The following is a 72,089-nucleotide window of genomic DNA, read 5'->3' on the forward strand; positions in this document are numbered from 1 at the left end:
CCCACACAGAGGTCGTCGGTAGCTAAAGCACGGTTTCTCTTCAGTGTTGTTTCTCCGAGTTAGAACGCTTGCTATTAATGTCCACAATAGCCAAACTGTGGAAAGAGCCAAGATGTCCACCAACAGATGAATGGATAAAGAAGAAAGCGTATATATATATACAGTGGAATATTATGCAGCCATCAAAAGGAAGGAGATCTTGCCATCTGCAACGACGTGGATGGAACTGGAGGGTATCATGCTGAGCGAAATAAGTCAAACAGAGAAAGACATGTATCATATGACCTCACTGATATGAGGAATTCTTAATCTCAGGAAACAAACTGAGGGTTGCTGGAGTGGGGGCTGGGGTGGGAGGGATGGGGTCACTGGGTGTTGGACACCGGGGTGGGTATGTGTTCTGGTAAGCGCTGTGAATTGTGCAAGACTGTTGAATCTCGGATCTGTACCTCTGAAACCAATAATGCAATATATGTTAAGAAAGAAAAAAAGAAGAAGAATGTAGCAAGAGGGGAAGAATGAAGGGGGGAAAATCGGAGGGGGAGAAGAACCATGAGAGACGATGGACTCTGAAAAACAAACTGAGGGTTCTAGAGGGGAGGGGGGTGGGAGGATGGGTTAGCCTGGTGATGGGTATTGAGCAGGGCACGATCTGCATGGAGCACTGGGTGTTATGCACAAACAAGGAATCATGGAACGCTATATCTCAAACTAATGATGTAATGTATGGGGATTAACATAACAATAAAAACATTTCCTAAGAATAATAAAAAAGAACGCTTGCTATTAGACTTCCATGCAAAAGTGGGGCCGCCGTGCTAGCTTCATGAAACAAGTGGGGAGTCGTGTTCTGTCTTCTGCCGGGGCCTGAGTCCCACACGGAAAATGGGTCTGGACTCCCTTGCAGTGCTCTCACGCACGCACACAACAAAATGCTGCCACCCTCAGGAGCAGCTGTTTTACCTGCAGCACAGGCTCTCAACCGAGTTTTTCCTTCGAGTTAGGTGGCTTCGTTTAAGCCTGCACACACACCCTGGGCAACGGTACTAGCCCCATAACCATGATGTGGGTTGAGAGCTGCCTTCTGTACCGGCCTGTCTCTCCCCCGATATTACGATATTGAAACCGTCCCCAGGCTCTCAGCCACAGTACACCCTAAACTGCTTCGCCCACAGAGAGGTCGACGGTAGCTAAAGCACGGTTTCTCTACAGTGTTGTTTCTTCGAGTTAGAAAGCTAGCTATTAGACTTCCATTCAAAAGTGGGGCCGCAGTACTAGTTTCATGGAGCCAGTGGGGAGTCGTGTTCTGGCTTCTTGCGGGGCCTGGGTCTCACAAGGAAAATGGTTTTGGACTCACTTGCTGTGCACTCACGCATGCACACCACACAATGCGTCCACCCTGAGGCATGGCTCTTTTAGCCGAAGCAGGAATTCCCTACAGAGTTGTTCCTTTGAGTGAGGTGGTTGGCTTATGGCCTGCAGGCACACCCGGGGCAAGGGTACTAGCCTCATAAACAAGAGGTGAGTTGAGAGCTGCCTTCCGCACCGGCCTGTTTCTCACTCCATTTCACGTCTGGGACCCTTTCCCCGGTCTCTCATACACGAGCACTATACAACTCCTGCGGCTTCAGGAACGGCAATGTTAGCTCAAGCGCAGTAACGCCACAGCATTGATTCTTGGTGTTAGTAGCCTGGTAGGCGAAGGAGCTGCATCTGGGATTCTTTACAGGCTTCTTTCTTCCCAGTCAGTGTCGAGCACATAGCATTCCAAGCACACATGGAGCAGTAGTGTTAGCTTCAGGTAGCAAGAGCTGAGTCCAGAGGTGCCTTCTGCCCGGACCTATTTCTCCCTTGGTTTCACGTATGGAACCCGTTCCCCAGGCTCTCAGCCACGGTACTCCGTGTAATACTTCCTCCATCTAGAGGTCGACGGTAGCTAAAGCAGGGTTTCTCTACAGTGTTGTTTCTTCGAGTGAGAACACTAGCTGTTAGACTTCCATGCAAAAGTGGGGCTGCCGTGCTAGCGTGAGGAAACACATGGGGAGTCGTGTTCTGCCTTCTGCTGGGGCCTGAGGCTCACTCACAAAAAGCTTTGGACTCCCTTGCAGGGCTCTCATGGACGCACACAACATAATGCTTCCACCTTCAAGAGCGGCTCTTTTAGCTGAAGCATGGATTCTCCAGCGAGGTTTTCCTTCGAGTTAGGCGGTTTTCATGAAGCCTGCACACACACCCGGGGCAACAGTACCAGCCCCATAACCATGGTGTGAGTTGAGAGCTGCCTTCTGTCCGGCCTGTCTCTCCCTCGATTTTAGGAAACGGAACCCGTCCCCAGGCTCTCACCCACCGTACACCCTAAACTGCTTCCTCCCACACAGAGGTCGTCGGTAGCTAAAGCACGGTTTCTCTTCAGTGTTGTTTCTCCGAGTTAGAACGCTTGCTATTAATGTCCACAATAGCCAAACTGTGGAAAGAGCCAAGATGTCCACCAACAGATGAATGGATAAAGAAGAAAGCGTATATATATATATACAGTGGAATATTATGCAGCCATCAAAAGGAAGGAGATCTTGCCATCTGCAACGACGTGGATGGAACTGGAGGGTATCATGCTGAGCGAAATAAGTCAAACAGAGAAAGACATGTATCATATGACCTCACTGATATGAGGAATTCTTAATCTCAGGAAACAAACTGAGGGTTGCTGGAGTGGGGGCTGGGGTGGGAGGGATGGGGTCACTGGGTGTTGGACACTGGGGAGGGTATGTGTTCTGGTAAGCGCTGTGAATTGTGCAAGACTGTTGAATCTCAGATCTGTACCTCTGAAACAAATAATGCAATATATGTTAAGAAAGAAAAAAAGAAGAAGAAGAATGTAGCAGGAGGGGAAGAATGAAGGGGGGAAAATCGGAGGGGGAGAAGAACCATGAGAGACGATGGACTCTGTAAAACAAACTGAGGGTTCTAGAGGGGAGGGGGGTGGGAGGATGGGTTAGCCTGGTGATGGGTATTGAGCAGGGCACGATCTGCATGGAGCACTGGGTGTTATGCACAAACAAGGAATCATGGAACGCTATATCTCAAACTAATGATGTAATGTATGGGGATTAACATAACAATAAAAACATTTCATAATAATAATAAAAAAGAACGCTTGCTATTCGACTTCCATGCAAAAGTGGGGCCGCAGTGCTAGCTTCATGAAACAAGTGGGGAGTCGTGTTCTGTCTTCTGCCGGGGCCTGAGTCCCACACGGAAAATGGGTCTGGACTCCCTTGCAGTGCTCTCACGCACGCACACAACAAAATGCTGCCACCCTCAGGAGCAGCTGTTTTACCTGCAGCACAGGCTCTCAACCGAGTTTTTCCTTCGAGTTAGGTGGCTGTGTTTAAGCCTGCACACACACCCTGGGCAACGGTACTAGCCCCATAACCATGATGTGGGTTGAGAGCTGCCTTCTGTACCGGCCTGTCTCTCCCCCGATATTACGATATTGAAACCGTCCCCAGGCTCTCAGCCACAGTACACCCTAAACTGCTTCGCCCACAGAGAGGTCGACGGTAGCTAAAGCACGGTTTCTCTACAGTGTTGTTTCTTCGAGTTAGAAAGCTAGCTATTAGACTTCCATTCAAAAGTGGGGCCGCAGTACTAGTTTCATGGAGCCAGTGGGGAGTCGTGTTCTGGCTTCTTGCGGGGCCTGGGTCTCACAAGGAAAATGGTTTTGGACTCACTTGCTGTGCACTCACGCTTGCACACCACACAATGCGTCCACCCTGAGGCATGGCTCTTTTAGCCGAAGCAGGAATTCCCTACAGAGTTGTTCCTTTGAGTGAGGTGGTTGGCTTATGGCCTGCAGGCACACCCGGGGCAAGGGTACTAGCCTCATAAACAAGAGGTGAGTTGAGAGCTGCCTTCCGCACCGGCCTGTTTCTCACTCCATTTCACGTCTGGGACCCTTTGCCCGGTCTCTCGTACACGAGCAGTGTCAAATTCCTCCTGCTTCAGGAACGGCAATGTTAACTCAAGCGCAGTCACTCTATAGGATTGATTCTTGGTGTTAGGAGCCTGGTAACTAGGCATCCAGGCACACAGGGTACAGCAGTGCTAATCTCCTCAAACAAGAGGTGAGTCGACAGCAGCCTTCCTTCCAGGCCTGCTTCGCACTCCGAGTTACCTTTAGGTTCCCTTTCTCATGCTTTCACAAAAACACACAATAGATGAAGTCCACGCTCAGGAAGGGCGATCTTTGCTGAGGCACGGGTTCTCTACAGTTTTGTTCCTTTGCGTTGCGTGGATGGCACTGAGGACTCCACGCACACACGGGAGAGCCGATCTAGTTTCCCGAAACAAGAGTTGAGTCGATAGGTGCCTTCTGCCCATGCTTATTTCTCCCTCCGAATTCTGCTGGGACCCCTTCCCCAGGTTTGCACTCAAGCGGACTTGAAAATGCTGCCACCCTGTGGAGTGGAGAATGAGCTGAAGCTGGGGTTCTTGACCGGCTTCTTTCTGCCAAATCAGTGTGGAGCCCTTAGCATTCCTATGCACACATGGAGCCGAAGTGTTCGCTTCAGGTAACAAGAGCTGAGTCGAGAGGAGCCTTCTGGCCCGGACTCCTTCTCCCTCGGTTTCCCGTAAGGAACCCGTTCCTCAGGCTCTCCCCCACGGTAGCCTGGAAAGTGCTTCCTCCCTCAGAGAGGTGGATGGTAGCTAAAGCACGGTTTCTCTACCGTGTTGTTTCTTCCAGGGAGAACGCTAGCGATTAGACTTCCATGCAAAAGTAGGGCCGCAGTGCTAGCTAAATGAAACACACGGGGAGTCGTGTTCTGCCTTTTGCTGGGGCCTGAGTCTCACTCGCAGAAACTTTGGACTCCCTTGCAGTGCTCTCACGCATGCACACAACCAAATGCTTCCACCCTCAGGAGCGGCTGTTTTAGCTGAAGCACGGATCCTCTACCGTGTTTTTCCTTCGAGTTAGGTAGCTGTCTTTAAGCCTGCACACACACCCAGGGCAACGGTACTAGCCCCATAACCATGATGTGAGTTGAGAGCTGCCTTCTGTACCGGCCTGTCTCTCCCCCGATTTTACAAAATGGAAAATGTCCCCAGGCTCTCAGCCACAGTACACCCTAAACTGCTTCGCCCACAGAGAGGACGATGGTAGCTAAAGCACGGTTTCTCTACTGTGTAGTTTCTTCGAGTTAGAATGCTAGCTATTAGACTTCCATGCAAATGTGGGGCTGCCGTGCTAGCTTGGTCAAACACATGGGGAGTCGTGTTCTGCCTTTCGCTGGGGCCTGAGTCTCACTCGCAAAAAGCTTTGGACTCCCTTGCATTGCTCTCACGCACGCACACAACAAAATGCTGCCACCCTCAGGAGCAGCTGTTTTACCTGCAGCACAGGCTCTCAACCGAGTTTTTCCTTCGAGTTAGGTGGCTGTGTTTAAGCCTGCACACACACCCTGGGCAACGGTACTAGCCCCATAACCATGATGTGGGTTGAGAGCTGCCTTCTGTACCGGCCTGTCTCTCCCCCGATATTACGATATTGAAACCGTCCCCAGGCTCTCAGCCACAGTACACCCTAAACTGCTTCGCCCACAGAGAGGTCGACGGTAGCTAAAGCACGGTTTCTCTACAGTGTTGTTTCTTCGAGTTAGAAAGCTAGCTATTAGACTTCCATTCAAAAGTGGGGCCGCAGTACTAGTTTCATGGAGCCCGTGGGGAGTCGTGTTCTGGCTTCTTGCGGGGCCTGGGTCTCACAAGGAAAATGGTTTTGGACTCACTTGCTGTGCACTCACGCATGCACACCACACAATGCGTCCACCCTGAGGCATGGCTCTTTTAGCCGAAGCAGGAATTCCCTACAGAGTTGTTCCTTTGAGTTAGGTGGTTGGCTTATGGCCTGCAGGCACACCCGGGGCAAGGGTACTAGGCTCATAAACAAGAGGTGAGTTGAGAGCTGCCTTCCGCACCGGCCTGTTTCTCACTCCATTTCACGTCTGGGACCCTTTCCCCGGTCTCTCATACACGAGCACTATACAACTCCTGCGGCTTCAGGAACGGCAATGTTAGCTCAAGCGCAGTAACGCCACAGCATTGATTCTTGGTGTTAGTAGCCTGGTAGGCGAATGAGCTGCAGCTGGGATTCTTTACAGGCTTGTTTCTTCCCAGTCAGTGTGGAGCACATAGCATTCCAAGCACACATGGAGCAGTAGTGTTAGCTTCAGGTAGCAAGAGCTGAGTCCAGAGGTGCCTTCTGACCGGACCTATTTCTCCGTTGGTTTCACGTATGGAACCCGTTCCCCAGTCTCTCAGCCACGGTAGTGCGTGTAATACTTCCTCCATCTAGAGGTCGACGGTAGCTAAAGCAGGGTTTCTCTACAGTGTTGTTTCTTGGAGTGAGAACACTAGCTGTTAGACTTCCATGCAAAAGTGGGGCTGCCGTGCTAGCGTGATGAAACACATGGGGAGTCGTGTTCTGCCTTCTGCTGGGGCCTGAGGCTCACTCACAAAAAGCTTTGGACTCCCTTGCAGGGCTCTCATGGACGCACACAACATAATGCTTCCACCTTCAAGAGCGGCTCTTTTAGCTGAAGCATGGATTCTCCAGCGAGTTTTTCCTTCAAGTTAGGCGGTTTTCGTGAAGCCTGCACACACACCCGGGGCAACGGTACTAGCCCCATAACCATGGTGTGAGTTGAGAGCTGCCTTCTCTCCGGCCTGTCTCTCCCTCGATTTTAGGAAACGGAACCCGTCCCCAGGCTCTCACCCACCGTACACCCTAAACTGCTTCCTCCCACACAGAGGTCGTCGGTAGCTAAAGCACGGTTTCTCTTCAGTGTTGTTTCTCCGAGTTAGAACGCTTGCTATTAATGTCCACAATAGCCAAACTGTGGAAAGAGCCAAGATGTCCACCAACAGATGAATGGATAAAGAAGAGGGGGTATATATATATATATACAATGGAATATTATGCAGCCATCAAAAGGAATGAGATCTTGCCATCTGCAACGACGTGGATGGAACTGGAGGGTATCATGCTGGGCGAAATAAGTCAAACAGAGAAAGATATGCATCATATGACCTCACTGATATGAGGAATTCTTAATCTCAGGAAACAAACTGAGGGTTGCTGGAGTGGGGGCTGGGGTGGGAGGGATGGGGTCACTGGGTGTTGGACACCGGGGTGGGTATGTGTTCTGGTAAGCGCTGTGAATTGTGCAAGACTGTTGAATCTCAGATCTGTACCTCTGAAACAAATAATGCAATATATGTTAAGAAAGAAAAAAAGAAGAAGAAGAATGTAGCAGGAGGGGAAGAATGAAGGGGGGAAAATCGGAGGGGGAGAAGAACCATGAGAGACAATGGACTCTGAAAAACAAACTGAGGGTTCTAGAGGGGAGGGGGGTGGGAGGATGTGTTAGCCTGGTGATGGGTATTGAGCAGGGCACGATCTGCATGGAGCACTGGGTGTTATGCACAAACAAGGAATCATGGAACGCTATATCTAAAACTAATGATGTAATGTATGGGGATTAACATAACAATAAAAACATTTCATAATAATAATAAGAAAGAACGCTTTCTATTAGACTTCCATGCAAAAGTGGGGCCGCAGTGCTAGCTTCATGAAACAAGTGGGGAGTCGTGTTCTGTCTTCTGCCGGGGCCTGAGAACCACACGGAAAATGGGTCTGGACTCCCTTGCAGTGCTCTCACGCACGCACACAACAAAATGCTGCCACCCTCAGGAGCAGCTGTTTTACCTGCAGCACAGGCTCTCACCCGAGTTTTTCCTTCGAGTTAGGTGGCTGTGTTTAAGCCTGCACACACACCCTGGGCAACGGTCCTAGCCCCATAACCATGATGTGGGTTGAGAGCTGCCTTCTGTACCGGCCTGTCTCTCCCCCGATATTACGATATTGAAACCGTCCCCAGGCTCTCAGCCACAGTACACCCTAAACTGCTTCGCCCACAGAGAGGTCGACGGTAGCTAAAGCACGGTTTCTCTACAGTGTTGTTTCTTCGAGTTAGAAAGCTAGCTATTAGACTTCCATTCCAAAGTGGGGCCGCAGTACTAGTTTCATGGAGCCAGTGGGGAGTCGTGTTCTGGCTTCTTGCGGGGCCTGGGTCTCACAAGGAAAATGGTTTTGGACTCACTTGCTGTGCACTCACGCATGCACACCACACAATGCGTCCACCCTGAGGCATGGCTCTTTTAGCCGAAGCAGGAATTCCCTACAGAGTTGTTCCTTTGAGTTAGGTGGTTGGCTTATGGCCTGCAGGCACACCCGGGGCAAGGGTACTAGGCTCATAAACAAGAGGTGAGGTGAGAGCTGCCTTCCGCACCGGCCTGTTTCTCACTCCATTTCACGTCTGGGACCCTTTCCCCGGTCTCTCATACACGAGCACTATACAACTCCTGTGGCTTCAGGAACGGCAATGTTAGCTCAAGCGCATTAACGCCACAGCATTGATTCTTGGTGTTAGTAGCCTGGTAGGCGAATGAGCTGCAGCTGGGATTCTTTACAGGCTTGTTTCTTCCCAGTCAGTGTGGAGCACATAGCATTCCAAGCACACATGGAGCAGTAGTGTTAGCTTCAGGTAGCAAGAGCTGAGTCCAGAGGTGCCTTCTGCCCGGACCTATTTCTCCCTTGGTTTCACGTATGGAACCCGTTCCCCAGGCTCTCAGCCACGGTAGTGCGTGTAATACTTCCTCCATCTAGAGGTCGACGGTAGCTAAAGCAGGGTTTCTCTACAGTGTTGTTTCTTCGAGTGAGAACACTAGCTGTTAGACTTCCATGCAAAAGTGGGGCTGCCGTGCTAGCGTGATGAAACACATGGGGAGTCGTGTTCTGCCTTCTGCTGGGGCCTGAGGCTCACTCACAAAAAGCTTTGGACTCCCTTGCAGGGCTCTCATGGACGCACACAACATAATGCTTCCACCTTCAAGAGCGGCTCTTTTAGCTGAAGCATGGATTCTCCAGCGAGTTTTTCCTTCGAGTTAGGCGGTTTTCGTGAAGCCTGCACACACACCCGGGGCAACCGTACCAGCCCCATAACCATGGTGTGAGTTGAGAGCTGCCTTCTCTCCGGCCTGTCTCTCCCTCGATTTTAGGAAACGGAACCCGTCCCCAGGCTCTCACCCACCGTACACCCTAAACTGCTTCCTCCCACACAGAGGTCGTCGGTAGCTAAAGCACGGTTTCTCTTCAGTGTTGTTTCTCCGAGTTAGAACGCTTGCTATTAATGTCCACAATAGCCAAACTGTGGAAAGAGCCAAGATGTCCACCAACAGATGAATGGATAAAGAAGAGGGGGTATATATATATATATACAATGGAATATTATGCAGCCATCAAAAGGAATGAGATCTTGCCATCTGCAACGACGTGGATGGAACTGGAGGGTATCATGCTGGGCGAAATAAGTCAAACAGAGAAAGACATGCATCATATGACCTCACTGATATGAGGAATTCTTAATCTCAGGAAACAAACTGAGGGTTGCTGGAGTGGGGGCTGGGGTGGGAGGGATGGGGTCACTGGGTGTTGGACACCGGGGAGGGTATGTGTTCTGGTAAGCGCTGTGAATTGTGCAAGACTGTTGATTCTCAGATCTGTACCTCTGAAACAAATAATGCAATATATGTTAAGAAAGAAAAAAAGAAGAAGAAGAATGTAGCAGGAGGGGAAGAATGAAGGGGGGAAAATCGGATGGGGAGAAGAACCATGAGAGACGATGGACTCTGAAAAACAAACTGAGGGTTCTAGAGGGGAGGGGGGTGGGAGGATGTGTTAGCCTGGTGATGGGTATTGAGCAGGGCACGATCTGCATGGAGCACTGGGTGTTATGCACAAACAAGTAATCATGGAACGCTATATCTAAAACTAATGATGTAATGTATGGGGATTAACATAACAATAAAAACATTTCATAATAATAATAAAAAAGAACGCTTGCTCTTAGACTTCCATGCAAAAGTGGGGCCGCAGTGCTAGCTTCATGAAACAAGTGGGGAGTCGTGTTCTGTCTTCTGCCGGGGCCTGAGTCCCACACGGAAAATGGGTCTGGACTCCCTTGCAGTGCTCTCACGCACGCACACAACAAAATGCTGCCACCCTCAGGAGCAGCTGTTTTACCTGCAGCACAGGCTCTCAACCGAGTTTTTCCTTCGAGTTAGGTGGCTGTGTTTAAGCCTGCACACACACCCTGGGCAACGGTACTAGCCCCATAACCATGATGTGGGTTGAGAGCTGCCTTCTGTACCGGCCTGTCTCTCCCCCGATATTACGATATTGAAACCGTCCCCAGGCTCTCAGCCACAGTACACCCTAAACTGCTTCGCCCACAGAGAGGTCGACGGTAGCTAAAGCACGGTTTCTCTACAGTGTTGTTTCTTCGAGTTAGAAAGCTAGCTATTAGACTTCCATTCAAAAGTGGGGCCGCAGTACTAGTTTCATGGAGCCCGTGGGGAGTCGTGTTCTGGCTTCTTGCGGGGCCTGGGTCTCACAAGGAAAATGGTTTTGGACTCACTTGCTGTGCACTCACGCATGCACACCACACAATGCGTCCACCCTGAGGCATGGCTCTTTTAGCCGAAGCAGGAATTCCCTACAGAGTTGTTCCTTTGAGTTAGGTGGTTGGCTTATGGCCTGCAGGCACACCCGGGGCAAGGGTACTAGGCTCATAAACAAGAGGTGAGTTGAGAGCTGCCTTCCGCACCGGCCTGTTTCTCACTCCATTTCACGTCTGGGACCCTTTCCCCGGTCTCTCATACACGAGCACTATACAACTCCTGCGGCTTCAGGAACGGCAATGTTAGCTCAAGCGCAGTAACGCCACAGCATTGATTCTTGGTGTTAGTAGCCTGGTAGGCGAATGAGCTGCAGCTGGGATTCTTTACAGGCTTGTTTCTTCCCAGTCAGTGTGGAGCACATAGCATTCCAAGCACACATGGAGCAGTAGTGTTAGCTTCAGGTAGCAAGAGCTGAGTCCAGAGGTGCCTTCTGACCGGACCTATTTCTCCGTTGGTTTCACGTATGGAACCCGTTCCCCAGTCTCTCAGCCACGGTAGTGCGTGTAATACTTCCTCCATCTAGAGGTCGACGGTAGCTAAAGCAGGGTTTCTCTACAGTGTTGTTTCTTGGAGTGAGAACACTAGCTGTTAGACTTCCATGCAAAAGTGGGGCTGCCGTGCTAGCGTGATGAAACACATGGGGAGTCGTGTTCTGCCTTCTGCTGGGGCCTGAGGCTCACTCACAAAAAGCTTTGGACTCCCTTGCAGGGCTCTCATGGACGCACACAACATAATGCTTCCACCTTCAAGAGCTGCTCTTTTAGCTGAAGCATGGATTCTCCAGCGAGTTTTTCCTTCAAGTTAGGCGGTTTTCGTGAAGCCTGCACACACACCCGGGGCAACGGTACTAGCCCCATAACCATGGTGTGAGTTGAGAGCTGCCTTCTCTCCGGCCTGTCTCTCCCTCGATTTTAGGAAACGGAACCCGTCCCCAGGCTCTCACCCACCGTACACCCTAAACTGCTTCCTCCCACACAGAGGTCGTCGGTAGCTAAAGCACGGTTTCTCTTCAGTGTTGTTTCTCCGAGTTAGAACGCTTGCTATTAATGTCCACAATAGCCAAACTGTGGAAAGAGCCAAGATGTCCACCAACAGATGAATGGATAAAGAAGAGGGGGTATATATATATATATACAATGGAATATTATGCAGCCATCAAAAGGAATGAGATCTTGCCATCTGCAACGACGTGGATGGAACTGGAGGGTATCATGCTGGGCGAAATAAGTCAAACAGAGAAAGACATGCATCATATGACCTCACTGATATGAGGAATTCTTAATCTCAGGAAACAAACTGAGGGTTGCTGGAGTGGGGGCTGGGGTGGGAGGGATGGGGTCACTGGGTGTTGGACACCGGGGTGGGTATGTGTTCTGGTAAGCGCTGTGAATTGTGCAAGACTGTTGAATCTCAGATCTGTACCTCTGAAACAAATAATGCAATATATGTTAAGAAAGAAAAAAAGAAGAAGAAGAATGTAGCAGGAGGGGAAGAATGAAGGGGGGAAAATCGGAGGGGGAGAAGAACCATGAGAGACAATGGACTCTGAAAAACAAACTGAGGGTTCTAGAGGGGAGGGGGGTGGGAGGATGTGTTAGCCTGGTGATGGGTATTGAGCAGGGCACGATCTGCATGGAGCACTGGGTGTTATGCACAAACAAGGAATCATGGAACGCTATATCTAAAACTAATGATGTAATGTATGGGGATTAACATAACAATAAAAACATTTCATAATAATAATAAGAAAGAACGCTTTCTATTAGACTTCCATGCAAAAGTGGGGCCGCAGTGCTAGCTTCATGAAACAAGTGGGGAGTCGTGTTCTGTCTTCTGCCGGGGCCTGAGAACCACACGGAAAATGGGTCTGGACTCCCTTGCAGTGCTCTCACGCACGCACACAACAAAATGCTGCCACCCTCAGGAGCAGCTGTTTTACCTGCAGCACAGGCTCTCACCCGAGTTTTTCCTTCGAGTTAGGTGGCTGTGTTTAAGCCTGCACACACACCCTGGGCAACGGTCCTAGCCCCATAACCATGATGTGGGTTGAGAGCTGCCTTCTGTACCGGCCTGTCTCTCCCCCGATATTACGATATTGAAACCGTCCCCAGGCTCTCAGCCACAGTACACCCTAAACTGCTTCGCCCACAGAGAGGTCGACGGTAGCTAAAGCACGGTTTCTCTACAGTGTTGTTTCTTCGAGTTAGAAAGCTAGCTATTAGACTTCCATTCAAAAGTGGGGCCGCAGTACTAGTTTCATGGAGCCAGTGGGGAGTCGTGTTCTGGCTTCTTGCGGGGCCTGGGTCTCACAAGGAAAATGGTTTTGGACTCACTTGCTGTGCACTCACGCATGCACACCACACAATGCGTCCACCCTGAGGCATGGCTCTTTTAGCCGAAGCAGGAATTCCCTACAGAGTTGTTCCTTTGAGTTAGGTGGTTGGCTTATGGCCTGCAGGCACACCCGGGGCAAGGGTACTAGGCTCATAAACAAGAGGTGAGGTGAGAGCTGCCTTCCGCACCGGCCTGTTTCTCACTCCATTTCACGTCTGGGACCCTTTCCCCGGTCTCTCATACACGAGCACTATACAACTCCTGTGGCTTCAGGAACGGCAATGTTAGCTCAAGCGCATTAACGCCACAGCATTGATTCTTGGTGTTAGTAGCCTGGTAGGCGAATGAGCTGCAGCTGGGATTCTTTACAGGCTTGTTTCTTCCCAGTCAGTGTGGAGCACATAGCATTCCAAGCACACATGGAGCAGTAGTGTTAGCTTCAGGTAGCAAGAGCTGAGTCCAGAGGTGCCTTCTGCCCGGACCTATTTCTCCCTTGGTTTCACGTATGGAACCCGTTCCCCAGGCTCTCAGCCACGGTAGTGCGTGTAATACTTCCTCCATCTAGAGGTCGACGGTAGCTAAAGCAGGGTTTCTCTACAGTGTTGTTTCTTCGAGTGAGAACACTAGCTGTTAGACTTCCATGCAAAAGTGGGGCTGCCGTGCTAGCGTGAGGAAACACATGGGGAGTCGTGTTCTGCCTTCTGCTGGGGCCTGAGGCTCACTCACAAAAAGCTTTGGACTCCCTTGCAGGGCTCTCATGCACGCACACAACATAATGCTTCCACCTTCAAGAGCGGCTCTTTTAGCTGAAGCATGGATTCTCCAGCGAGTTTTTCCTTCGAGTTAGGCGGTTTTCGTGAAGCCTGCACACACACCCGGGACAACCGTACCAGCCCCATAACCATGGTGTGAGTTGAGAGCTGCCTTCTCTCCGGCCTGTCTCTCCCTCGATTTTAGGAAACGGAACCCGTCCCCAGGCTCTCACCCACCGTACACCCTAAACTGCTTCCTCCCACACAGAGGTCGTCGGTAGCTAAAGCACGGTTTCTCTTCAGTGTTGTTTCTCCGAGTTAGAACGCTTGCTATTAATGTCCACAATAGCCAAACTGTGGAAAGAGCCAAGATGTCCACCAACAGATGAATGGATAAAGAAGAGGGGGTATATATATATATATACAATGGAATATTATGCAGCCATCAAAAGGAATGAGATCTTGCCATCTGCAACGACGTGGATGGAACTGGAGGGTATCATGCTGAGCGAAATAAGTCAAACAGAGAAAGACATGCATCATATGACCTCACTGATATGAGGAATTCTTAATCTCAGGAAACAAACTGAGGGTTGCTGGAGTGGGGGCTGGGGTGGGAGGGATGGGGTCACTGGGTGTTGGACACCGGGGAGGGTATGTGTTCTGGTAAGCGCTGTGAATTGTGCAAGACTGTTGAATCTCAGATCTGTACCTCTGAAACCAATAATGCAATATATGTTAAGAAAGAAAAAAAGAAGAAGAAGAATGTAGCAGGAGGGGAAGAATGAAGGGGGGAAAATCGGAGGGGGAGAAGAACCATGAGAGACGATGGACTCTGAAAAACAAACTGAGGGTTCTAGAGGGGAGGGGGGTGGGAGGATGGGTTAGCCTGGTGATGGGTATTGAGCAGGGCACGATCTGCATGGAGCACTGGGTGTTATGCACAAACAAGGAATCATGGAACACTATATCTAAAACTAATGATGTAATGTATGGGGATTAACATAACAATAAAAACATTTCATAATAATAATAAAAAAGAACGCTTGCTATTAGACTTCCATGCAAAAGTGGGGCCGCAGTGCTAGCTTCATGAAACAAGTGGGGAGTCGTGTTCTGTCTTCTGCCGGGGCCTGAGTCCCACACGGAAAATGGGTCTGGACTCCCTTGCAGTGCTCTCACGCACGCACCCAACAAAATGCTGCCACCCTCAGGAGCAGCTGTTTTACCTGCAGCACAGGCTCTCAACCGAGTTTTTCCTTCGAGTTAGGTGGCTGTGTTTAAGCCTGCACACACACCCTGGGCAACGGTACTAGCCCCATAACCATGATGTGGGTTGAGAGCTGCCTTCTGTACCGGCCTGTCTCTCCCCCGATATTACGATATTGAAACCGTCCCCAGGCTCTCAGCCACAGTACACCCTAAACTGCTTCGCCCACAGAGAGGTCGACGGTAGCTAAAGCACGGTTTCTCTACAGTGTTGTTTCTTCGAGTTAGAAAGCTAGCTATTAGACTTCCATTCAAAAGTGGGGCCGCAGTACTAGTTTCATGGAGCCAGTGGGGAGTCGTGTTCTGGCTTCTTGCGGGGCCTGGGTCTCACAAGGAAAATGGTTTTGGACTCACTTGCTGTGCACTCACGCATGCACACCACACAATGCGTCCACCCTGAGGCATGGCTCTTTTAGCCGAAGCAGGAATTCCCTACAGAGTTGTTCCTTTGAGTTAGGTGGTTGGCTTATGGCCTGCAGGCACACCCGGGGCAAGGGTACTAGGCTCATAAACAAGAGGTGAGTTGAGAGCTGCCTTCCGCACCGGACTGTTTCTCACTCCATTTCACGTCTGGGACCCTTTCCCCGGTCTCTCATACACGAGCACTATCCAACTCCTGCGGCTTCAGGAACGGCAATGTTAGCTAAAGCGCAGTAACGCCACAGCATTGATTCTTGGTGTTAGTAGCCTGGTAGGCGACTGAGCTGCAGCTGGGATTCTTTACAGGCTTGTTTCTTCCCAGTCAGTGTGGAGCACATAGCATTCCAAGCACACATGGAGCAGTAGTGTTAGCTTCAGGTAGCAAGAGCTGAGTCCAGAGGTGCCTTCTGCCCGGACCTATTTCTCCCTTGGTTTCACGTATGGAACCCGTTCCCCAGGCTCTCAGCCACGGTAGTCCGTGTAATACTTCCTCCATCTAGAGGTCGACGGTAGCTAAAGCAGGGTTTCTCTACAGTGTTGTTTCTTCGAGTGAGAACACTAGCTGTTAGACTTCCATGCAAAAGTGGGGCTGCCGTGCTAGCGTGAGGAAACACATGGGGAGTCGTGTTCTGCCTTCTGCTGGGGCCTGAGGCTCACTCACAAAAAGCTTTGGACTCCCTTGCAGGGCTCTCATGCACGCACACAACATAATGCTTCCACCTTCAAGAGCGGCTCTTTTAGCTGAAGCATGGATTCTCCAGCGAGTTTTTCCTTCGAGTTAGGCGGTTTTCGTGAAGCCTGCACACACACCCGGGGCAACGGTACCAGCCCCATAACCATGGTGTGAGTTGAGAGCTGCCTTCTCTCCGGCCTGTCTCTCCCTCGATTTTAGGAAACGGAACCCGTCCCCAGGCTCTCACCCACCGTACACCCTAAACTGCTTCCTCCCACACAGAGGTCGTCGGTAGCTAAAGCACGGTTTCTCTTCAGTGTTGTTTCTCCGAGTTAGAACGCTTGCTATTAATGTCCACAATAGCCAAACTGTGGAAAGAGCCAAGATGTCCACCAACGGATGAATGGATAAAGAAGAGGGGGTATATATATATACAATGGAATATTTTGCAGCCATCAAAAGGAATGAGATCTTGCCATCTGCAACGACGTGGATGGAACTTGAGGGTATCATGCTGAGCGAAATAAGTCAAACGGAGAAAGACATGCATCATATGACCTCACTGATATGAGGAATTCTTAATCTCAGGAAACAAACTGAGGGTTCCTGGAGTGGGGGCTGGGGTGGGAGGGATGGGGTCACTGGGTGTTGGACACCGTGGAGGGTATGTGTTCTGGTAAGCGCTGTGAATTGTGCAAGACTGTTGAATCTCAGATCTGTACCTCTGAAACAAATAATGCAATATATGTTAAGAAAGAAAAAAAAGAAGAAGAAGAATGTAGCAGGAGGGGAAGAATGAAGGGGGGAAAATCGGAGGGGGAGAAGAACCATGAGAGACGATGGACTCTGAAAAACAAACTGAGGGTTCTAGAGGGGAGGGGGTTGGGAGGATGGGTTAGCCTGGTGATGGGTATTGAGCAGGGCACGATCTGCATGGAGCACTGGGTGTTATGCACAAACAAGGAATCATGGAACACTATATCTAAAACTAATGATGTAATGTATGGGGATTAACATAACAATAAAAACATTTCATAATAATAATAAAAAAGAACGCTTGTTATTAGACTTCCATGCAAAAGTGGGGCCGCAGTGCTAGCTTCATGAAACAAGTGGGGAGTCGTGTTCTGTCTTCTGCCGGGGCCTGAGTCCCACACGGAAAATGGGTCTGGACTCCCTTGCAGGGCTCTCACGCACGCACACAACAAAATGCTGCCACCCTCAGGAGCAGCTGTTTTACCTGCAGCACAGGCTCTCAACCGAGTTTTTCCTTCGAGTTAGGTGGCTGTGTTTAAGCCTGCACACACACCCTGGGCAACGGTCCTAGCCCCATAACCATGATGTGGGTTGAGAGCTGCCTTCTGTACCGGCCTGTCTCTCCCCCGATATTACGATATTGAAACCGTCCCCAGGCTCTCAGCCACAGTACACCCTAAACTGCTTCGCCCACAGAGAGGTCGACGGTAGCTAAAGCACGGTTTCTCTACAGTGTTGTTTCTTCGAGTTAGAAAGCTAGCTATTAGACTTCCATTCCAAAGTGGGGCCGCAGTACTAGTTTCATGGAGCCAGTGGGGAGTCGTGTTCTGGCTTCTTGCGGGGCCTGGGTCTCACAAGGAAAATGGTTTTGGACTCACTTGCTGTGCACTCACGCATGCACACCACACAATGCGTCCACCCTGAGGCATGGCTCTTTTAGCCGAAGCAGGAATTCCCTACAGAGTTGTTCCTTTGAGTTAGGTGGTTGGCTTATGGCCTGCAGGCACACCCGGGGCAAGGGTACTAGCGTCATAAAGAAGAGGTGAGTTGAGAGCTGCCTTCCGCACCGGCCTGTTTCTCACTCCATTTCACGTCTGGGACCCTTTCCCCGGTCTCTCATACACGAGCACTATCCAACTCCTGGGGCTTCAGGAACGGCAATGTTAGCTCAAGCGCAGTAACGCCACAGCATTGATTCTTGGTGTTAGGAGCCTGGTAGGCGAATGAGCTGCAGCTGGGATTCTTTACAGGCTTGTTTCTTCCCAGTCAGTGTGGAGCACATAGCATTCCAAGCACACATGGAGCAGTAGTGTTAGCTTCAGGTAGCAAGAGCTGAGTCCAGAGGTGCCTTCTGCCCGGACCTATTTCTCCCTTGGTTTCACGTATGGAACCCGTTCCCCAGGCTCTCAGCCACGGTAGTCCGTGTAATACTTCCTCCATCTAGAGGTCGACGGTAGCTAAAGCAGGGTTTCTCTACAGTGTTGTTTCTTCGAGTGAGAACACTAGCTGTTAGACTTCCATGCAAAAGTGGGGCTGCCGTGCTAGCGTGAGGAAACACATGGGGAGTCGTGTTCTGCCTTCTGCTGGGGCCTGAGGCTCACTCACAAAAAGCTTTGGACTCCCTTGCAGGGCTCTCATGCACGCACACAACATAATGCTTCCACCTTCAAGAGCGGCTCTTTTAGCTGAAGCATGGATTCTCCAGCGAGTTTTTCCTTCGAGTTAGGCGGTTTTCGTGAAGCCTGCACACACACCCGGGGCAACGGTACTAGCCCCATAACCATGGTGTGAGTTGAGAGCTGCCTTCTCTCCGGCCTGTCTCTCCCTCGATTTTAGGAAACGGAACCCGTCCCCAGGCTCTCACCCACCGTACACCCTAAACTGCTTCCTCCCACACAGAGGTCGTCGGTAGCTAAAGCACGGTTTCTCTTCAGTGTTGTTTCTCTGAGTTAGAACGCTTGCTATTAATGTCCACAATAGCCAAACTGTGGAAAGAGCCAAGATGTCCACCAACAGATGAATGGATAAAGAAGAGGGGGTATATATATATACAATGGAATATTTTGCAGCCATCAAAAGGAATGAGATCTTGCCATCTGCAACGACGTGGATGGAACTGGAGGGTATCATGCTGAGCGAAATAAGTCAAACAGAGAAAGACATGCATCATATGACCTCACTGATATGAGGAATTCTTAATCTCAGGAAACAAACTGAGGGTTGCTGGAGTGGGGGCTGGGGTGGGAGGGATGGGGTCACTGGGTGTTGGACACCGGGGAGGGTATGTGTTCTGGTAAGCGCTGTGAATTGTGCAAGACTGTTGAATCTCAGATCTGTACCTCTGAAACAAATAATGCAATATATGTTAAGAAAGAAAAAAAAGAAGAAGAAGAATGTAGCAGGAGGGGAAGAATGAAGGGGGGAAAATCGGAGGGGGAGAAGAACCATGAGAGACGATGGACTCTGAAAAACAAACTGAGGGTTCTAGAGGGGAGGGGGGTGGGAGGATGGGTTAGCCTGGTGATCGGTATTGAGCAGGGCACGATCTGCATGGAGCACTGGGTGTTATGCACAAACAAGGAATCATGGAACACTATATCTAAAACTAATGATGTAATGTATGGGGATTAACATAACAATAAAAACATTTCATAATAATAATAAAAAAGAACGCTTGTTATTAGACTTCCATGCAAAAGTGGGGCCGCAGTGCTAGCTTCATGAAACAAGTGGGGAGTCGTGTTCTGTCTTCTGCCGGGGCCTGAGTCCCACACGGAAAATGGGTCTGGACTAACTTGCAGGGCTCTCACGCACGCACACAACAAAATGCTGCCACCCTCAGGAGCAGCTGTTTTACCTGCAGCACAGGCTCTCAACCGAGTTTTTCCTTCGAGTTAGGTGGCTGTGTTTAAGCCTGCACACACACCCTGGGCAACGGTCCTAGCCCCATAACCATGATGTGGGTTGAGAGCTGCCTTCTGTACCGGCCTGTCTCTCCCCCGATATTACGATATTGAAACCGTCCCCAGGCTCTCAGCCACAGTACACCCTAAACTGCTTCGCCCACAGAGAGGTCGACGGTAGCTAAAGCACGGTTTCTCTACAGTGTTGTTTCTTCGAGTTAGAAAGCTAGCTATTAGACTTCCATTCAAAAGCGGGGCCGCAGTACGAGTTTCATGGAGCCAGTGGGGAGTCGTGTTCTGGCTTCTTGCGGGGCCTGGGTCTCACAAGGAAAATGGTTTTGGACTCACTTGCTGTGCACTCACGCATGCACACCACACAATGCGTCCACACTGAGGCATGGCTCTTTTAGCCGAAGCAGGAATTCCCTACAGAGTTGTTCCTTTGAGTAAGGTGGTTGGCTTATGGCCTGCAGGCACACCCGGGGCAAGGGTACTAGCCTCATAAACAAGAGGTGAGGTGAGAGCTGCCTTCCGCACCGGCCTGTTTCTCACTCCATTTCACGTCTGGGACCCTTTCCCCGGTCTCTCATACACGAGCACTATCCAACTCCTGCGGCTTCAGGAACGGCAATGTTAGCTCAAGCGCAGTAACGCCACAGCATTGATTCTTGGTGTTAGGAGCCTGGTAGGCGAATGAGCTGCAGCTGGGATTCTTTACAGGCTTGTTTCTTCCCAGTCAGTGTGGAGCACATAGCATTCCAAGCACACATGGAGCAGTAGTGTTAGCTTCAGGTAGCAAGAGCTGAGTCCAGAGGTGCCTTCTGCCCGGACCTATTTCTCCCTTGGTTTCACGTATGGAACCCGTTCCCCAGGCTCTCAGCCACGGTACTCCGTGTAATACTTCCTCCATCTAGAGGTCGACGGTAGCTAAAGCAGGGTTTCTCTACAGTGTTGTTTCTTCGAGTGAGAACACTAGCTGTTAGACTTCCATGCAAAAGTGGGGCTGCCGTGCTAGCGTGAGGAAACACATGGGGAGTCGTGTTCTGCCTTCTGCTGGGGCCTGAGGCTCACTCACAAAAAGCTTTGGACTCCCTTGCAGGGCTCTCATGCACGCACACAACATAATGCTTCCACCTTCCAGAGCGGCTCTTTTAGCTGAAGCATGGATTCTCCAGCGAGTTTTTCCTTCGAGTTAGGCGGTTTTCGTGAAGCCTGCACACACACCCGGGGCAACGGTACTAGCCCCATAACCATGGTGTGAGTTGAGAGCTGCCTTCTCTCCGGCCTGTCTCTCCCTCGATTTTAGGAAACGGAACCCGTCCCCAGGCTCTCACCCACCGTACACCCTAAACTGCTTCCTCCCACACAGAGGTCGTCGGTAGCTAAAGCACGGTTTCTCTTCAGTGTTGTTTCTCCGAGTTAGAACGCTTGCTATTAATGTCCACAATAGCCAAACTGTGGAAAGAGCCAAGATGTCCACCAACGGATGAATGGATAAAGAAGAGGGGGTATATATATATATATATATATATATATATAAAATGGAATATTATGCAGCCATCAAAAGGAATGAGATCTTGCCATCTGCAACGACGTGGATGGAACTGGAGGGTATCATGCTGAGCGAAATCAGTCAAACAGAGAAAGACATGTATCATATGACCTCACTGATATGAGGAATTCTTAATCTCAGGAAACAAACTGAGGGTTGCTGGAGTGGGGGCTGGGGTGGGAGGGATGGGGTCACTGGGTGTTGGACACTGGGGAGGGTATGTGTTCTGGTAAGCGCTGTGAATTGTGCAAGACTGTTGAATCTCAGATCTGTACCTCTGAAACCAATAATGCAATATATGTTAAGAAAGAACAAAAGAGAAGAAGAATGTAGCAGGAGGGGAAGAATGAAGGGGGGAAAATCGGAGGGGGAGAAGAACCATGAGAGACGATGGACTCTGAAAAACAAACTGAGGGTTCTAGAGGGGAGGGGGGTGGGAGGATGGGTTAGCCTGGTGATGGGTATTGAGCAGGGCACGATCTGCATGGAGCACTGGGTGTTATGCACAAACAAGGAATCATGGAACACTATATCTAAAACTAATGATGTAATGTACGGGGATTAACATAACAATAAAAACATTTCATAATAATAATAAAAAAGAACGCTTGCTCTTAGACTTCCATGCAAAAGTGGGGCCGCAGTGCTAGCTTCATGAAACAAGTGGGGAGTCGTGTTCTGTCTTCTGCCGGGGCCTGAGTCCCACACGGAAAATGGGTCTGGACTCCCTTGCAGTGCTCTCACGCACGCACACAACAAAATGCTGCCACCCTCAGGAGCAGCTGTTTTACCTGCAGCACAGGCTCTCAACCGAGTTTTTCCTTCGAGTTAGGTGGCTTCGTTTAAGCCTGCACACACACCCTGGGCAACGGTCCTAGCCCCATAACCATGATGTGGGTTGAGAGCTGCCTTCTGTACCGGCCTGTCTCTCCCCCGATATTACGATATTGAAACCGTCCCCAGGCTCTCAGCCACAGTACACCCTAAACTGCTTCGCCCACAGAGAGGTCGACGGTAGCTAAAGCACGGTTTCTCTACAGTGTTGTTTCTTCGAGTTAGAAAGCTAGCTATTAGACTTCCATTCAAAAGTGGGGCCGCAGTACTAGTTTCATGGAGCCAGTGGGGAGTCGTGTTCTGGCTTCTTGCGGGGCCTGGGTCTCACAAGGAAAATGGTTTTCGACTCACTTGCTGTGCACTCACGCATGCACACCACACAATGCGTCCACCCTGAGGCATGGCTCTTTTATCCGAAGCAGGAATTCCCTACAGAGTTGTTCCTTTGAGTGAGGTGGTTGGCTTATGGCCTGCAGGCACACCCGGGGCAAGGGTACTAGCCTCATAAACAAGAGGTGAGTTGAGAGCTGCCTTCCGCACCGGCCTGTTTCTCACTCCATTTCACGTCTGGGACCCTTTCCCCGGTCTCTCATACACGAGCACTATCCAACTCCTGCGGCTTCAGGAACGGCAATGTTAGCTAAGGCGCAGTAACGCCACAGCATTGATTCTTGGTGTTAGTAGCCTGGTAGGCGAAGGAGCTGCAGCTGGGATTCTTTACAGGCTTGTTTCTTCCCAGTCAGTGTCGAGCACATAGCATTCCAAGCACACATGGAGCAGTAGTGTTAGATTCAGGTAGCAAGAGCTGAGTCCAGAGGTGCCTTCTGCCCGGACCTATTTCTCCCTTGGTTTCACGTATGGAACCCGTTCCCCAGGCTCTCAGCCACGGTACTCCGTGTAATACTTCCTCCATCTAGAGGTCGACGGTGGCTAAAGCAGGGTTTCTCTACAGTGTTGTTTCTTCGAGTGAGAACACTAGCTGTTAGACTTCCATGCAAAAGTGGGGCTGCCGTGCTAGCGTGAGGAAACACATGGGGAGTCGTGTTCTGCCTTCTGCTGGGGCCTGAGGCTCACTCACAAAAGGCTTTGGACTCCCTTGCAGGGCTCTCATGCACGCACACAACATAATGCTTCCACCTTCCAGAGCGGCTCTTTTAGCTGAAGCATGGATTCTCCAGCGAGTTTTTCCTTCGAGTTAGGCGGTTTTCATGAAGCCTGCACACACACCCGGGGCAACGGTACTAGCCCCATAACCATGGTGTGAGTTGAGAGCTGCCTTCTCTGCGGCCTGTCTCTCCCTCGATTTTAGGAAACGGAACCCGTCCCCAGGCTCTCACCCACCGTACACCCTAAACTGCTTCCTCCCACACAGAGGTCGTCGGTAGCTAAAGCACGGTTTCTCTTCAGTGTTGTTTCTCCGAGTTAGAACGCTTGCTATTAATGTCCACAATAGCCAAACTGTGGAAAGGGCCAAGATGTCCACCAACGGATGAATGGATAAAGAAGAGGGGGTATATATATATACAATGGAATATTTTGCAGCCATCAAAAGGAATGAGATCTTGCCATCTGCAACGACGTGGATGGAACTGGAGGGTATCATGCTGAGCGAAATAAGTCAAACAGAGAAAGACATGCATCATATGACCTCACTGATATGAGGAATTCTTAATCTCAGGAAACAAACTGAGGGTTGCTGGAGTGGGGGCTGGGGTGGGAGGGATGGGGTCACTGGGTGTTGGACACCGGGGAGGGTATGTGTTCTGGTAAGCGCTGTGAATTGTGCAAGACTGTTGAATCTCAGATCTGTACTTCTGAAACAAATAATGCAATATATGTTAAGAAAGAACAAAAGAAGAAGAAGAATGTAGCAGGAGGGGAAGAATGAAGGGGGGAAATCGGAGGGGGAGAAGAACCATGAGAGACGATGGACTCTGAAAAACAAACTGAGGGTTCTAGAGGGGAGGGGGGTGGGAGGATGGGTTAGCCTGGTGATGGGTATTGAGCAGGGCACGATCTGCATGGAGCACTGGGTGTTATGCACAAACAAGGAATCATGGAACACTATATCTAAAACTAATGATGTAATGTACGGGGATTAACATAACAATAAAAACATTTCATAAGAATAATAAAAAAGAACGCTTGCTCTTAGACTTCCATGCAAAAGTGGGGCCGCAGTGCTAGCTTCATGAAACAAGTGGGGAGTCGTGTTCTGTCTTCTGCCGGGGCCTGAGTCCCACACGGAAAATGGGTCTGGACTCCCTTGCAGTGCTCTCACGCACGCACACAACAAAATGCTGCCACCCTCAGGAGCAGCTGTTTTACCTGCAGCACAGGCTCTCAACCGAGTTTCTCCTTCGAGTTAGGTGGCTGTGTTTAAGCCTGCACACACACCCTGGGCAACGGTCCTAGCCCCATAACCATGATGTGGGTTGAGAGCTGCCTTCTGTACCGGCCTGTCTCTCCCCCGATATTACGATATTGAAACCGTCCCCAGGCTCTCAGCCACAGTACACCCTAAACTGCTTCGCCCACAGAGAGGTCGACGGTAGCTAAAGCACGGTTTCTCTACAGTGTTGTTTCTTCGAGTTAGAAAGCTAGCTATTAGACTTCCATTCAAAAGTGGGGCCGCAGTACTAGTTTCATGGAGCCCGTGGGGAGTCGTGTTCTGGCTTCTTGCGGGGCCTGGGTCTCACAAGGAAAATGGTTTTGGACTCACTTGCTGTGCACTCACGCATGCACACCACACAATGCGTCCACCCTGAGGCATGGCTCTTTTAGCCGAAGCAGGAATTCCCTACAGAGTTGTTCCTTTGAGTGAGGTGGTTGGCTTATGGCCTGCAGGCACACCCGGGGCAAGGGTACTAGGCTCATAAACAAGAGGTGAGTTGAGAGCTGCCTTCCGCACCGGACTGTTTCTCACTCCATTTCACGTCTGGGACCCTTTGCCCGGTCTCTCATACACGAGCACTATACAACTCCTGCGGCTTCAGGAACGGCAATGTTAGCTAAAGCGCAGTAATGCCACAGCATTGATTCTTGGTGTTAGTAGCCTGGTAGGCGAATGAGCTGCAGCTGGGATTCTTTACAGGCTTGTTTCTTCCCAGTCAGTGTGGAGCACATAGCATTCCAAGCACACATGGAGCAGTAGTGTTAGCTTCAGGTAGCAAGAGCTGAGTCCAGAGGTGCCTTCTGCCCGGACCTATTTCTCCCTTGGTTTCACGTATGGAACCCGTTCCCCAGGCTCTCAGCCACGGTACTCCGTGTAATACTTCCTCCATCTAGAGGTCGACGGTAGCTAAAGCAGGGTTTCTCTACAGTGTTGTTTCTTCGAGTGAGAACACTAGCTGTTAGACTTCCATGCAAAAGTGGGGCTGCCGTGCTAGCGTGAGGAAACACATGGGGAGTCGTGTTCTGCCTTCTGCTGGGGCCTGAGGCTCACTCACAAAAGGCTTTGGACTCCCTTGCAGGGCTCTCATGCACGCACACAACATAATGCTTCCACCTTCCAGAGCGGCTCTTTTAGCTGAAGCATGGATTCTCCAGCGAGTTTTTCCTTCGAGTTAGGCGGTTTTCATGAAGCCTGCACACACACCCGGGGCAACGGTACTAGCCCCATAACCATGGTGTGAGTTGAGAGCTGCCTTCTCTCCGGCCTGTCTCTCCCTCGATTTTAGGAAACGGAACCCGTCCCCAGGCTCTCACCCACCGTACACCCTAAACTGCTTCCTCCCACACAGAGGTCGTCGGTAGCTAAAGCACGGTTTCTCTTCAGTGTTGTTTCTCCGAGTTAGAACGCTTGCTATTAATGTCCACAATAGCCAAACTGTGGAAAGAGCCAAGATGTCCACCAACGGATGAATGGATAAAGAAGAGGGGGTATATATATATATATATATATATATATATATATAATGGAATATTATGCAGCCATCAAAAGGAATGAGATCTTGCCATCTGCAACGACGTGGATGGAACTGGAGGGTATCATGCTGAGCGAAATAAGTCAAACAGAGAAAGACATGTATCATATGACCTCACTGATATGAGGAATTCTTAATCTCAGGAAACAAACTGAGGGTTGTTGGAGTGGGGCCTGGGGTGGGAGGGATGGGGTCACTGGGTGTTGGACACTGGGGAGGGTATGTGTTCTGGTAAGCGCTGTGAATTGTGCAAGACTGTTGAATCTCAGATCTGTACCTCTGAAACCAATAATGCAATATATGTTAAGAAAGAAAAAAAGAAGAAGAATGTAGCAGGAGGGGAAGAATGAAGGGGGGGAAATCTGAGGGGGAGAAGAACCATGAGAGACGATGGAGTCTGAAAAACAAACTGAGGGTTCTAGAGGGGAGGGGGGTGGGAGGATGGGTTAGCCTGGTGATGGGTATTGAGCAGGGCACGATCTGCATGGAGCACTGGGTGTTATGCACAAACAAGGAATCATGGAACACTATATCTAAAACTAATGATGTAATGTATGGGGATTAACATAACAATAAAAACATTTCATAATAATAATAAAAAAGAACGCTTGCTATTAGACTTCCATGCAAAAGTGGGGCCGCAGTGCTAGCTTCATGAAACAAGTGGGGAGTCGTGTTCTGTCTTCTGCCGGGGCCTGAGTCCCACACGGAAAATGGGTCTGGACTCCCTTGCAGTGCTCTCACGCACGCACACAACAAAATGCTGCCACCCTCAGGAGCAGCTGTTTTACCTGCAGCACAGGCTCTCAACCGAGTTTCTCCTTCGAGTTAGGTGGCTTCGTTTAAGCCTGCACACACACCCTGGGCAACGGTACTAGCCCCATAACCATGATGTGGGTTGAGAGCTGCCTTCTGTACCGGCCTGTCTCTCCCCCGATATTACGATATTGAAACCGTCCCCAGGCTCTCAGCCACAGTACACCCTAAACTGCTTCGCCCACAGAGAGGTCGACGGTAGCTAAAGCACGGTTTCTCTACAGTGTTGTTTCTTCGAGTTAGAAAGCTAGCTATTAGACTTCCATTCAAAAGTGGGGCCGCAGTACTAGTTTCATGGAGCCAGTGGGGAGTCGTGTTCTGGCTTCTTGCGGGGCCTGGGTCTCACAAGGAAAATGGTTTTGGACTCACTTGCTGTGCACTCACGCATGCACACCACACAATGCGTCCACCCTGAGGCATGGCTCTTTTAGCCGAAGCAGGAATTCCCTACAGAGTTGTTCCTTTGAGTGAGGTGGTTGGCTTATGGCCTGCAGGCACACCCGGGGCAAGGGTACTAGGCTCATAAACAAGAGGTGAGTTGAGAGCTGCCTTCCGCACCGGCCTGTTTCTCACTCCATTTCACGTCTGGGACCCTTTCCCCGGTCTCTCATACACGAGCACTATCCAACTCCTGCGGCTTCAGGAACGGCAATGTTAGCTAAGGCGCAGTAACGCCACAGCATTGATTCTTGGTGTTAGTAGCCTGGTAGGCGAATGAGCTGCAGCTGGGATTCTTTACAGGCTTGTTTCTTCCCAGTCAGTGTCGAGCACATAGCATTCCAAGCACACATGGAGCAGTAGTGTTAGCTTCAGGTAGCAAGAGCTGAGTCCAGAGGTGCCTTCTGCCCGGACCTATTTCTCCCTTGGTTTCACATATGGAACCCGTTCCCCAGGCTCTCAGCCACGGTACTCCGTGTAATACTTCCTCCATCTAGAGGTCGACGGTAGCTAAAGCAGGGTTTCTCTACAGTGTTGTTTCTTCGAGTGAGAACACTAGCTGTTAGACTTCCATGCAAAAGTGGGGCTGCCGTGCTAGCGTGAGGAAACACATGGGGAGTCGTGTTCTGCCTTCTGCTGGGGCCTGAGGCTCACTCACAAAAAGCTTTGGACTCCCTTGCAGGGCTCTCATGCACGCACACAACATAATGCTTCCACCTTCAAGAGCGGCTCTTTTAGCTGAAGCATGGATTCTCCAGCGAGTTTTTCCTTCGAGTTAGGCGGTTTTCATGAAGCCTGCACACACACCCGGGGCAACGGTACTAGCCCCATAACCATGGTGTGAGTTGAGAGCTGCCTTCTCTCCGGCCTGTCTCTCCCTCGATTTTAGGAAACGGAACCCGTCCCCAGGCTCTCACCCACCGTACACCCTAAACTGCTTCCTCCCACACAGAGGTCGTCGGTAGCTAAAGCACGGTTTCTCTTCAGTGTTGTTTCTCCGAGTTAGAACGCTTGCTATTAATGTCCACAATAGCCAAACTGTGGAAAGAGCCAAGATGTCCACCAACAGATGAATGGATAAAGAAGAGGGGGTATATATATATATATATATATATATATATATATATACAATGGAATATTATGCAGCCATCGAAAGGAATGAGATCTTGCCATCTGCAACGACGTGGATGGAACTGGAGGGTATCATGCTGAGCGAAATAAGTCAAACAGAGAAAGACATGTATCATATGACCTCACTGATATGAGGAATTCTTAATCTCAGGAAACAAACTGAGGGTTGTTGGCGTGGGGCCTGGGGTGGGAGGGATGGGGTCACTGGGTGTTGGACACTGGGGAGGGTATGTGTTCTGGTAAGCGCTGTGAATTGTGCAAGACTGTTGAATCTCAGATCTGTACCTCTGAAACCAATAATGCAATATATGTTAAGAAAGAAAAAAAGAAGAAGAAGAATGTAGCAGGAGGGGAAGAATGAAGGGGGGAAAATCGGAGGGGGAGAAGAACCATGAGAGACGATGGACTCTGAAAAACAAACTGAGGGTTCTAGAGGGGAGGGGGGTGGGAGGATGGGTTAGCCTGGTGATGGGTATTGAGCAGGGCACGATCTGCATGGAGCACTGGGTGTTATGCACAAACAAGGAATCATGGAACACTATATCTAAAACTAATGATGTAATGTATGGGGATTAACATAACAATAAAAACATTTCATAATAATAATAAAAAAGAACGCTTGCTATTAGACTTCCATGCAAAAGTGGGGCCGCAGTGCTAGCTTCATGAAACAAGTGGGGAGTCGTGTTCTGTCTTCTGCCGGGGCCTGAGTCCCACACGGAAAATGGGTCTGGACTCCCTTGCAGTGCTCTCACGCACGCACACAACAAAATGCTGCCACCCTCAGGAGCAGCTGTTTTACCTGCAGCACAGGCTCTCAACCGAGTTTTTCCTTCGAGTTAGGTGGCTTCGTTTAAGCCTGCACACACACCCTGGGCAACGGTCCTAGCCCCATAACCATGATGTGGGTTGAGAGCTGCCTTCTGTGCCGGCCTGTCTCTACCCCGATATTACGATATTGAAACCGTCCCCAGGCTCTCAGCCACAGTACACCCTAAACTGCTTCGCCCACAGAGAGGTCGACGGTAGCTAAAGCACGGTTTCTCTACAGTGTTGTTTCTTCGAGTTAGAAAGCTAGCTATTAGACTTCCATTCAAAAGCGGGGCCGCAGTACTAGTTTCATGGAGCCAGTGGGGAGTCGTGTTCTGGCCTCTTGCGGGACCTGGGTCTCACAAGGAAAATGGTTTTGGACTCACTTGCTGTGCACTCACGCATGCACACCACACAATGCGTCCACCCTGAGGCATGGCTCTTTTAGCCGAAGCAGGAATTCCCTACAGAGTTGTTCCTTTGAGTGAGGTGGTTGGCTTATGGCCTGCAGGCACACCCGGGGCAAGGGTACTAGCCTCATAAACAAGAGGTGAGTTGAGAGCTGCCTTCCGCACCGGCCTGTTTCTCACTCCATTTCACGTCTGGGACCCTTTCCCCGGTCTCTCATACACGAGCACTATCCAACTCCTGCGGCTTCAGGAACGGCAATGTTAGCTAAGGCGCAGTAACACCACAGCATTGATTCTTGGTGTTAGTAGCCTGGTAGGCGACTGAGCTGCAGCTGGGATTCTTTACAGGCTTGTTTCTTCCCAGTCAGTGTCGAGCACATAGCATTCCAAGCACACATGGAGCAGTAGTGTTAGCTTCAGGTAGCCAGAGCTGAGTCCAGAGGTGCCTTCTGCCCGGACCTATTTCTCCCTTGGTTTCACGTATGGAACCCGTTCCCCAGGCTCTCAGCCACGGTACTCCGTGTAATACTTCCTCCATCTAGTGGTCGACGGTAGCTAAAGCAGGGTTTCTCCACAGTGTTGTTTCTTCGAGTGAGAACACTAGCTGTTAGACTTCCATGCAAAAGTGGGGCTGCCGTGCTAGCGTGATGAAACACATGGGGAGTCGTGTTCTGCCTTCTGCTGGGGCCTGAGGCTCACTCACAAAAAGCTTTGGACTCCCTTGCAGGGCTCTCATGCACGCACACAACATAATGCTTCCACCTTCCAGAGCGGCTCTTTTAGCTGAAGCATGGATTCTCCAGCGAGTTTTTCCTTCGAGTTAGGCGGTTTTCATGAAGCCTGCACACACACCCGGGGCAACGGTACTAGCCCCATAACCATGGTGTGAGTTGAGAGCTGCCTTCTCTGCGGCCTGTCTCTCCCTCGATTTTAGGAAACGGAACCCGTCCCCAGGCTCTCACCCACCGTACACCCTAAACTGCTTCCTCCCACACAGAGGTCGTCGGTAGCTAAAGCACGGTTTCTCTTCAGTGTTGTTTCTCCGAGTTAGAACGCTTGCTATTAATGTCCACAATAGCCAAACTGTGGAAAGAGCCAAGATGTCCACCAACAGATGAATGGATAAAGAAGAGGGGGTATATATATATATATACAATGGAATATTTTGCAGCCATCAAAAGGAATGAGATCTTGCCATCTGCAACGACGTGGATGGAACTGGAGGGTATCATGCTGAGCGAAATAAGTCAAACAGAGAAAGACATGCATCATATGACCTCACTGATATGAGGAATTCTTAATCTCAGGAAACAAACTGAGGGTTGCTGGAGTGGGGGCTGGGGTGGGAGGGATGGGGTCACTGGGTGTTGGACACCGGGGAGGGTATGTGTTCTGGTAAGCGCTGTGAATTGAGCGAGACTGTTGAATCTCAGATCTGTACCTCTGAAACAAATAATGCAATATATGTTAAGAAAGAACAAAAGAAGAAGAAGAATGTAGCAGGAGGGGAAGAATGAAGGGGGGAAATCGGAGGGGGAGAAGAACCATGAGAGACGATGGACTCTGAAAAACAAACTGAGGGTTCTAGAGGGGAGGGGGGTGGGAGGATGGGTTAGCCTGGTGATGGGTATTGAGCAGGGCACGATCTGCATGGAGCACTGGGTGTTATGCACAAACAAGGAATCATGGAACACTATATCTAAAACTAATGATGTAATGTATGGGGATTAACATAACAATAAAAACATTTCATAATAATAATAAAAAAGAACGCTTGCTATTAGACTTCCATGCAAAAGTGGGGCCGCAGTGCTAGCTTCATGAAACAAGTGGGGAGTCGTGTTCTGTCTTCTGCCGGGGCCTGAGTCCCACACGGAAAATGGGTCTGGACTCCCTTGCAGTGCTCTCACGCACGCACACAACAAAATGCTGCCACCCTCAGGAGCAGCTGTTTTACCTGCAGCACAGGCTCTCAACCGAGTTTCTCCTTCGAGTTAGGTGGCTTCGTTTAAGCCTGCACACACACCCTGGGCAACGGTACTAGCCCCATAACCATGATGTGGGTTGAGAGCTGCCTTCTGTACCGGCCTGTCTCTCCCCCGATATTACGATATTGAAACCGTCCCCAGGCTCTCAGCCACAGTACACCCTAAACTGCTTCGCCCACAGAGAGGTCGACGGTAGCTAAAGCACGGTTTCTCTACAGTGTTGTTTCTTCGAGTTAGAAAGCTAGCTATTAGACTTCCATTCAAAAGTGGGGCCGCAGTACTAGTTTCATGGAGCCAGTGGGGAGTCGTGTTCTGGCTTCTTGCGGGGCCTGGGTCTCACAAGGAAAATGGTTTTGGACTCACTTGCTGTGCACTCACGCATGCACACCACACAATGCGTCCACCCTGAGGCATGGCTCTTTTAGCCGAAGCAGGAATTCCCTACAGAGTTGTTCCTTTGAGTGAGGTGGTTGGCTTATGGCCTGCAGGCACACCCGGGGCAAGGGTACTAGGCTCATAAACAAGAGGTGAGTTGAGAGCTGCCTTCCGCACCGGCCTGTTTCTCACTCCATTTCACGTCTGGGACCCTTTCCCCGGTCTCTCATACACGAGCACTATCCAACTCCTGCGGCTTCAGGAACGGCAATGTTAGCTAAGGCGCAGTAACGCCACAGCATTGATTCTTGGTGTTAGTAGCCTGGTAGGCGAATGAGCTGCAGCTGGGATTCTTTACAGGCTTGTTTCTTCCCAGTCAGTGTCGAGCACATAGCATTCCAAGCACACATGGAGCAGTAGTGTTAGCTTCAGGTAGCAAGAGCTGAGTCCAGAGGTGCCTTCTGCCCGGACCTATTTCTCCCTTGGTTTCACATATGGAACCCGTTCCCCAGGCTCTCAGCCACGGTACTCCGTGTAATACTTCCTCCATCTAGAGGTCGACGGTAGCTAAAGCAGGGTTTCTCTACAGTGTTGTTTCTTCGAGTGAGAACACTAGCTGTTAGACTTCCATGCAAAAGTGGGGCTGCCGTGCTAGCGTGAGGAAACACATGGGGAGTCGTGTTCTGCCTTCTGCTGGGGCCTGAGGCTCACTCACAAAAAGCTTTGGACTCCCTTGCAGGGCTCTCATGCACGCACACAACATAATGCTTCCACCTTCAAGAGCGGCTCTTTTAGCTGAAGCATGGATTCTCCAGCGAGTTTTTCCTTCGAGTTAGGCGGTTTTCATGAAGCCTGCACACACACCCGGGGCAACGGTACTAGCCCCATAACCATGGTGTGAGTTGAGAGCTGCCTTCTCTCCGGCCTGTCTCTCCCTCGATTTTAGGAAACGGAACCCGTCCCCAGGCTCTCACCCACCGTACACCCTAAACTGCTTCCTCCCACACAGAGGTCGTCGGTAGCTAAAGCACGGTTTCTCTTCAGTGTTGTTTCTCCGAGTTAGAACGCTTGCTATTAATGTCCACAATAGCCAAACTGTGGAAAGAGCCAAGATGTCCACCAACAGATGAATGGATAAAGAAGAGGGGGTATATATATATATATATATATATATATATATATATACAATGGAATATTATGCAGCCATCGAAAGGAATGAGATCTTGCCATCTGCAACGACGTGGATGGAACTGGAGGGTATCATGCTGAGCGAAATAAGTCAAACAGAGAAAGACATGTATCATATGACCTCACTGATATGAGGAATTCTTAATCTCAGGAAACAAACTGAGGGTTGTTGGCGTGGGGCCTGGGGTGGGAGGGATGGGGTCACTGGGTGTTGGACACTGGGGAGGGTATGTGTTCTGGTAAGCGCTGTGAATTGTGCAAGACTGTTGAATCTCAGATCTGTACCTCTGAAACCAATAATGCAATATATGTTAAGAAAGAAAAAAAGAAGAAGAAGAATGTAGCAGGAGGGGAAGAATGAAGGGGGGAAAATCGGAGGGGGAGAAGAACCATGAGAGACGATGGACTCTGAAAAACAAACTGAGGGTTCTAGAGGGGAGGGGGGTGGGAGGATGGGTTAGCCTGGTGATGGGTATTGAGCAGGGCACGATCTGCATGGAGCACTGGGTGTTATGCACAAACAAGGAATCATGGAACACTATATCTAAAACTAATGATGTAATGTATGGGGATTAACATAACAATAAAAACATTTCATAATAATAATAAAAAAGAACGCTTGCTATTAGACTTCCATGCAAAAGTGGGGCCGCAGTGCTAGCTTCATGAAACAAGTGGGGAGTCGTGTTCTGTCTTCTGCCGGGGCCTGAGTCCCACACGGAAAATGGGTCTGGACTCCCTTGCAGTGCTCTCACGCACGCACACAACAAAATGCTGCCACCCTCAGGAGCAGCTGTTTTACCTGCAGCACAGGCTCTCAACCGAGTTTTTCCTTCGAGTTAGGTGGCTTCGTTTAAGCCTGCACACACACCCTGGGCAACGGTCCTAGCCCCATAACCATGATGTGGGTTGAGAGCTGCCTTCTGTGCCGGCCTGTCTCTACCCCGATATTACGATATTGAAACCGTCCCCAGGCTCTCAGCCACAGTACACCCTAAACTGCTTCGCCCACAGAGAGGTCGACGGTAGCTAAAGCACGGTTTCTCTACAGTGTTGTTTCTTCGAGTTAGAAAGCTAGCTATTAGACTTCCATTCAAAAGCGGGGCCGCAGTACTAGTTTCATGGAGCCAGTGGGGAGTCGTGTTCTGGCCTCTTGCGGGACCTGGGTCTCACAAGGAAAATGGTTTTGGACTCACTTGCTGTGCACTCACGCATGCACACCACACAATGCGTCCACCCTGAGGCATGGCTCTTTTAGCCGAAGCAGGAATTCCCTACAGAGTTGTTCCTTTGAGTGAGGTGGTTGGCTTATGGCCTGCAGGCACACCCGGGGCAAGGGTACTAGCCTCATAAACAAGAGGTGAGTTGAGAGCTGCCTTCCGCACCGGCCTGTTTCTCACTCCATTTCACGTCTGGGACCCTTTCCCCGGTCTCTCATACACGAGCACTATCCAACTCCTGCGGCTTCAGGAACGGCAATGTTAGCTAAGGCGCAGTAACACCACAGCATTGATTCTTGGTGTTAGTAGCCTGGTAGGCGACTGAGCTGCAGCTGGGATTCTTTACAGGCTTGTTTCTTCCCAGTCAGTGTCGAGCACATAGCATTCCAAGCACACATGGAGCAGTAGTGTTAGCTTCAGGTAGCCAGAGCTGAGTCCAGAGGTGCCTTCTGCCCGGACCTATTTCTCCCTTGGTTTCACGTATGGAACCCGTTCCCCAGGCTCTCAGCCACGGTACTCCGTGTAATACTTCCTCCATCTAGTGGTCGACGGTAGCTAAAGCAGGGTTTCTCCACAGTGTTGTTTCTTCGAGTGAGAACACTAGCTGTTAGACTTCCATGCAAAAGTGGGGCTGCCGTGCTAGCGTGATGAAACACATGGGGAGTCGTGTTCTGCCTTCTGCTGGGGCCTGAGGCTCACTCACAAAAAGCTTTGGACTCCCTTGCAGGGCTCTCATGCACGCACACAACATAATGCTTCCACCTTCCAGAGCGGCTCTTTTAGCTGAAGCATGGATTCTCCAGCGAGTTTTTCCTTCGAGTTAGGCGGTTTTCATGAAGCCTGCACACACACCCGGGGCAACGGTACTAGCCCCATAACCATGGTGTGAGTTGAGAGCTGCCTTCTCTGCGGCCTGTCTCTCCCTCGATTTTAGGAAACGGAACCCGTCCCCAGGCTCTCACCCACCGTACACCCTAAACTGCTTCCTCCCACACAGAGGTCGTCGGTAGCTAAAGCACGGTTTCTCTTCAGTGTTGTTTCTCCGAGTTAGAACGCTTGCTATTAATGTCCACAATAGCCAAACTGTGGAAAGAGCCAAGATGTCCACCAACAGATGAATGGATAAAGAAGAGGGGGTATATATATATATATACAATGGAATATTTTGCAGCCATCAAAAGGAATGAGATCTTGCCATCTGCAACGACGTGGATGGAACTGGAGGGTATCATGCTGAGCGAAATAAGTCAAACAGAGAAAGACATGCATCATATGACCTCACTGATATGAGGAATTCTTAATCTCAGGAAACAAACTGAGGGTTGCTGGAGTGGGGGCTGGGGTGGGAGGGATGGGGTCACTGGGTGTTGGACACCGGGGAGGGTATGTGTTCTGGTAAGCGCTGTGAATTGAGCGAGACTGTTGAATCTCAGATCTGTACCTCTGAAACAAATAATGCAATATATGTTAAGAAAGAACAAAAGAAGAAGAAGAATGTAGCAGGAGGGGAAGAATGAAGGGGGGAAATCGGAGGGGGAGAAGAACCATGAGAGACGATGGACTCTGAAAAACAAACTGAGGGTTCTAGAGGGGAGGGGGGTGGGAGGATGGGTTAGCCTGGTGATGGGTATTGAGCAGGGCACGATCTGCATGGAGCACTGGGTGTTATGCACAAACAAGGAATCATGGAACACTATATCTAAAACTAATGATGTAATGTATGGGGATTAACATAACAATAAAAACATTTCATAATAATAATAATAAAGAACGCTTGCTATTAGACTTCCATGCAAAAGTGGGGCCGCAGTGCTAGCTTCATGAAACAAGTGGGGAGTCGTGTTCTGTCTTCTGCCGGGGCCTGAGTCGCACACGGAAAATGGGTCTGGACTCCCTTGCAGGGCTCTCACGCACGCACACAACAAAATGCTGCCACCCTCAGGAGCAGCTGTTTTACCTGCAGCACAGGCTCTCAACCGAGTTTTTCCTTCGAGTTAGGTGGCTTCGTTTAAGCCTGCACACACACCCTGGGCAACGGTACTAGCCCCATAACCATGATGTGGGTTGAGAGCTGCCTTCTGTACCGGCCTGTCTCTCCCCCGATATTACGATATTGAAACCGTCCCCAGGCTCTCAGCCACAGTACACCCTAAACTGCTTCGCCCACAGAGAGGTCGACGGTAGCTAAAGCACGGTTTCTGTGCAGTGTTGTTTCTTCGAGTTAGAAAGCTAGCTATTAGACTTCCATTCAAAAGTGGGGCCGCAGTACTAGTTTCATGGAGCCAGTGGGGAGTCGTGTTCTGGCTTCTTGCGGGGCCTGGGTCTCACAAGGAAAATGGTTTTGGACTCACTTGCTGTGCACTCACGCATGCACACCACACAATGCGTCCACCCTGAGGCATGGCTCTTTTAGCCGAAGCAGGAATTCCCTACAGAGTTGTTCCTTTGAGTTAGGTGGTTGGCTTATGGCCTGCAGGTACACCCGGGGCAAGGGTACTAGGCTCATAAACAAGAGGTGAGTTGAGAGCTGCCTTCCGCACCGGCCTGTTTCTCACTCCATTTCACGTCTGGGACCCTTTCCCCGGTCTCTCATACACGAGCACTATACAACTCCTGCGGCTTCAGGAACGGCAATGTTAGCTCAAGCGCAGTAACGCCACAGCATTGATTCTTGGTGTTAGTAGCCTGGTAGGCGAATGAGCTGCAGCTGGGATTCTTTACAGGCTTGTTTCTTCCCAGTCAGTGTGGAGCGCATAGCATTCCAAGCACACATGGAGCAGTAGTGTTAGCTTCAGGTAGCAAGAGCTGAGTCCAGAGGTGCCTTCTGCCCGGACCTATTTCTCCCTTGGTTTCACGTATGGAACCCGTTCCCCAGGCTCTCAGCCACGGTAGTCCGTGTAATACTTCCTCCATCTAGAGGTCGACGGTAGCTAAAGCAGGGTTTCTCTACAGTGTTGTTTCTTCGAGTGAGAACACTAGCTGTTAGACTTCCATGCAAAAGTGGGGCTGCCGTGCTAGCGTGATGAAACACATGGGGAGTCGTGTTCTGCCTTCTGCTGGGGCCTCAGGCTCACTCACAAAAAGCTTTGGACTCCGTTGCAGGGCTCTCATGCACGCACACAACATAATGCTTCCACCTTCCAGAGCGGCTCTTTTAGCTGAAGCATGGATTCTCCAGCGAGTTTTTCCTTCGAGTTAGGCGGTTTTCGTGAAGCCTGCACACACACCCGGGGCAACGGTACTAGCCCCATAACCATGGTGTGAGTTGAGAGCTGCCTTCTCTCCGGCCTGTCTCTCCCTCGATTTTAGGAAACGGAACCCGTCCCCAGGCTCTCACCCACCGTACACCCTAAACTGCTTCCTCCCACACAGAGGTCGTCGGTAGCTAAAGCACGGTTTCTCTTCAGTGTTGTTTCTCCGAGTTAGAACGCTTGCTATTAATGTCCACAATAGCCAAACTGTGGAAAGAGCCAAGATGTCCACCAACAGATGAATGGATAAAGAAGAGGGGGTATATATATATATACAATGGAATATTTTGCAGCCATCAAAAGGAATGAGATCTTGCCATCTGCAACGACGTGGATGGAACTGGAGGGTATCATGCTGAGCGAAATAAGTCAAACAGAGAAAGACATGCATCATATGACCTCACTGATATGAGGAATTCTTAATCTCAGGAAACAAACTGAGGGTTGCTGGAGTGGGGGCTGGGGTGGGAGGGATGGGGTCACTGGGTGTTGGACACCGGGGAGGGTATGTGTTCTGGTAAGCGCTGTGAATTGTGCAAGACTGTTGAATCTCAGATCTGTACCTCTGAAACCAATAATGCAATATATGTTAAGAAAGAACAAAAGAAGAAGAAGAATGTAGCAGGAGGGGAAGAATGAAGGGGGGAAAATCGGAGGGGGAGAAGAACCATGAGAGACGATGGACTCTGAAAAACAAACTGAGGGTTCTAGAGGGGAGGGGGGTGGGAGGATGGGTTAGCCTGGTGATGGGTATTGAGCAGGGCACGATCTGCATGGAGCACTGGGTGTTATGCACAAACAAGGAATCATGGAACACTATATCTAAAACTAATGATGTAATGTATGGGGATTAACATAACAATAAAAACATTTCATAATAATAATAAAAAAGAACGCTTGCTATTAGACTTCCATGCAAAAGTGGGGCCGCAGTGCTAGCTTCATGAAACAAGTGGGGAGTCGTGTTCTGTCTTCTGCCGGGGCCTGAGTCCCACACGGAAAATGGGTCTGGACTCCCTTGCAGGGCTCTCACGCACGCACACAACAAAATGCTGCCACCCTCAGGAGCAGCTGTTTTACCTGCAGCACAGGCTCTCAACCGAGTTTTTCCTTCGAGTTAGGTGGCTTCGTTTAAGCCTGCACACACACCCTGGGCAACGGTACTAGCCCCATAACCATGATGTGGGTTGAGAGCTGCCTTCTGTACCGGCCTGTCTCTCCCCCGATATTACGATATTGAAACCGTCCCCAGGCTCTCAGCCACAGTACACCCTAAACTGCTTCGCCCACAGAGAGGTCGACGGTAGCTAAAGCACGGTTTCTCTGCAGTGTTGTTTCTTCGAGTTAGAAAGCTAGCTATTAGACTTCCATTCAAAAGTGGGGCCGCAGTGCTAGTTTCATGGAGCCAGTGGGGAGTCGTGTTCTGGCTTCTTGCGGGGCCTGGGTCTCACAAGGAAAATGGTTTTGGACTCACTTGCTATGCACTCACGCATGCACACCACACAATGCGTCCACCCTGAGGCATGGCTCTTTTACCCGAAGCAGGAATTCCCTACAGAGTTGTTCCTTTGAGTTAGGTGGTTGGCTTATGGCCTGCAGGCACACCCGGGGCAAGGGTACTAGCCTCATAAACAAGAGGTGAGTTGAGAGCTGCCTTCCGCACCGGCCTGTTTCTCACTCCATTTCACGTCTGGGACCCTTTCCCCGGTCTCTCATACACGAGCACTATACAACTCCTGCGGCTTCAGGAACGGCAATGTTAGCTAAAGCGCAGTAACGCCACAGCATTGATTCTTGGTGTTAGGAGCCTGGTAGGCGAGTGAGCTGCAGCTGGGATTCTTTACAGGCTTGTTTCTTCCCAGTCAGTGTGGAGCACATAGCATTCCAAGCACACATGGAGCAGTAGTGTTAGCTTCAGGTAGCAAGAGCTGAGTCCAGAGGTGCCTTCTGCCCGGACCTATTTCTCCCTTGGTTTCACGTATGGAACCCGTTCCCCAGGCTCTCAGCCACGGTAGTCCGTGTAATACTTCCTCCATCTAGAGGTCGACGGTAGCTAAAGCAGGGTTTCTCTACAGTGTTGTTTCTTCGAGTGAGAACACTAGCTGTTAGACTTCCATGCAAAAGTGGGGCTGCCGTGCTAGCGTGATGAAACACATGGGGAGTCGTGTTCTGCCTTCTGCTGGGGCCTCAGGCTCACTCACAAAAAGCTTTGGACTCCGTTGCAGGGCTCTCATGCACGCACACAACATAATGCTTCCACCTTCCAGAGCGGCTCTTTTAGCTGAAGCATGGATTCTCCAGCGAGTTTTTCCTTCGAGTTAGGCGGTTTTCGTGAAGCCTGCACACACACCCGGGGCAACGGTACTAGCCCCATAACCATGGTGTGAGTTGAGAGCTGCCTTCTCTCCGGCCTGTCTCTCCCTCGATTTTAGGAAACGGAACCCGTCCCCAGGCTCTCACCCACCGTACACCCTAAACTGCTTCCTCCCACACAGAGGTCGTCGGTAGCTAAAGCACGGTTTCTCTTCAGTGTTGTTTCTCCGAGTTAGAACGCTTGCTATTAATGTCCACAATAGCCAAACTGTGGAAAGAGCCAAGATGTCCACCAACAGATGAATGGATAAAGAAGAGGGGGTATATATATATATATACAATGGAATATTTTGCAGCCATCAAAAGGAATGAGATCTTGCCATCTGCAACGACGTGGATGGAACTGGAGGGTATCATGCTGAGCGAAATAAGTCAAACAGAGAAAGACATGCATCATATGACCTCACTGATATGAGGAATTCTTAATCTCAGGAAACAAACTGAGGGTTGCTGGAGTGGGGGCTGGGGTGGGAGGGATGGGGTCACTGGGTGTTGGACACCGGGGAGGGTATGTGTTCTGGTAAGCGCTGTGAATTGTGCAAGACTGTTGAATCTCAGATCTGTACCTCTGAAACAAATAATGCAATATATGTTAAGAAAGAACAAAAGAAGAAGAAGAATGTAGCAGGAGGGGAAGAATGAAGGGGGGAAAATCGGAGGGGGAGAAGAACCATGAGAGACGATGGACTCTGAAAAACAAACTGAGGGTTCTAGAGGGGAGGGGGGTGGGAGGATGGGTTAGCCTGGTGATGGGTATTGAGCAGGGCACGATCTGCATGGAGCACTGGGTGTTATGCACAAACAAGGAATCATGGAACACTATATCTAAAACTAATGATGTAATGTATGGGGATTAACATAACAATAAAAACATTTCATAATAATAATAAAAAAGAACGCTTGCTATTAGACTTCCATGCAAAAGTGGGGCCGCAGTGCTAGCTTCATGAAACAAGTGGGGAGTCGTGTTCTGTCTTCTGCCGGGGCCTGAGTCCCACACGGAAAATGGGTCTGGACTCCCTTGCAGGGCTCTCACGCACGCACACAACAAAATGCTGCCACCCTCAGGAGCAGCTGTTTTACCTGCAGCACAGGCTCTCAACCGAGTTTTTCCTTCGAGTTAGGTGGCTTCGTTTAAGCCTGCACACACACCCTGGGCAACGGTACTAGCCCCATAAACATGATGTGGGTTGAGAGCTGCCTTCTGTACCGGCCTGTCTCTCCCCCGATATTACGATATTGAAACCGTCCCCAGGCTCTCAGCCACAGTACACCCTAAACTGATTCGCCCACAGAGAGGTCGACGGTAGCTAAAGCACGGTTTCTCTGCAGTGTTGTTTCTTCGAGTTAGAAAGCTAGCTATTAGACTTCCATTCAAAAGTGGGGCCGCAGTACTAGTTTCATGGAGCCCGTGGGGAGTCGTGTTCTGGCTTCTTGCGGGGCCTGGGTCTCACAAGGAAAATGGTTTTGGACTCACTTGCTGTGCACTCACGCATGCACACCACACAATGCGTCCACCCTGAGGCATGGCTCTTTTAGCCGAAGCAGGAATTCCCTACAGAGTTGTTCCTTTGAGTTAGGTGGTTGGCTTATGGCCTGCAGGCACACCCGGGGCAAGGGTACTAGCCTCAAAAACAAGAGGTGAGTTGAGAGCTGCCTTCCGCACCGGCCTGTTTCTCACTCCATTTCACGTCTGGGACCCTTTCCCCGGTCTCTCATACACGAGCACTATACAACTCCTGCGGCTTCAGGAACGGCAATGTTAGCTCAAGCGCAGTAACGCCACAGCATTGATTCTTGGTGTTAGGAGCCTGGTAGGCGAGTGAGCTGCAGCTGGGATTCTTTACAGGCTTGTTTCTTCCCAGTCAGTGTGGAGCACATAGCATTCCAAGCACACATGGAGCAGTAGTGTTAGCTTCAGGTAGTAAGAGCTGAGTCCAGAGGTGCCTTCTGCCCGGACCTATTTCTCCCTTGGTTTCACGTATGGAACCCGTTCCCCAGGCTCTCAGCCACGGTAGTCCGTGTAATACTTCCTCCATCTAGAGGTCGACGGTAGCTAAAGCAGGGTTTCTCTACAGTGTTGTTTCTTCGAGTGAGAACACTAGCTGTTAGACTTCCATGCAAAAGTGGGGCTGCCGTGCTAGCGTGATGAAACACATGGGGAGTCGTGTTCTGCCTTCTGCTGGGGCCTGAGGCTCACTCACAAAAAGCTTTGGACTCCGTTGCAGGGCTCTCATGCACGCACACAACATAAGGCTTCCACCTTCAAGAGCGGCTCTTTTAGCTGAAGCATGGATTCTCCAGCGAGTTTTTCCTTCGAGTTAGGCGGTTTTCGTGAAGCCTGCACACACACCCGGGGCAACGGTACTAGCCCCATAACCATGGTGTGAGTTGAGAGCTGCCTTCTCTCCGGCCTGTCTCTCCCTCGATTTTAGGAAACGGAACCCGTCCCCAGGCTGTCACCCACCGTACACCCTAAACTGCTTCCTCCCACACAGAGGTCGTCGGTAGCTAAAGCACGGTTTCTCTTCAGTGTTGTTTCTCCGAGTTAGAACGCTTGCTATTAATGTCCACAATAGCCAAACTGTGGAAAGAGCCAAGATGTCCACCAACAGATGAATGGATAAAGAAGAGGGGGTATATATATATATACAATGGAATATTTTGCAGCCATCAAAAGGAATGAGATCTTGCCATCTGCAACGACGTGGATGGAACTGGAGGGTATCATGCTGAGCGAAATAAGTCAAACAGAGAAAGACATGCATCATATGACCTCACTGATATGAGGAATTCTTAATCTCAGGAAACAAACTGAGGGTTGCTGGAGTGGGGGCTGGGGTGGGAGGGATGGGGTCACTGGGTGTTGGACACCGGGGAGGGTATGTGTTCTGGTAAGCGCTGTGAATTGTGCAAGACTGTTGAATCTCAGATCTGTACCTCTGAAACCAATAATGCAATATATGTTAAGAAAGAACAAAAGAAGAAGAAGAATGTAGCAGGAGGGGAAGAATGAAGGGGGGAAAATCGGAGGGGGAGAAGAACCATGAGAGACGATGGACTCTGAAAAACAAACTGAGGGTTCTAGAGGGGAGGGGGGTGGGAGGATGGGTTAGCCTGGTGATGGGGATTGAGCAGGGCACGATCTGCATGGAGCACTGGGTGTTATGCACAAACAAGGAATCATGGAACACTATATCTAAAACTAATGATGTAATGTATGGGGATTAACATAACAATAAAAACATTTCATAATAATAATAAAAAAGAACGCTTGCTATTAGACTTCCATGCAAAAGTGGGGCCGCAGTGCTAGCTTCATGAAACAAGTGGGGAGTCGTGTTCTGTCTTCTGCCGGGGCCTGAGTCCCACACGGAAAATGGGTCTGGACTCCCTTGCAGGGCTCTCACGCACGCACACAAGAAAATGCTGCCACCCTCAGGAGCAGCTGTTTTACCTGCAGCACAGGCTCTCAACCGAGTTTTTCCTTCGAGTTAGGTGGCTTCGTTTAAGCCTGCACACACACCCTGGGCAACGGTACTAGCCCCATAACCATGATGTGGGTTGAGAGCTGCCTTCTGTACCGGCCTGTCTCTCCCCCGATATTACGATATTGAAACCGTCCCCAGGCTCTCAGCCACAGTACACCCTAAACTGCTTCGCCCACAGAGAGGTCGACGGTAGCTAAAGCACGGTTTCTCTGCAGTGTTGTTTCTTCGAGTTAGAAAGCTAGCTATTAGACTTCCATTCAAAAGTGGGGCCGCAGTGCTAGTTTCATGGAGCCAGTGGGGAGTCGTGTTCTGGCTTCTTGCGGGGCCTGGGTCTCACAAGGAAAATGGTTTTGGACTCACTTGCTGTGCACTCACGCATGCACACCACACAATGCGTCCACCCTGAGGCATGGCTCTTTTAGCCGAAGCAGGAATTCCCTACAGAGTTGTTCCTTTGAGTTAGGTGGTTGGCTTATGGCCTGCAGGCACACCCGGGGCAAGGGTACTAGGCTCATAAACAAGAGGTGAGGTGAGAGCTGCCTTCCGCACCGGCCTGTTTCTCACTCCATTTCACGTCTGGGACCCTTTCCCCGGTCTCTCATACACGAGCACTATACAACTCCTGCGGCTTCAGGAACGGCAATGTTAGCTCAAGCGCAGTAACGCCACAGCATTGATTCTTGGTGTTAGGAGCCTGGTAGGCGAATGAGCTGCAGCTGGGATTCTTTACAGGCTTGTTTCTTCCCAGTCAGTGTGGAGCACATAGCATTCCAAGCACACATGGAGCAGTAGTATTAGCTTCAGGTAGCAAGAGCTGAGTCCAGAGGTGCCTTCTGCCCGGACCTATTTCTCCCTTGGTTTCACGTATGGAACCCGTTCCCCAGGCTCTCAGCCACGGTAGTCCGTGTAATACTTCCTCCATCTAGAGGTCGACGGTAGCTAAAGCAGGGTTTCTCTACAGTGTTGTTTCTTCGAGTGAGAACACTAGCTGTTAGACTTCCATGCAAAAGTGGGGCTGCCGTGCTAGCGTGATGAAACACATGGGGAGTCGTGTTCTGCCTTCTGCTGGGGCCTCAGGCTCACTCACAAAAAGCTTTGGACTCCGTTGCAGGGCTCTCATGCACGCACACAACATAATGCTTCCACCTTCCAGAGCGGCTCTTTTAGCTGAAGCATGGATTCTCCAGCGAGTTTTTCCTTCGAGTTAGGCGGTTTTCGTGAAGCCTGCACACACACCCGGGGCAACGGTACTAGCCCCATAACCATGGTGTGAGTTGAGAGCTGCCTTCTCTCCGGCCTGTCTCTCCCTCGATTTTAGGAAACGGAACCCGTCCCCAGGCTCTCACCCACCGTACACCCTAAACTGCTTCCTCCCACACAGAGGTCGTCGGTAGCTAAAGCACGGTTTCTCTTCAGTGTTGTTTCTCCGAGTTAGAACGCTTGCTATTAATGTCCACAATAGCCAAACTGTGGAAAGAGCCAAGATGTCCACCAACAGATGAATGGATAAAGAAGAGGGGGTATATATATATACAATGGAATATTTTGCAGCCATCAAAAGGAATGAGATCTTGCCATCTGCAACGACGTGGATGGAACTGGAGGGTATCATGCTGAGCGAAATAAGTCAAACAGAGAAAGACATGCATCATATGACCTCACTGATATGAGGAATTCTTAATCTCAGGAAACAAACTGAGGGTTGCTGGAGTGGGGGCTGGGGTGGGAGGGATGGGGTCACTGGGTGTTGGACACCGGGGAGGGTATGTGTTCTGGTAAGCGCTGTGAATTGTGCAAGACTGTTGAATCTCAGATCTGTACCTCTGAAACAAATAATGCAATATATGTTAAGAAAGAACAAAAGAAGAAGAAGAATGTAGCAGGAGGGGAAGAATGAAGGGGGGAAAATCGGAGGGGGAGAAGAACCATGAGAGACGATGGACTCTGAAAAACAAACTGAGGGTTCTAGAGGGGAGGGGGGTGGGAGGATGGGTTAGCCTGGTGATGGGTATTGAGCAGGGCACGATCTGCATGGAGCACTGGGTGTTATGCACAAACAAGGAATCATGGAACACTATATCTAAAACTAATGATGTAATGTATGGGGATTAACATAACAATAAAAACATTTCATAATAATAATAAAAAAGAACGCTTGCTATTAGACTTCCATGCAAAAGTGGGGCCGCAGTGCTAGCTTCATGAAACAAGTGGGGAGTCGTGTTCTGTCTTCTGCCGGGGCCTGAGTCGCACACGGAAAATGGGTCTGGACTCCCTTGCAGGGCTCTCACGCACGCACACAACAAAATGCTGCCACCCTCAGGAGCAGCTGTTTTACCTGCAGCACAGGCTCTCAACCGAGTTTTTCCTTCGAGTTAGGTGGCTTCGTTTAAGCCTGCACACACACCCTGGGCAACGGTACTAGCCCCATAAACATGATGTGGGTTGAGAGCTGCCTTCTGTACCGGCCTGTCTCTCCCCCGATATTACGATATTGAAACCGTCCCCAGGCTCTCAGCCACAGTACACCCTAAACTGATTCGCCCACAGAGAGGTCGACGGTAGCTAAAGCACGGTTTCTCTGCAGTGTTGTTTCTTCGAGTTAGAAAGCTAGCTATTAGACTTCCATTCAAAAGTGGGGCCGCAGTACTAGTTTCATGGAGCCCGTGGGGAGTCGTGTTCTGGCTTCTTGCGGGGCCTGGGTCTCACAAGGAAAATGGTTTTGGACTCACTTGCTGTGCACTCACGCATGCACACCACACAATGCGTCCACCCTGAGGCATGGCTCTTTTAGCCGAAGCAGGAATTCCCTACAGAGTTGTTCCTTTGAGTTAGGTGGTTGGCTTATGGCCTGCAGGCACACCCGGGGCAAGGGTACTAGCCTCAAAAACAAGAGGTGAGTTGAGAGCTGCCTTCCGCACCGGCCTGTTTCTCACTCCATTTCACGTCTGGGACCCTTTCCCCGGTCTCTCATACACGAGCACTATACAACTCCTGCGGCTTCAGGAACGGCAATGTTAGCTCAAGCGCAGTAACGCCACAGCATTGATTCTTGGTGTTAGGAGCCTGGTAGGCGAGTGAGCTGCAGCTGGGATTCTTTACAGGCTTGTTTCTTCCCAGTCAGTGTGGAGCACATAGCATTCCAAGCACACATGGAGCAGTAGTGTTAGCTTCAGGTAGTAAGAGCTGAGTCCAGAGGTGCCTTCTGCCCGGACCTATTTCTCCCTTGGTTTCACGTATGGAACCCGTTCCCCAGGCTCTCAGCCACGGTAGTCCGTGTAATACTTCCTCCATCTAGAGGTCGACGGTAGCTAAAGCAGGGTTTCTCTACAGTGTTGTTTCTTCGAGTGAGAACACTAGCTGTTAGACTTCCATGCAAAAGTGGGGCTGCCGTGCTAGCGTGATGAAACACATGGGGAGTCGTGTTCTGCCTTCTGCTGGGGCCTGAGGCTCACTCACAAAAAGCTTTGGACTCCGTTGCAGGGCTCTCATGCACGCACACAACATAAGGCTTCCACCTTCAAGAGCGGCTCTTTTAGCTGAAGCATGGATTCTCCAGCGAGTTTTTCCTTCGAGTTAGGCGGTTTTCGTGAAGCCTGCACACACACCCGGGGCAACGGTACTAGCCCCATAACCATGGTGTGAGTTGAGAGCTGCCTTCTCTCCGGCCTGTCTCTCCCTCGATTTTAGGAAACGGAACCCGTCCCCAGGCTCTCACCCACCGTACACCCTAAACTGCTTCCTCCCACACAGAGGTCGTCGGTAGCTAAAGCACGGTTTCTCTTCAGTGTTGTTTCTCCGAGTTAGAACGCTTGCTATTAATGTCCACAATAGCCAAACTGTGGAAAGAGCCAAGATGTCCACCAACAGATGAATGGATAAAGAAGAGGGGGTATATATATATATACAATGGAATATTTTGCAGCCATCAAAAGGAATGAGATCTTGCCATCTGCAACGACGTGGATGGAACTGGAGGGTATCATGCTGAGCGAAATAAGTCAAACAGAGAAAGACATGCATCATATGACCTCACTGATATGAGGAATTCTTAATCTCAGGAAACAAACTGAGGGTTGCTGGAGTGGGGGCTGGGGTGGGAGGGATGGGGTCACTGGGTGTTGGACACCGGGGAGGGTATGTGTTCTGGTAAGCGCTGTGAATTGTGCAAGACTGTTGAATCTCAGATCTGTACCTCTGAAACCAATAATGCAATATATGTTAAGAAAGAACAAAAGAAGAAGAAGAATGTAGCAGGAGGGGAAGAATGAAGGGGGGAAAATCGGAGGGGGAGAAGAACCATGAGAGACGATGGACTCTGAAAAACAAACTGAGGGTTCTAGAGGGGAGGGGGGTGGGAGGATGGGTTAGCCTGGTGATGGGGATTGAGCAGGGCACGATCTGCATGGAGCACTGGGTGTTATGCACAAACAAGGAATCATGGAACACTATATCTAAAACTAATGATGTAATGTATGGGGATTAACATAACAATAAAAACATTTCATAATAATAATAAAAAAGAACGCTTGCTATTAGACTTCCATGCAAAAGTGGGGCCGCAGTGCTAGCTTCATGAAACAAGTGGGGAGTCGTGTTCTGTCTTCTGCCGGGGCCTGAGTCCCACACGGAAAATGGGTCTGGACTCCCTTGCAGGGCTCTCACGCACGCACACAACAAAATGCTGCCACCCTCAGGAGCAGCTGTTTTACCTGCAGCACAGGCTCTCAACCGAGTTTTTCCTTCGAGTTAGGTGGCTTCGTTTAAGCCTGCACACACACCCTGGGCAACGGTACTAGCCCCATAACCATGATGTGGGTTGAGAGCTGCCTTCTGTACCGGCCTGTCTCTCCCCCGATATTACGATATTGAAACCGTCCCCAGGCTCTCAGCCACAGTACACCCTAAACTGCTTCGCCCACAGAGAGGTCGACGGTAGCTAAAGCACGGTTTCTCTGCAGTGTTGTTTCTTCGAGTTAGAAAGCTAGCTATTAGACTTCCATTCAAAAGTGGGGCCGCAGTGCTAGTTTCATGGAGCCAGTGGGGAGTCGTGTTCTGGCTTCTTGCGGGGCCTGGGTCTCACAAGGAAAATGGTTTTGGACTCACTTGCTGTGCACTCACGCATGCACACCACACAATGCGTCCACCCTGAGGCATGGCTCTTTTAGCCGAAGCAGGAATTCCCTACAGAGTTGTTCCTTTGAGTTAGGTGGTTGGCTTATGGCCTGCAGGCACACCCGGGGCAAGGGTACTAGCCTCATAAACAAGAGGTGAGTTGAGAGCTGCCTTCCGCACCGGCCTGTTTCTCACTCCATTTCACGTCTGGGACCCTTTCCCCGGTCTCTCATACACGAGCACTATACAACTCCTGCGGCTTCAGGAACGGCAATGTTAGCTCAAGCGCAGTAACGCCACAGCATTGATTCTTGGTGTTAGGAGCCTGGTAGGCGAGTGAGCTGCAGCTGGGATTCTTTACAGGCTTGTTTCTTCCCAGTCACTGTGGAGCACATAGCATTCCAAGCACACATGGAGCAGTAGTGTTAGCTTCAGGTAGCAAGAGCTGAGTCCAGAGGTGCCTTCTGCCCGGACCTATTTCTCCCTTGGTTTCACGTATGGAACCCGTTCCCCAGGCTCTCAGCCACGGTAGTCCGTGTAATACTTCCTCCATCTAGAGGTCGACGGTAGCTAAAGCAGGGTTTCTCTACAGTGTTGTTTCTTCGAGTGAGAACACTAGCTGTTAGACTTCCATGCAAAAGTGGGGCTGCCGTGCTAGCGTGATGAAACACATGGGGAGTCGTGTTCTGCCTTCTGCTGGGGCCTCAGGCTCACTCACAAAAAGCTTTGGACTCCGTTGCAGGGCTCTCATGCACGCACACAACATAATGCTTCCACCTTCCAGAGCGGCTCTTTTAGCTGAAGCATGGATTCTCCAGCGAGTTTTTCCTTCGAGTTAGGCGGTTTTCGTGAAGCCTGCACACACACCTGGGGCAACGGTACTAGCCCCATAACCATGGTGTGAGTTGAGAGCTGCCTTCTCTCCGGCCTGTCTCTCCCTCGATTTTAGGAAACGGAACCCGTCCCCAGGCTCTCACCCACCGTACACCCTAAACTGCTTTCTCCCACACAGAGGTCGTCGGTAGCTAAAGCACGGTTTCTCTTCAGTGTTGTTTCTCCGAGTTAGAACGCTTGCTATTAATGTCCACAATAGCCAAACTGTGGAAAGAGCCAAGATGTCCACCAACAGATGAATGGATAAAGAAGAGGGGGTATATATATATAAAATGGAATATTTTGCAGCCATCAAAAGGAATGAGATCTTGCCATCTGCAACGACGTGGATGGAACTGGAGGGTATCATGCTGAGCGAAATAAGTCAAACAGAGAAAGACATGCATCATATGACCTCACTGATATGAGGAATTCTTAATCTCAGGAAACAAACTGAGGGTTGCTGGAGTGGGGGCTGGGGTGGGAGGGATGGGGTCACTGGGTGTTGGACACCGGGGAGGGTATGTGTTCTGGTAAGCGCTGTGAATTGTGCAAGACTGTTGAATCTCAGATCTGTACCTCTGAAACCAATAATGCAATATATGTTAAGAAAGAACAAAAGAAGAAGAAGAATGTAGCAGGAGGGGAAGAATGAAGGGGGGAAAATCGGAGGGGGAGAAGAACCATGAGAGACGATGGACTCTGAAAAACAAACTGAGGGTTCTAGAGGGGAGGGGGGTGGGAGGATGGGTTAGCCTGGTGATGGGTATTGAGCAGGGCACGATCTGCATGGAGCACTGGGTGTTATGCACAAACAAGGAATCATGGAACACTATATCTAAAACTAATGATGTAATGTATGGGGATTAACATAACAATAAAAACATTTCATAATAATAATAATAAAGAACGCTTGCTATTAGACTTCCATGCAAAAGTGGGGCCGCAGTGCTAGCTTCATGAAACAAGTGGGGAGTCGTGTTCTGTCTTCTGCCGGGGCCTGAGTCCCACACGGAAAATGGGTCTGGACTCCCTTGCAGTGCTCTCACGCACGCACACAACAAAATGCTGCCACCCTCAGGAGCAGCTGTTTTACCTGCAGCACAGGCTCTCAACCGAGGTTTTCCTTCGAGTTAGGTGGCTGTGTTTAAGCCTGCACACACACCCTGGGCAACGGTACTAGCCCCATAACCATGATGTGGGTTGAGAGCTGCCTTCTGTACCGGCCTGTCTCTCCCCCGATATTACGATATTGAAACCGTCCCCAGGCTCTCAGCCACAGTACACCCTAAACTGCTTCGCCCACAGAGAGGTCGACGGTAGCTAAAGCACGGTTTCTCTGCAGTGTTGTTTCTTCGAGTTAGAAAGCTAGCTATTAGACTTCCATTCAAAAGTGGGGCCGCAGTGCTAGTTTCATGGAGCCAGTGGGGAGTCGTGTTCTGGCTTCTTGCGGGGCCTGGGTCTCACAAGGAAAATGGTTTTGGACTCACTTGCTGTGCACTCACGCATGCACACCACACAATGCGTCCACCCTGAGGCATGGCTCTTTTAGCCGAAGCAGGAATTCCCTACAGAGTTGTTCCTTTGAGTTAGGTGGTTGGCTTATGGCCTGCAGGCACACCCGGGGCAAGGGTACTAGGCTCATAAAGAAGAGGTGAGTTGAGAGCTGCCTTCCGCACCGGCCTGTTTCTCACTCCATTTCACGTCTGGGACCCTTTCCCCGGTCTCTCATACACGAGCACTATACAACTCCTGCGGCTTCAGGAACGGCAATGTTAGCTCAAGCGCAGTAACGCCACAGCATTGATTCTTGGTGTTAGGAGCCTGGTAGGCGAATGAGCTGCAGCTGGGATTCTTTACAGGCTTGTTTCTTCCCAGTCAGTGTGGAGCACATAGCATTCCAAGCACACATGGAGCAGTAGTATTAGCTTCAGGTAGCAAGAGCTGAGTCCAGAGGTGCCTTCTGCCCGGACCTATTTCTCCCTTGGTTTCACGTATGGAACCCGTTCCCCAGGCTCTCAGCCACGGTAGTCCGTGTAATACTTCCTCCATCTAGAGGTCGACGGTAGCTAAAGCAGGGTTTCTCTACAGTGTTGTTTCTTCGAGTGAGAACACTAGCTGTTAGACTTCCATGCAAAAGTGGGGCTGCCGTGCTAGCGTGATGAAACACATGGGGAGTCGTGTTCTGCCTTCTGCTGGGGCCTCAGGCTCACTCACAAAAAGCTTTGGACTCCGTTGCAGGGCTCTCATGCACGCACACAACATAATGCTTCCACCTTCCAGAGCGGCTCTTTTAGCTGAAGCATGGATTCTCCAGCGAGTTTTTCCTTCGAGTTAGGCGGTTTTCGTGAAGCCTGCACACACACCCGGGACAACGGTACTAGCCCCATAACCATGGTGTGAGTTGAGAGCTGCCTTCTCTCCGGCCTGTCTCTCCCTCGATTTTAGGAAACGGAACCCGTCCCCAGGCTCTCACCCACCGTACACCCTAAACTGCTTCCTCCCACACAGAGGTCGTCGGTAGCTAAAGCACGGTTTCTCTTCAGTGTTGTTTCTCCGAGTTAGAACGCTTGCTATTAATGTCCACTATAGCCAAACTGTGGAAAGAGCCAAGATGTCCACCAACAGATGAATGGATAAAGAAGAGGGGGTATATATATATACAATGGAATATTTTGCAGCCATCAAAAGGAATGAGATCTTGCCATCTGCAACGACGTGGATGGAACTGGAGGGTATCATGCTGAGCGAAATAAGTCAAACAGAGAAAGACATGCATCATATGACCTCACTGATATGAGGAATTCTTAATCTCAGGAAACAAACTGAGGGTTGCTGGAGTGGGGGCTGGGGTGGGAGGGATGGGGTCACTGGGTGTTGGACACCGGGGAGGGTATGTGTTCTGGTAAGCGCTGTGAATTGTGCAAGACTGTTGAATCTCAGATCTGTACCTCTGAAACCAATAATGCAATATATGTTAAGAAAGAACAAAAGAAGAAGAAGAATGTAGCAGGAGGGGAAGAATGAAGGGGGGAAAATCGGAGGGGGAGAAGAACCATGAGAGACGATGGACTCTGAAAAACAAACTGAGGGTTCTAGAGGGGAGGGGGGTGGGAGGATGGGTTAGCCTGGTGATGGGTATTGAGCAGGGCACGATCTGCATGGAGCACTGGGTGTTATGCACAAACAAGGAATCATGGAACACTATATCTAAAACTAATGATGTAATGTATGGGGATTAACATAACAATAAAAATATTTCATAATAATAATAAAAAAGAACGCTTGCTATTAGACTTCCATGCAAAAGTGGGGCCGCAGTGCTAGCTTCATGAAACAAGTGGGGAGTCGTGTTCTGTCTTCTGCCGGGGCCTGAGTCCCACACGGAAAATGGGTCTGGACTCCCTTGCAGGGCTCTCACGCACGCACACAACAAAATGCTGCCACCCTCAGGAGCAGCTGTTTTACCTGCAGCACAGGCTCTCAACCGAGTTTTTCCTTCGAGTTAGGTGGCTTCGTTTAAGCCTGCACACACACCCTGGGCAACGGTACTAGCCCCATAACCATGATGTGGGTTGAGAGCTGCCTTCTGTACCGGCCTGTCTCTCCCCCGATATTACGATATTGAAACCGTCCCCAGGCTCTCAGCCACAGTACACCCTAAACTGCTTCGCCCACAGAGAGGTCGACGGTAGCTAAAGCACGGTTTCTCTGCAGTGTTGTTTCTTCGAGTTAGAAAGCTAGCTATTAGACTTCCATTCAAAAGTGGGGCCGCAGTGCTAGTTTCATGGAGCCCGTGGGGAGTCGTGTTCTGGCTTCTTGCGGGGCCTGGGTCTCACAAGGAAAATGGTTTTGGACTCACTTGCTGTGCACTCACGCATGCACACCACACAATGCGTCCACCCTGAGGCATGGCTCTTTTAGCCGAAGCAGGAATTCCCTACAGAGTTGTTCCTTTGAGTTAGGTGGTTGGCTTATGGCCTGCAGGCACACCCGGGGCAAGGGTACTAGCCTCAAAAACAAGAGGTGAGTTGAGAGCTGCCTTCCGCACCGGCCTGTTTCTCACTCCATTTCACGTCTGGGACCCTTTCCCCGGTCTCTCATACACGAGCACTATACAACTCCTGCGGCTTCAGGAACGGCAATGTTAGCTCAAGCGCAGTAACGCCACAGCATTGATTCTTGTTGTTAGGAGCCTGGTAGGCGAGTGAGCTGCAGCTGGGATTCTTTACAGGCTTGTTTCTTCCCAGTCAGTGTGGAGCACATAGCATTCCAAGCACACATGGAGCAGTAGTGTTAGCTTCAGGTAGTAAGAGCTGAGTCCAGAGGTGCCTTCTGCCCGGACCTATTTCTCCCTTGGTTTCACGTATGGAACCCGTTCCCCAGGCTCTCAGCCACGGTAGTCCGTGTAATACTTCCTCCATCTAGAGGTCGACGGTAGCTAAAGCAGGGTTTCTCTACAGTGTTGTTTCTTCGAGTGAGAACACTAGCTGTTAGACTTCCATGCAAAAGTGGGGCTGCCGTGCTAGCGTGATGAAACACATGGGGAGTCGTGTTCTGCCTTCTGCTGGGGCCTGAGGCTCACTCACAAAAAGCTTTGGACTCCGTTGCAGGGCTCTCATGCACGCACACAACATAAGGCTTCCACCTTCAAGAGCGGCTCTTTTAGCTGAAGCATGGATTCTCCAGCGAGTTTTTCCTTCGAGTTAGGCGGTTTTCGTGAAGCCTGCACACACACCCGGGGCAACGGTACTAGCCCCATAACCATGGTGTGAGTTGAGAGCTGCCTTCTCTCCGGCCTGTCTCTCCCTCGATTTTAGGAAACGGAACCCGTCCCCAGGCTCTCACCCACCGTACACCCTAAACTGCTTCCTCCCACACAGAGGTCGTCGGTAGCTAAAGCACGGTTTCTCTTCAGTGTTGTTTCTCCGAGTTAGAACGCTTGCTATTAATGTCCACAATAGCCAAACTGTGGAAAGAGCCAAGATGTCCACCAACAGATGAATGGATAAAGAAGAGGGGGTATATATATATATACAATGGAATATTTTGCAGCCATCAAAAGGAATGAGATCTTGCCATCTGCAACGACGTGGATGGAACTGGAGGGTATCATGCTGAGCGAAATAAGTCAAACAGAGAAAGACATGCATCATATGACCTCACTGATATGAGGAATTCTTAATCTCAGGAAACAAACTGAGGGTTGCTGGAGTGGGGGCTGGGGTGGGAGGGATGGGGTCACTGGGTGTTGGACACCGGGGAGGGTATGTGTTCTGGTAAGCGCTGTGAATTGTGCAAGACTGTTGAATCTCAGATCTGTACCTCTGAAACCAATAATGCAATATATGTTAAGAAAGAACAAAAGAAGAAGAAGAATGTAGCAGGAGGGGAAGAATGAAGGGGGGAAAATCGGAGGGGGAGAAGAACCATGAGAGACGATGGACTCTGAAAAACAAACTGAGGGTTCTAGAGGGGAGGGGGGTGGGAGGATGGGTTAGCCTGGTGATGGGGATTGAGCAGGGCACGATCTGCATGGAGCACTGGGTGTTATGCACAAACAAGGAATCATGGAACACTATATCTAAAACTAATGATGTAATGTATGGGGATTAACATAACAATAAAAACATTTCATAATAATAATAAAAAAGAACGCTTGCTATTAGACTTCCATGCAAAAGTGGGGCCGCAGTGCTAGCTTCATGAAACAAGTGGGGAGTCGTGTTCTGTCTTCTGCCGGGGCCTGAGTCCCACACGGAAAATGGGTCTGGACTCCCTTGCAGGGCTCTCACGCACGCACACAACAAAATGCTGCCACCCTCAGGAGCAGCTGTTTTACCTGCAGCACAGGCTCTCAACCGAGTTTTTCCTTCGAGTTAGGTGGCTTCGTTTAAGCCTGCACACACACCCTGGGCAACGGTACTAGCCCCATAACCATGATGTGGGTTGAGAGCTGCCTTCTGTACCGGCCTGTCTCTCCCCCGATATTACGATATTGAAACCGTCCCCAGGCTCTCAGCCACAGTACACCCTAAACTGCTTCGCCCACAGAGAGGTCGACGGTAGCTAAAGCACGGTTTCTCTGCAGTGTTGTTTCTTCGAGTTAGAAAGCTAGCTATTAGACTTCCATTCAAAAGTGGGGCCGCAGTGCTAGTTTCATGGAGCCAGTGGGGAGTCGTGTTCTGGCTTCTTGCGGGGCCTGGGTCTCACAAGGAAAATGGTTTTGGACTCACTTGCTGTGCACTCACGCATGCACACCACACAATGCGTCCACCCTGAGGCATGGCTCTTTTAGCCGAAGCAGGAATTCCCTACAGAGTTGTTCCTTTGAGTTAGGTGGTTGGCTTATGGCCTGCAGGCACACCCGGGGCAAGGGTACTAGCCTCATAAACAAGAGGTGAGTTGAGAGCTGCCTTCCGCACCGGCCTGTTTCTCACTCCATTTCACGTCTGGGACCCTTTCCCCGGTCTCTCATACACGAGCACTATACAACTCCTGCGGCTTCAGGAACGGCAATGTTAGCTCAAGCGCAGTAACGCCACAGCATTGATTCTTGGTGTTAGGAGCCTGGTAGGCGAGTGAGCTGCAGCTGGGATTCTTTACAGGCTTGTTTCTTCCCAGTCACTGTGGAGCACATAGCATTCCAAGCACACATGGAGCAGTAGTGTTAGCTTCAGGTAGCAAGAGCTGAGTCCAGAGGTGCCTTCTGCCCGGACCTATTTCTCCCTTGGTTTCACGTATGGAACCCGTTCCCCAGGCTCTCAGCCACGGTAGTCCGTGTAATACTTCCTCCATCTAGAGGTCGACGGTAGCTAAAGCAGGGTTTCTCTACAGTGTTGTTTCTTCGAGTGAGAACACTAGCTGTTAGACTTCCATGCAAAAGTGGGGCTGCCGTGCTAGCGTGATGAAACACATGGGGAGTCGTGTTCTGCCTTCTGCTGGGGCCTCAGGCTCACTCACAAAAAGCTTTGGACTCCGTTGCAGGGCTCTCATGCACGCACACAACATAATGCTTCCACCTTCCAGAGCGGCTCTTTTAGCTGAAGCATGGATTCTCCAGCGAGTTTTTCCTTCGAGTTAGGCGGTTTTCGTGAAGCCTGCACACACACCTGGGGCAACGGTACTAGCCCCATAACCATGGTGTGAGTTGAGAGCTGCCTTCTCTCCGGCCTGTCTCTCCCTCGATTTTAGGAAACGGAACCCGTCCCCAGGCTCTCACCCACCGTACACCCTAAACTGCTTTCTCCCACACAGAGGTCGTCGGTAGCTAAAGCACGGTTTCTCTTCAGTGTTGTTTCTCCGAGTTAGAACGCTTGCTATTAATGTCCACAATAGCCAAACTGTGGAAAGAGCCAAGATGTCCACCAACAGATGAATGGATAAAGAAGAGGGGGTATATATATATAAAATGGAATATTTTGCAGCCATCAAAAGGAATGAGATCTTGCCATCTGCAACGACGTGGATGGAACTGGAGGGTATCATGCTGAGCGAAATAAGTCAAACAGAGAAAGACATGCATCATATGACCTCACTGATATGAGGAATTCTTAATCTCAGGAAACAAACTGAGGGTTGCTGGAGTGGGGGCTGGGGTGGGAGGGATGGGGTCACTGGGTGTTGGACACCGGGGAGGGTATGTGTTCTGGTAAGCGCTGTGAATTGTGCAAGACTGTTGAATCTCAGATCTGTACCTCTGAAACCAATAATGCAATATATGTTAAGAAAGAACAAAAGAAGAAGAAGAATGTAGCAGGAGGGGAAGAATGAAGGGGGGAAAATCGGAGGGGGAGAAGAACCATGAGAGACGATGGACTCTGAAAAACAAACTGAGGGTTCTAGAGGGGAGGGGGGTGGGAGGATGGGTTAGCCTGGTGATGGGTATTGAGCAGGGCACGATCTGCATGGAGCACTGGGTGTTATGCACAAACAAGGAATCATGGAACACTATATCTAAAACTAATGATGTAATGTATGGGGATTAACGTAACAATAAAAACATTTCATAATAATAATAATAAAGAACGCTTGCTATTAGACTTCCATGCAAAAGTGGGGCCGCAGTGCTAGCTTCATGAAACAAGTGGGGAGTCGTGTTCTGTCTTCTGCCGGGGCCTGAGTCCCACACGGAAAATGGGTCTGGACTCCCTTGCAGTGCTCTCACGCACGCACACAACAAAATGCTGCCACCCTCAGGAGCAGCTGTTTTACCTGCAGCACAGGCTCTCAACCGAGGTTTTCCTTCGAGTTAGGTGGCTGTGTTTAAGCCTGCACACACACCCTGGGCAACGGTACTAGCCCCATAACCATGATGTGGGTTGAGAGCTGCCTTCTGTACCGGCCTGTCTCTCCCCCGATATTACGATATTGAAACCGTCCCCAGGCTCTCAGCCACAGTACACCCTAAACTGCTTCGCCCACAGAGAGGTCGACGGTAGCTAAAGCACGGTTTCTCTGCAGTGTTGTTTCTTCGAGTTAGAAAGCTAGCTATTAGACTTCCATTCAAAAGTGGGGCCGCAGTGCTAGTTTCATGGAGCCAGTGGGGAGTCGTGTTCTGGCTTCTTGCGGGGCCTGGGTCTCACAAGGAAAATGGTTTTGGACTCACTTGCTGTGCACTCACGCATGCACACCACACAATGCGTCCACCCTGAGGCATGGCTCTTTTAGCCGAAGCAGGAATTCCCTACAGAGTTGTTCCTTTGAGTTAGGTGGTTGGCTTATGGCCTGCAGGCACACCCGGGGCAAGGGTACTAGGCTCATAAAGAAGAGGTGAGTTGAGAGCTGCCTTCCGCACCGGCCTGTTTCTCACTCCATTTCACGTCTGGGACCCTTTCCCCGGTCTCTCATACACGAGCACTATACAACTCCTGCGGCTTCAGGAACGGCAATGTTAGCTCAAGCGCAGTAACGCCACAGCATTGATTCTTGGTGTTAGGAGCCTGGTAGGCGAATGAGCTGCAGCTGGGATTCTTTACAGGCTTGTTTCTTCCCAGTCAGTGTGGAGCACATAGCATTCCAAGCACACATGGAGCAGTAGTATTAGCTTCAGGTAGCAAGAGCTGAGTCCAGAGGTGCCTTCTGCCCGGACCTATTTCTCCCTTGGTTTCACGTATGGAACCCGTTCCCCAGGCTCTCAGCCACGGTAGTCCTTGTAATACTTCCTCCATCTAGAGGTCGACGGTAGCTAAAGCAGGGTTTCTCTACAGTGTTGTTTCTTCGAGTGAGAACACTAGCTGTTAGACTTCCATGCAAAAGTGGGGCTGCCGTGCTAGCGTGATGAAACACATGGGGAGTCGTGTTCTGCCTTCTGCTGGGGCCTCAGGCTCACTCACAAAAAGCTTTGGACTCCGTTGCAGGGCTCTCATGCACGCACACAACATAATGCTTCCACCTTCCAGAGCGGCTCTTTTAGCTGAAGCATGGATTCTCCAGCGAGTTTTTCCTTCGAGTTAGGCGGTTTTCGTGAAGCCTGCACACACACCCGGGGCAACGGTACTAGCCCCATAACCATGGTGTGAGTTGAGAGCTGCCTTCTCTCCGGCCTGTCTCTCCCTCGATTTTAGGAAACGGAACCCGTCCCCAGGCTCTCACCCACCGTACACCCTAAACTGCTTCCTCCCACACAGAGGTCGTCGGTAGCTAAAGCACGGTTTCTCTTCAGTGTTGTTTCTCCGAGTTAGAACGCTTGCTATTAATGTCCACAATAGCCAAACTGTGGAAAGAGCCAAGATGTCCACCAACAGATGAATGGATAAAGAAGAGGGGGTATATATATATACAATGGAATATTTTGCAGCCATCAAAAGGAATGAGATCTTGCCATCTGCAACGACGTGGATGGAACTGGAGGGTATCATGCTGAGCGAAATAAGTCAAACAGAGAAAGACATGCATCATATGACCTCACTGATATGAGGAATTCTTAATCTCAGGAAACAAACTGAGGGTTGCTGGAGTGGGGGCTGGGGTGGGAGGGATGGGGTCACTGGGTGTTGGACACCGGGGAGGGTATGTGTTCTGGTAAGCGCTGTGAATTGTGCAAGACTGTTGAATCTCAGATCTGTACCTCTGAAACAAATAATGCAATATATGTTAAGAAAGAACAAAAGAAGAAGAAGAATGTAGCAGGAGGGGAAGAATGAAGGGGGGAAAATCGGAGGGGGAGAAGAACCATGAGAGACGATGGACTCTGAAAAACAAACTGAGGGTTCTAGAGGGGAGGGGGGTGGGAGGATGGGTTAGCCTGGTGATGGGTATTGAGCAGGGCACGATCTGCATGGAGCACTGGGTGTTATGCACAAACAAGGAATCATGGAACACTATATCTAAAACTAATGATGTAATGTATGGGGATTAACATAACAATAAAAATATTTCATAATAATAATAAAAAAGAACGCTTGCTATTAGACTTCCATGCAAAAGTGGGGCCGCAGTGCTAGCTTCATGAAACAAGTGGGGAGTCGTGTTCTGTCTTCTGCCGGGGCCTGAGTCCCACACGGAAAATGGGTCTGGACTCCCTTGCAGGGCTCTCACGCACGCACACAACAAAATGCTGCCACCCTCAGGAGCAGCTGTTTTACCTGCAGCACAGGCTCTCAACCGAGTTTTTCCTTCGAGTTAGGTGGCTTCGTTTAAGCCTGCACACACACCCTGGGCAACGGTACTAGCCCCATAACCATGATGTGGGTTGAGAGCTGCCTTCTGTACCGGCCTGTCTCTCCCCCGATATTACGATATTGAAACCGTCCCCAGGCTCTCAGCCACAGTACACCCTAAACTGCTTCGCCCACAGAGAGGTCGACGGTAGCTAAAGCACGGTTTCTCTGCAGTGTTGTTTCTTCGAGTTAGAAAGCTAGCTATTAGACTTCCATTCAAAAGTGGGGCCGCAGTGCTAGTTTCATGGAGCCCGTGGGGAGTCGTGTTCTGGCTTCTTGCGGGGCCTGGGTCTCACAAGGAAAATGGTTTTGGACTCACTTGCTGTGCACTCACGCATGCACACCACACAATGCGTCCACCCTGAGGCATGGCTCTTTTAGCCGAAGCAGGAATTCCCTACAGAGTTGTTCCTTTGAGTTAGGTGGTTGGCTTATGGCCTGCAGGCACACCCGGGGCAAGGGTACTAGCCTCAAAAACAAGAGGTGAGTTGAGAGCTGCCTTCCGCACCGGCCTGTTTCTCACTCCATTTCACGTCTGGGACCCTTTCCCCGGTCTCTCATACACGAGCACTATACAACTCCTGCGGCTTCAGGAACGGCAATGTTAGCTCAAGCGCAGTAACGCCACAGCATTGATTCTTGTTGTTAGGAGCCTGGTAGGCGAGTGAGCTGCAGCTGGGATTCTTTACAGGCTTGTTTCTTCCCAGTCAGTGTGGAGCACATAGCATTCCAAGCACACATGGAGCAGTAGTGTTAGCTTCAGGTAGTAAGAGCTGAGTCCAGAGGTGCCTTCTGCCCGGACCTATTTCTCCCTTGGTTTCACGTATGGAACCCGTTCCCCAGGCTCTCAGCCACGGTAGTCCGTGTAATACTTCCTCCATCTAGAGGTCGACGGTAGCTAAAGCAGGGTTTCTCTACAGTGTTGTTTCTTCGAGTGAGAACACTAGCTGTTAGACTTCCATGCAAAAGTGGGGCTGCCGTGCTAGCGTGATGAAACACATGGGGAGTCGTGTTCTGCCTTCTGCTGGGGCCTGAGGCTCACTCACAAAAAGCTTTGGACTCCGTTGCAGGGCTCTCATGCACGCACACAACATAAGGCTTCCACCTTCAAGAGCGGCTCTTTTAGCTGAAGCATGGATTCTCCAGCGAGTTTTTCCTTCGAGTTAGGCGGTTTTCGTGAAGCCTGCACACACACCCGGGGCAACGGTACTAGCCCCATAACCATGGTGTGAGTTGAGAGCTGCCTTCTCTCCGGCCTGTCTCTCCCTCGATTTTAGGAAACGGAACCCGTCCCCAGGCTCTCACCCACCGTACACCCTAAACTGCTTCCTCCCACACAGAGGTCGTCGGTAGCTAAAGCACGGTTTCTCTTCAGTGTTGTTTCTCCGAGTTAGAACGCTTGCTATTAATGTCCACAATAGCCAAACTGTGGAAAGAGCCAAGATGTCCACCAACAGATGAATGGATAAAGAAGAGGGGGTATATATATATATACAATGGAATATTTTGCAGCCATCAAAAGGAATGAGATCTTGCCATCTGCAACGACGTGGATGGAACTGGAGGGTATCATGCTGAGCGAAATAAGTCAAACAGAGAAAGACATGCATCATATGACCTCACTGATATGAGGAATTCTTAATCTCAGGAAACAAACTGAGGGTTGCTGGAGTGGGGGCTGGGGTGGGAGGGATGGGGTCACTGGGTGTTGGACACCGGGGAGGGTATGTGTTCTGGTAAGCGCTGTGAATTGTGCAAGACTGTTGAATCTCAGATCTGTACCTCTGAAACCAATAATGCAATATATGTTAAGAAAGAACAAAAGAAGAAGAAGAATGTAGCAGGAGGGGAAGAATGAAGGGGGGAAAATCGGAGGGGGAGAAGAACCATGAGAGACGATGGACTCTGAAAAACAAACTGAGGGTTCTAGAGGGGAGGGGGGTGGGAGGATGGGTTAGCCTGGTGATGGGGATTGAGCAGGGCACGATCTGCATGGAGCACTGGGTGTTATGCACAAACAAGGAATCATGGAACACTATATCTAAAACTAATGATGTAATGTATGGGGATTAACATAACAATAAAAACATTTCATAATAATAATAAAAAAGAACGCTTGCTATTAGACTTCCATGCAAAAGTGGGGCCGCAGTGCTAGCTTCATGAAACAAGTGGGGAGTCGTGTTCTGTCTTCTGCCGGGGCCTGAGTCCCACACGGAAAATGGGTCTGGACTCCCTTGCAGGGCTCTCACGCACGCACACAACAAAATGCTGCCACCCTCAGGAGCAGCTGTTTTACCTGCAGCACAGGCTCTCAACCGAGTTTTTCCTTCGAGTTAGGTGGCTTCGTTTAAGCCTGCACACACACCCTGGGCAACGGTACTAGCCCCATAACCATGATGTGGGTTGAGAGCTGCCTTCTGTACCGGCCTGTCTCTCCCCCGATATTACGATATTGAAACCGTCCCCAGGCTCTCAGCCACAGTACACCCTAAACTGCTTCGCCCACAGAGAGGTCGACGGTAGCTAAAGCACGGTTTCTCTGCAGTGTTGTTTCTTCGAGTTAGAAAGCTAGCTATTAGACTTCCATTCAAAAGTGGGGCCGCAGTGCTAGTTTCATGGAGCCAGTGGGGAGTCGTGTTCTGGCTTCTTGCGGGGCCTGGGTCTCACAAGGAAAATGGTTTTGGACTCACTTGCTGTGCACTCACGCATGCACACCACACAATGCGTCCACCCTGAGGCATGGCTCTTTTAGCCGAAGCAGGAATTCCCTACAGAGTTGTTCCTTTGAGTTAGGTGGTTGGCTTATGGCCTGCAGGCACACCCGGGGCAAGGGTACTAGGCTCATAAAGAAGAGGTGAGTTGAGAGCTGCCTTCCGCACCGGCCTGTTTCTCACTCCATTTCACGTCTGGGACCCTTTCCCCGGTCTCTCATACACGAGCACTATACAACTCCTGCGGCTTCAGGAACGGCAATGTTAGCTCAAGCGCAGTAACGCCACAGCATTGATTCTTGGTGTTAGGAGCCTGGTAGGCGAGTGAGCTGCAGCTGGGATTCTTTACAGGCTTGTTTCTTCCCAGTCACTGTGGAGCACATAGCATTCCAAGCACACATGGAGCAGTAGTGTTAGCTTCAGGTAGCAAGAGCTGAGTCCAGAGGTGCCTTCTGCCCGGACCTATTTCTCCCTTGGTTTCACGTATGGAACCCGTTCCCCAGGCTCTCAGCCACGGTAGTCCGTGTAATACTTCCTCCATCTAGAGGTCGACGGTAGCTAAAGCAGGGTTTCTCTACAGTGTTGTTTCTTCGAGTGAGAACACTAGCTGTTAGACTTCCATGCAAAAGTGGGGCTGCCGTGCTAGCGTGATGAAACACATGGGGAGTCGTGTTCTGCCTTCTGCTGGGGCCTCAGGCTCACTCACAAAAAGCTTTGGACTCCGTTGCAGGGCTCTCATGCACGCACACAACATAATGCTTCCACCTTCCAGAGCGGCTCTTTTAGCTGAAGCATGGATTCTCCAGCGAGTTTTTCCTTCGAGTTAGGCGGTTTTCGTGAAGCCTGCACACACACCTGGGGCAACGGTACTAGCCCCATAACCATGGTGTGAGTTGAGAGCTGCCTTCTCTCCGGCCTGTCTCTCCCTCGATTTTAGGAAACGGAACCCGTCCCCAGGCTCTCACCCACCGTACACCCTAAACTGCTTTCTCCCACACAGAGGTCGTCGGTAGCTAAAGCACGGTTTCTCTTCAGTGTTGTTTCTCCGAGTTAGAACGCTTGCTATTAATGTCCACAATAGCCAAACTGTGGAAAGAGCCAAGATGTCCACCAACAGATGAATGGATAAAGAAGAGGGGGTATATATATATAAAATGGAATATTTTGCAGCCATCAAAAGGAATGAGATCTTGCCATCTGCAACGACGTGGATGGAACTGGAGGGTATCATGCTGAGCGAAATAAGTCAAACAGAGAAAGACATGCATCATATGACCTCACTGATATGAGGAATTCTTAATCTCAGGAAACAAACTGAGGGTTGCTGGAGTGGGGGCTGGGGTGGGAGGGATGGGGTCACTGGGTGTTGGACACCGGGGAGGGTATGTGTTCTGGTAAGCGCTGTGAATTGTGCAAGACTGTTGAATCTCAGATCTGTACCTCTGAAACCAATAATGCAATATATGTTAAGAAAGAACAAAAGAAGAAGAAGAATGTAGCAGGAGGGGAAGAATGAAGGGGGGAAAATCGGAGGGGGAGAAGAACCATGAGAGACGATGGACTCTGAAAAACAAACTGAGGGTTCTAGAGGGGAGGGGGGTGGGAGGATGGGTTAGCCTGGTGATGGGTATTGAGCAGGGCACGATCTGCATGGAGCACTGGGTGTTATGCACAAACAAGGAATCATGGAACACTATATCTAAAACTAATGATGTAATGTATGGGGATTAACGTAACAATAAAAACATTTCATAATAATAATAATAAAGAACGCTTGCTATTAGACTTCCATGCAAAAGTGGGGCCGCAGTGCTAGCTTCATGAAACAAGTGGGGAGTCGTGTTCTGTCTTCTGCCGGGGCCTGAGTCCCACACGGAAAATGGGTCTGGACTCCCTTGCAGTGCTCTCACGCACGCACACAACAAAATGCTGCCACCCTCAGGAGCAGCTGTTTTACCTGCAGCACAGGCTCTCAACCGAGGTTTTCCTTCGAGTTAGGTGGCTGTGTTTAAGCCTGCACACACACCCTGGGCAACGGTACTAGCCCCATAACCATGATGTGGGTTGAGAGCTGCCTTCTGTACCGGCCTGTCTCTCCCCCGATATTACGATATTGAAACCGTCCCCAGGCTCTCAGCCACAGTACACCCTAAACTGCTTCGCCCACAGAGAGGTCGACGGTAGCTAAAGCACGGTTTCTCTGCAGTGTTGTTTCTTCGAGTTAGAAAGCTAGCTATTAGACTTCCATTCAAAAGTGGGGCCGCAGTGCTAGTTTCATGGAGCCAGTGGGGAGTCGTGTTCTGGCTTCTTGCGGGGCCTGGGTCTCACAAGGAAAATGGTTTTGGACTCACTTGCTGTGCACTCACGCATGCACACCACACAATGCGTCCACCCTGAGGCATGGCTCTTTTAGCCGAAGCAGGAATTCCCTACAGAGTTGTTCCTTTGAGTTAGGTGGTTGGCTTATGGCCTGCAGGCACACCCGGGGCAAGGGTACTAGGCTCATAAAGAAGAGGTGAGTTGAGAGCTGCCTTCCGCACCGGCCTGTTTCTCACTCCATTTCACGTCTGGGACCCTTTCCCCGGTCTCTCATACACGAGCACTATACAACTCCTGCGGCTTCAGGAACGGCAATGTTAGCTCAAGCGCAGTAACGCCACAGCATTGATTCTTGGTGTTAGGAGCCTGGTAGGCGAATGAGCTGCAGCTGGGATTCTTTACAGGCTTGTTTCTTCCCAGTCAGTGTGGAGCACATAGCATTCCAAGCACACATGGAGCAGTAGTATTAGCTTCAGGTAGCAAGAGCTGAGTCCAGAGGTGCCTTCTGCCCGGACCTATTTCTCCCTTGGTTTCACGTATGGAACCCGTTCCCCAGGCTCTCAGCCACGGTAGTCCTTGTAATACTTCCTCCATCTAGAGGTCGACGGTAGCTAAAGCAGGGTTTCTCTACAGTGTTGTTTCTTCGAGTGAGAACACTAGCTGTTAGACTTCCATGCAAAAGTGGGGCTGCCGTGCTAGCGTGATGAAACACATGGGGAGTCGTGTTCTGCCTTCTGCTGGGGCCTCAGGCTCACTCACAAAAAGCTTTGGACTCCGTTGCAGGGCTCTCATGCACGCACACAACATAATGCTTCCACCTTCCAGAGCGGCTCTTTTAGCTGAAGCATGGATTCTCCAGCGAGTTTTTCCTTCGAGTTAGGCGGTTTTCGTGAAGCCTGCACACACACCCGGGGCAACGGTACTAGCCCCATAACCATGGTGTGAGTTGAGAGCTGCCTTCTCTCCGGCCTGTCTCTCCCTCGATTTTAGGAAACGGAACCCGTCCCCAGGCTCTCACCCACCGTACACCCTAAACTGCTTCCTCCCACACAGAGGTCGTCGGTAGCTAAAGCACGGTTTCTCTTCAGTGTTGTTTCTCCGAGTTAGAACGCTTGCTATTAATGTCCACAATAGCCAAACTGTGGAAAGAGCCAAGATGTCCACCAACAGATGAATGGATAAAGAAGAGGGGGTATATATATATACAATGGAATATTTTGCAGCCATCAAAAGGAATGAGATCTTGCCATCTGCAACGACGTGGATGGAACTGGAGGGTATCATGCTGAGCGAAATAAGTCAAACAGAGAAAGACATGCATCATATGACCTCACTGATATGAGGAATTCTTAATCTCAGGAAACAAACTGAGGGTTGCTGGAGTGGGGGCTGGGGTGGGAGGGATGGGGTCACTGGGTGTTGGACACCGGGGAGGGTATGTGTTCTGGTAAGCGCTGTGAATTGTGCAAGACTGTTGAATCTCAGATCTGTACCTCTGAAACAAATAATGCAATATATGTTAAGAAAGAACAAAAGAAGAAGAAGAATGTAGCAGGAGGGGAAGAATGAAGGGGGGAAAATCGGAGGGGGAGAAGAACCATGAGAGACGATGGACTCTGAAAAACAAACTGAGGGTTCTAGAGGGGAGGGGGGTGGGAGGATGGGTTAGCCTGGTGATGGGTATTGAGCAGGGCACGATCTGCATGGAGCACTGGGTGTTATGCACAAACAAGGAATCATGGAACACTATATCTAAAACTAATGATGTAATGTATGGGGATTAACATAACAATAAAAACATTTCATAATAATAATAAAAAAGAACGCTTGCTATTAGACTTCCATGCAAAAGTGGGGCCGCAGTGCTAGCTTCATGAAACAAGTGGGGAGTCGTGTTCTGTCTTCTGCCGGGGCCTGAGTCGCACACGGAAAATGGGTCTGGACTCCCTTGCAGGGCTCTCACGCACGCACACAACAAAATGCTGCCACCCTCAGGAGCAGCTGTTTTACCTGCAGCACAGGCTCTCAACCGAGTTTTTCCTTCGAGTTAGGTGGCTTCGTTTAAGCCTGCACACACACCCTGGGCAACGGTACTAGCCCCATAAACATGATGTGGGTTGAGAGCTGCCTTCTGTACCGGCCTGTCTCTCCCCCGATATTACGATATTGAAACCGTCCCCAGGCTCTCAGCCACAGTACACCCTAAACTGATTCGCCCACAGAGAGGTCGACGGTAGCTAAAGCACGGTTTCTCTGCAGTGTTGTTTCTTCGAGTTAGAAAGCTAGCTATTAGACTTCCATTCAAAAGTGGGGCCGCAGTACTAGTTTCATGGAGCCCGTGGGGAGTCGTGTTCTGGCTTCTTGCGGGGCCTGGGTCTCACAAGGAAAATGGTTTTGGACTCACTTGCTGTGCACTCACGCATGCACACCACACAATGCGTCCACCCTGAGGCATGGCTCTTTTAGCCGAAGCAGGAATTCCCTACAGAGTTGTTCCTTTGAGTTAGGTGGTTGGCTTATGGCCTGCAGGCACACCCGGGGCAAGGGTACTAGCCTCAAAAACAAGAGGTGAGTTGAGAGCTGCCTTCCGCACCGGCCTGTTTCTCACTCCATTTCACGTCTGGGACCCTTTCCCCGGTCTCTCATACACGAGCACTATACAACTCCTGCGGCTTCAGGAACGGCAATGTTAGCTCAAGCGCAGTAACGCCACAGCATTGATTCTTGGTGTTAGGAGCCTGGTAGGTGAGTGAGCTGCAGCTGGGATTCTTTACAGGCTTGTTTCTTCCCAGTCAGTGTGGAGCACATAGCATTCCAAGCACACATGGAGCAGTAGTGTTAGCTTCAGGTAGTAAGAGCTGAGTCCAGAGGTGCCTTCTGCCCGGACCTATTTCTCCCTTGGTTTCACGTATGGAACCCGTTCCCCAGGCTCTCAGCCACGGTAGTCCGTGTAATACTTCCTCCATCTAGAGGTCGACGGTAGCTAAAGCAGGGTTTCTCTACAGTGTTGTTTCTTCGAGTGAGAACACTAGCTGTTAGACTTCCATGCAAAAGTGGGGCTGCCGTGCTAGCGTGATGAAACACATGGGGAGTCGTGTTCTGCCTTCTGCTGGGGCCTGAGGCTCACTCACAAAAAGCTTTGGACTCCGTTGCAGGGCTCTCATGCACGCACACAACATAAGGCTTCCACCTTCAAGAGCGGCTCTTTTAGCTGAAGCATGGATTCTCCAGCGAGTTTTTCCTTCGAGTTAGGCGGTTTTCGTGAAGCCTGCACACACACCCGGGGCAACGGTACTAGCCCCATAACCATGGTGTGAGTTGAGAGCTGCCTTCTCTCCGGCCTGTCTCTCCCTCGATTTTAGGAAACGGAACCCGTCCCCAGGCTCTCACCCACCGTACACCCTAAACTGCTTCCTCCCACACAGAGGTCGTCGGTAGCTAAAGCACGGTTTCTCTTCAGTGTTGTTTCTCCGAGTTAGAACGCTTGCTATTAATGTCCACAATAGCCAAACTGTGGAAAGAGCCAAGATGTCCACCAACAGATGAATGGATAAAGAAGAGGGGGTATATATATATATACAATGGAATATTTTGCAGCCATCAAAAGGAATGAGATCTTGCCATCTGCAACGACGTGGATGGAACTGGAGGGTATCATGCTGAGCGAAATAAGTCAAACAGAGAAAGACATGCATCATATGACCTCACTGATATGAGGAATTCTTAATCTCAGGAAACAAACTGAGGGTTGCTGGAGTGGGGGCTGGGGTGGGAGGGATGGGGTCACTGGGTGTTGGACACCGGGGAGGGTATGTGTTCTGGTAAGCGCTGTGAATTGTGCAAGACTGTTGAATCTCAGATCTGTACCTCTGAAACCAATAATGCAATATATGTTAAGAAAGAACAAAAGAAGAAGAAGAATGTAGCAGGAGGGGAAGAATGAAGGGGGGAAAATCGGAGGGGGAGAAGAACCATGAGAGACGATGGACTCTGAAAAACAAACTGAGGGTTCTAGAGGGGAGGGGGGTGGGAGGATGGGTTAGCCTGGTGATGGGGATTGAGCAGGGCACGATCTGCATGGAGCACTGGGTGTTATGCACAAACAAGGAATCATGGAACACTATATCTAAAACTAATGATGTAATGTATGGGGATTAACATAACAATAAAAACATTTCATAATAATAATAAAAAAGAACGCTTGCTATTAGACTTCCATGCAAAAGTGGGGCCGCAGTGCTAGCTTCATGAAACAAGTGGGGAGTCGTGTTCTGTCTTCTGCCGGGGCCTGAGTCCCACACGGAAAATGGGTCTGGACTCCCTTGCAGGGCTCTCACGCACGCACACAACAAAATGCTGCCACCCTCAGGAGCAGCTGTTTTACCTGCAGCACAGGCTCTCAACCGAGTTTTTCCTTCGAGTTAGGTGGCTTCGTTTAAGCCTGCACACACACCCTGGGCAACGGTACTAGCCCCATAACCATGATGTGGGTTGAGAGCTGCCTTCTGTACCGGCCTGTCTCTCCCCCGATATTACGATATTGAAACCGTCCCCAGGCTCTCAGCCACAGTACACCCTAAACTGCTTCGCCCACAGAGAGGTCGACGGTAGCTAAAGCACGGTTTCTCTGCAGTGTTGTTTCTTCGAGTTAGAAAGCTAGCTATTAGACTTCCATTCAAAAGTGGGGCCGCAGTGCTAGTTTCATGGAGCCAGTGGGGAGTCGTGTTCTGGCTTCTTGCGGGGCCTGGGTCTCACAAGGAAAATGGTTTTGGACTCACTTGCTGTGCACTCACGCATGCACACCACACAATGCGTCCACCCTGAGGCATGGCTCTTTTAGCCGAAGCAGGAATTCCCTACAGAGTTGTTCCTTTGAGTTAGGTGGTTGGCTTATGGCCTGCAGGCACACCCGGGGCAAGGGTACTAGCCTCATAAACAAGAGGTGAGTTGAGAGCTGCCTTCCGCACCGGCCTGTTTCTCACTCCATTTCACGTCTGGGACCCTTTCCCCGGTCTCTCATACACGAGCACTATACAACTCCTGCGGCTTCAGGAACGGCAATGTTAGCTCAAGCGCAGTAACGCCACAGCATTGATTCTTGGTGTTAGTAGCCTGGTAGGCGAATGAGCTGCAGCTGGGATTCTTTACAGGCTTGTTTCTTCCCAGTCAGTGTGGAGCGCATAGCATTCCAAGCACACATGGAGCAGTAGTGTTAGCTTCAGGTAGCAAGAGCTGAGTCCAGAGGTGCCTTCTGCCCGGACCTATTTCTCCCTTGGTTTCACGTATGGAACCCGTTCCCCAGGCTCTCAGCCACGGTAGTCCGTGTAATACTTCCTCCATCTAGAGGTCGACGGTAGCTAAAGCAGGGTTTCTCTACAGTGTTGTTTCTTCGAGTGAGAACACTAGCTGTTAGACTTCCATGCAAAAGTGGGGCTGCCGTGCTAGCGTGATGAAACACATGGGGAGTCGTGTTCTGCCTTCTGCTGGGGCCTCAGGCTCACTCACAAAAAGCTTTGGACTCCGTTGCAGGGCTCTCATGCACGCACACAACATAATGCTTCCACCTTCCAGAGCGGCTCTTTTAGCTGAAGCATGGATTCTCCAGCGAGTTTTTCCTTCGAGTTAGGCGGTTTTCGTGAAGCCTGCACACACACCTGGGGCAACGGTACTAGCCCCATAACCATGGTGTGAGTTGAGAGCTGCCTTCTCTCCGGCCTGTCTCTCCCTCGATTTTAGGAAACGGAACCCGTCCCCAGGCTCTCACCCACCGTACACCCTAAACTGCTTCCTCCCACACAGAGGTCGTCGGTAGCTAAAGCACGGTTTCTCTTCAGTGTTGTTTCTCCGAGTTAGAACGCTTGCTATTAATGTCCACAATAGCCAAACTGTGGAAAGAGCCAAGATGTCCACCAACAGATGAATGGATAAAGAAGAGGGGGTATATATATATACAATGGAATATTTTGCAGCCATCAAAAGGAATGAGATCTTGCCATCTGCAACGACGTGGATGGAACTGGAGGGTATCATGCTGAGCGAAATAAGTCAAACAGAGAAAGACATGCATCATATGACCTCACTGATATGAGGAATTCTTAATCTCAGGAAACAAACTGAGGGTTGCTGGAGTGGGGGCTGGGGTGGGAGGGATGGGGTCACTGGGTGTTGGACACCGGGGAGGGTATGTGTTCTGGTAAGCGCTGTGAATTGTGCAAGACTGTTGAATCTCAGATCTGTACCTCTGAAACCAATAATGCAATATATGTTAAGAAAGAACAAAAGAAGAAGAAGAATGTAGCAGGAGGGGAAGAATGAAGGGGGGAAAATCGGAGGGGGAGAAGAACCATGAGAGACGATGGACTCTGAAAAACAAACTGAGGGTTCTAGAGGGGAGGGGGGTGGGAGGATGGGTTAGCCTGGTGATGGGTATTGAGCAGGGCACGATCTGCATGGAGCACTGGGTGTTATGCACAAACAAGGAATCATGGAACACTATATCTAAAACTAATGATGTAATGTATGGGGATTAACATAACAATAAAAACATTTCATAATAATAATAATAAAGAACGCTTGCTATTAGACTTCCATGCAAAAGTGGGGCCGCAGTGCTAGCTTCATGAAACAAGTGGGGAGTCGTGTTCTGTCTTCTGCCGGGGCCTGAGTCCCACACGGAAAATGGGTCTGGACTCCCTTGCAGTGCTCTCACGCACGCACACAACAAAATGCTGCCACCCTCAGGAGCAGCTGTTTTACCTGCAGCACAGGCTCTCAACCGAGGTTTTCCTTCGAGTTAGGTGGCTGTGTTTAAGCCTGCACACACACCCTGGGCAACGGTACTAGCCCCATAACCATGATGTGGGTTGAGAGCTGCCTTCTGTACCGGCCTGTCTCTCCCCCGATATTACGATATTGAAAC

Source organism: Halichoerus grypus, chromosome 11 (genome assembly GCF_964656455.1).
Source record: "Halichoerus grypus chromosome 11, mHalGry1.hap1.1, whole genome shotgun sequence".
NCBI lineage: Eukaryota > Metazoa > Chordata > Mammalia > Carnivora > Phocidae > Halichoerus > Halichoerus grypus.